The following is a 72089-nucleotide window of genomic DNA, read 5'->3' as shown; positions in this document are numbered from 1 at the left end:
GAATTGACTTGTGATGTCAAAGTATTATATTTTTAAAAATACATTTTTGCTAACAAAAACTAACAAACCTGCAACAACCAAACAAAAAAAAGCACAAAAATGGAGAAAATTTCCAGCAAGTTTAGACTGATGAACCAAGGTTTAATATATTGTAAATTATCAGTAAAAACAAGGTATTGTTTTATTCTAACAGAAGATGCAGCAGAATTCCCTGGAGCTGGCAGAGGCTATTCGCGAGCTGGAGGCGAGCACAGCCGCATTGGAGAGCACGTATGACGAGTCGAGCTACACGAGTCATACAAGTCACAGCTCGCTGCAGTGCTCCAGCGGCTACGGAACCATGAACAGCACACCGTCCGGCTCAGAGGACACCATCGCGTCCGGAGGTGAGTAGAGTATGTCATGAGTCTGAGTCTTACGAGTCACAGCTTGCTGCAGTGCTCCAGCAGCTACGGAACCATGAACAGCACGCTGTCCGGCTCAGAGGACACCATCGCGTCCAGAGGTGAGTAGTGTATTATGAGACAAGTCGAGTCATTCGAGTCACAGTTCGCTGCAGTGCTCCAGCGGCTACGGAACCATGAACAGCACACCATCCGGCTCAGAGGACACCATCGCGTCCGGAGGTGAGTAGAGTATGTCATGAGTCTGAGTCTTATGAGTCACAGCTTGCTGCAGTGCTCCAGCGGCTACGAAACCATGAACAGCACACCATCCGGCTCAGAGGACACCATCGCGTCCGGAGGTGAGTAGAGTATGTCATGAGTCTGAGTCTTATGAGTCACAGCTTGCTGCAGTGCTCCAGCGGCTATGGAACCATGAACAGCACGCTGTCCGGTTCAGAGGACACCATCGCGTCCAGAGGTGAGTAGTGTATTATGAGACAAGTCGAGTCATTCGAGTCAAAGTTCGCTGCAGTGCTCCAGCGGCTACGGAACCATGAACAGCACACCGTCATGCCCAGAGGACACCATCGCGTCTGGAGGTGAGTAGAGTATGTCATGAGTCTGAGTCTTATGAGTCATAGCTTGCTGCAGTGCTCCAGCGGCTACGAAACCATGAACAGCACACCGTCCGGCTCAGAGGACACCATCGCGTCCAGAGGTGAGTAGAGTATGTCATGAGTCTGAGTCTTATGAGTCACAGCTTGCTGCAGTGCTCCAGCAGCTATGGAACCATGAACAGCACGCTGTCCGGCTCGGAGGACACCATCGCGTCCAGAGGTGAGTAGTGTATTATGAGACAAGTCGAGTCATTCGAGTCAAAGTTCGCTGCAGTGCTCCAGCGGCTACGGAACCATGAACAGCACACCGTCCGGCCCAGAGGACACCATCGCGTCCGGAGGTGAGTAGAGTATGTTATGAGTCTTAGTCTTATGAGTCACAGCTTGCTGCAGTGCTCCAGCGGCTACGGAACCATGAACAGCACACCGTCATGCCCAGAGGACACCATCGCGTCTGGAGGTGAGTAGAGTATGTCATGAGTCTGAGTCTTATGAGTCATAGCTTGCTGCAGTGCTCCAGCAGCTACGGAACCATGAACAGCACGCTGTCCGGCTCAGAAGACACCATCGCGTCCAGAGGTGAGTAGTGTATTATGAGACAAGTCGAGTCATTCGAGTCACAGTTCGCTGCAGTGCTCCAGCGGCTACGGAACCATGAACAGCACACCGTCCGGCTCAGAGGACACCATCGCGTCCGGAGGTGAGTAGAGTATGTCATGAGTCTGAGTCTTATGAGTCACAGCTTGCTGCAGTGCTCCAGCGGCTATGGAACCATGAACAGCACGCTGTCCGGCTCAGAGGACACCATCGCGTCCAGAGGTGAGTAGTGTATTATGAGACAAGTCGAGTCATTCGAGTCAAAGTTCGCTGCAGTGCTCCAGCGGCTACGGAACCATGAACAGCACACCGTCCGGCCCAGAGGACACCATCGCGTCCGGAGGTGAGTAGAGTATGTCATGAGTCTGAGTCTTATGAGTCACAGCTTGCTGCAGTGCTCCAGCAGCTACGGAACCATGAACAGCACGCTGTCCGGCTCAGAGGACACCATCGCGTCCAGAGGTGAGTAGTGTATTATGAGACAAATCGAGTCATTCGAGTCAAAGTTCGCTGCAGTGCTCCAGCGGCTACGGAACCATGAACAGTACACCATCCGGCTCGTGTCCAGAGGTGAGTAGTATATATCATGAGTCAAGTCATACGAGTCGCAGCTCGCTGCAGTGTTCCAGCAGTTATTGAACCATGAACAGCACGCCGTCTGGCTCAGAAGACACTACCACATCTGGATGTGAGTAGTGTATGTCATGAGTAGTATGTAATACTCCAATCCTGTCATGCTTAGAGTTCACATCACATTTTACAGAAAATAGTATATTGCTCTAATCTTTTAATTCTTGAAGGTAAGTAGTATCAGCCCTCTACATTGTGACCAATTGGGTAACATATATGACCTTTTTATTTTATTTGGTGACTAAAATATTTCATACTTTCTATATCAAAAACCCCAACCATTGGCACCATCTGGCTCCTAGATGGAAAAGTTAATGTAGATAGCTGAGTATGTTATGCTCCAATCCCATAATGCTTGGAGTTCATATCACATTGTAGGTGTAAGTGGTATTGTAATGATCCAATCACATCGTGTTTAGGCGTTAAATTCCATCATGGTTTAATTGAGTTTGTCACTGGTCCATTGGCTGAGTGGTTAGTTAATGTCGCAGGCTGTCAAATGGCATGTGAATCGGTGCAGTAGGTTCGAATACCATCAGTATGCACTTGTGTTTTTAGTGTGTATTGCTTTACTGCTTTATTTGTATGTTGAGTTTATTCATTATGAAATACAAATGTAATCCCAGAAAAGTAGAACCCATTAAAGGAACATACCCTAGTTTCAACACGTGAAAATTAACACTGAGTTTAATTTACCTACAAACCTGTAACACATTTGGATAAAGTTACAATTGAGTGAGACATGAGTCTGTGACTGTGAAATGGTGAAATACTCTCTAAAAATAAACTGAAACTTGATTTCATAACTGTTACTTCTCAGACGCACGTGTATTTTTAAGAATATGAGAAATGCATTTGGTAATATTAAAAACACCAGGATGACCAAAAACACTTCGAATGTACGGAAAATGATAATCTAAACCATAAAATCTAAATGTCTGATTTCAGTTATCAATAAGGGCTGTAATAGTCAAAAATATGTCTTAGTGTTTACAAACTAGGGTATGTTCCTTTAAACATGAAAACAAGAAAAAATAAGGTCATCTACTAAAATGTTCCATATTCCCTGTCCAAAAATGTACGATATGGTTTCGGCTGATGCTTTACATACAAGTACATTCCAAATGAGGACCGCCATTTTAGACCGTTGTCCAACCCTAACCCTAGGGCAGATTTCAGTATCCGACCAACAATATAAAACATTTCTGGATTTGTTTCGCAATCCACTTCTATCTCTGATTATTATTTACATGTATGTGGCTGTACAATATTAATGTTAGCATGAGAGAAGAAATAGACTAGATATTGTAGTAGTTTTTTTTACGTTTCTCAGTTGCATCTATGAGTTTGTAAATGTTGTTTGCAGTAGTTTCATCATGCATGGTGGAAAACTTTGCATATTTTCTTCACCTAATTATTAAATATAAATTTTATTTGCTTGCTTTTTCCATTTTACAATTCTGTCTAATCTAGACATCTTTTTTTTTGTTTCCACCATTTGGCATGTCTGCACGTTATTATATTTTTTCAATGTTTTTTAAAATCCTTTATTTAAAATGAAATTTTTCTTTTGTTTTATGTGTCAGTGTTGACATTATGTTGCATCTTGTTGTTTTAATGTTTGCAGATTTCAGTGTCGCTTGTTCCGAGCATGATCAAGAGAAATATTACACGATTCCACGAAGTCGAGACGTGTATGCGGCATATCACGCGTTCTTACAGCCAAAATGCCCTGCATCGACCGCTGGTGTGTTCTCTTGTTCTCGTTACTTAACACAGCCCACACGTCCTCCCCCCACAGTCATAATATAACCTACACCTTCCCTCCAGTTAGCATGTTGTTGAGTTAACACAATTTCCACTCCAGTTAGCATGCTGTTGAGTTTAATATAACCTACACCTCCCCCCCCCCCCTCCCCCACAGTTAGCATGTTGTTGAGTTAACACAATTTCCACTCCAGTTAGCATGCTGTTGAGTGTAATATAACCTACATCTCTCCCACAGCATGCTGTTGAGTTTAACACAATCTACACCTTTTCACCAGTTAGTTTGCTGTGGAGTTTAACAGAAACTACACTCCAGCATGCTGTTGAGTTTAGCACAACTACATCTCATTTAGTATGATATTGACTGTAACAGCCTACACCTCATAATCATATATAGCATGCTGTTTGTAACACAACCTATACCTCAGTATGCTGGTGAGTTTTAATAACTATACCCCGATTAGCATGCAATTAAGTTTACACATAACTTACACTCTAGTTGAAATGCTGTTGAGTTTTAACACAACCTACATCTCAGTTAGCATGCAGTTGAGTTTAACCTTCTGACTAAATAATAAAGTTTTTGTTTAACGACACCACTATAGCACATTGATTTATTAATCATTGGCTGTTGGATGTCAAACATATGGTCATTTTGACACAGGCATAGAGAGGGGGAAACCCGTTACATTTCTCCATTAGTAGCAAGGGATTTTTTATATGCACAATCCCACAGACAGGATAGCACATACCACGGCCTTTGATATACCAGTCGTGGTGCACTGGCTGTGACGAGAAATAGCCCAATTAGCCCCCCCCCCCCCCCCTTTTCTGACTACTGCAGTCAAGAAGATAACTTGCCCGAAGTCACACAAGCTGACACACTGCATACTGCATACAGTATAGTCACTCATTCATATTTCCCCATTGTTTGACACACTGCATACTGCATACAGTATAGTCACTCATTCATATTTCCCCATTGTTTGGCATACTGCATACAGTATAGTCACTCATTCATATTTCCCCATTGTTTGACACACTGCATACTGCATACATTATAGTCACTCATTCATATTTCCCCATTGTTTGGCACACTTCACTGACTGGATGGGATGTAGCCCAGTGGCACAGTATTCGTTCAATGCACGGTCGGTGTGGGATTGATTGCCGTCGATGGGCCCATTGAGTTTGTCGTTAAATAAAACATTTCCTTCCTTCTCTTTTTTTTTTTAACTTCACTGACTGGAAATAATCGGAGAACAACACTGATCGAAACTAATCGTGATAATGGCCGTTTCAGTTTTTTGTTTTTGTATGAGAAAAACCTGGGATTCTTTTGTTTAAAAAGTTGTTTTCGGCGAGTATTTTCGCCTGACAACAATGGCGAAACACTGCGGGCATATTCAGGAATATATAGCTGATTGTGACAGTTAGTTTGATAATACATTTTACCATTTTACCAACATCGATAAGCACGAAATATTTGAATATGGATCATAATTAGTTTGGGTTTTTTTAAATTCTGATCAGAAAAACAGTTATTGGGAATAATAATAGTCGTAAGTACTGCACATCTAACCACAAAGGTGCATAAGTAAATGCGACTTTATGCAAACTTACACTGTCGTTAGAATGCTGTTTAGATAAACAAAACCTACATTTGGTTAGCATGCTGTTGAGTTTAATATAATCTACACCTCCAGTTAGCATACTGTTCATTTTAATCCATCCTGCGGTACACTCCAGTTAGAATGCTGTTAAGCTTAATAGAATCTTCACTTGGCATGCTGTTTAATTAACACCACATACACTGCAGTTGGCCTACTAATGAGTTTAACACAACCTACTCCTCAGCTATTAAACATTCCTCAAGGAAACATTAATTATTAGTTGCTTTGTGACATTACTGGTCAAACTACTGTCTAATGTTTTAAAATTGTGTTAATCAGTTAACACAACCTAGATACTTTCCCATCAGTTAACACAACCTAGATACCTTCCCTTTTAGTTAACACAACCTAGATACCTTCCCTTTTAGTTAACACAACCTATATACCTTCCCATCAGTTAACACAACCTAGATACCTTCCCATTTAGTTAACACAACCTAGATACCTTCCCATAAGTTAACACAACCTAGATACTTTCCCATCAGTTAACACAACCTAGATACTTTCCCATTTAGTTAACACAACCTAGATACCTTACCTTTTAATTAACACAACCTATATACCTTCCCATCAGTTAACACAACCTAGATACCTTCCCATTTAGTTAACACAACCTAGATACCTTCCCATCAGTTAACACAACCTAGATGCCTTCCCATCAGTTAACACAACCTAGATACCTTCCCGTCAGTTAACACAACCTAGATACCTTCCCGTCAGTTAACACAACCTAGATACCTTCCCGTCAGTTAACACAACCTAGATACCTTCCCGTCAGTTAACACAACCTAGATACCTTCCCGTCAGTTAACACAACCTAGATACCTTCCCGTCAGTTAACACAACCTAGATACTGTCCCATCAGTTAACACAACCTATATACCTTCCCGTCAGTTAACACAACCTATATACCTTCCCGTCAGTTAACACAACCTAGATACCTTCCCGTCAGTTAACACAACCTAGATACCGTCCCATCAGTTAACACAATGTTTTTGTAATTGGGTAAGTTTTTAGTTCTGTCATACTCATGGGGTTTGTTTTAGTATGTTGTTTATTTTTGTGTATTGCTTGTGCTTATGTTTCCATATCATCTACTGTATATAGCTGACTTTGCTAAACCAGTCTGCACTGTATCATCAGGAGTCTTGATCTGTTGATTGGTGTTTTGGGGGAAGTATTGCCATATATAATGCATGCTTGTGTATTTTTTAATGTTGTACACACCCTTTATAAACTTTGAACAGCATTCCTGAACAAAGCCTGTATCCACCCATTAAATTGTAGATGCATTAGGTCAAACTAACCTAAAGGCATATAGCTAAATAATAAAGCTTAATTGCATCTACCTTGGATCAAGTGCCTGCCCTAATTTATGCGTCAATAAATAATTAATATTATTTAACTATAATCTCCCTTTTTGGGCTGATGCTAAAATACTAAGTAATTCTTCTCCCCCATTGGTAATCAGTAATGTAAATTGTCCCCGACATACTAACAATCCCCTTTCTTTCCCTACTTATACAAGCGACATATGTCAGAGATAGTGGACTGGATGGACAGGAATTCCTGTCTCATAGTTAAGTTGTTTTAGCATTTTCCAAGAATTTTTTTCTCACAGTCAATAATGGGGTATCTATTGTCAGGTTTTAATACAGTGTTTGTATTTGGGGGGAATCCCTGTTTTGATGATGATAGTAACATTTGAGTGTATTTTCCAGGAATTCATGTCTTAATGGTTGAGTATGGTTGTTAGGGTTTAGGTACTGTATTTTGCAGGAATTTTTGTATCAGTTGATTAATGGTGTATCTATTGTCAGGTTTTAATACAGTGTTTGTATTTTCCAGGAATTCCTGTTTAACGGTTGAGTAATGGCATTAGTATTGTCAGGTCTTAACACTTAAATGGTTGTATTTTATGAGAATTCCTGTCTTACATTTGAGTCAGGTTTTAACACTGGAGTGTTTATATTTTCCACAAAATCCTGTGTCACAGTCAAGTATGGTTGTCAGATTTTAACACTTAATGTTTAGATGCATTTTCAAGGAATTTCTGTCTCAGTTAGGTAATAATGTTAGCAATATTGTCAGGTTTTTAACACTGAGTATTTGTATTTCTAGGAATTCCTGTCTCACAGTCTGGCAATGGTGTTGGCAATATTGTCAGGTTTTAACACTAAGAGTGTTTGTATTTTCCAGGAATTCTCAGTTTAGTAATAGTTTTAGCAATATTGTCAGGTTTTAACACTTGAGTGTTTGTATTTTCTAGAAATTCATGCATCACAGTCAGGTAATGGTGTTAGCAATATTGTCGGGGTTTATTACACTTGAGTGTTTTTATTTTCCAGGAATTCCTGTCTCACAATCGGGCAATGGTGTTTCACAGCGGAGCTCAGTTGGCGCCCCCAAACCACCCCCTCCAGTGAGAAGAACTTCGTCCATGTCAACCGGTCCAGGACCGGCCCTATCCATAGTTAAAAAACTGCAGGCGACGGCGCCGAAACAAGGGCCGGTGATTCAGCATCGTCGTAGCCATTCAACCAGCAGCAGCAGTCACGGTAACGAGGGACCGTACGCCGAGCTGCAGCTGATACAGGAGAGTATACACGCCAAGCAGCAGCAAGACTCTGGCGCACCTGGCCAACAGAAACATTTGGCCAACAAGCCACATTTAACCAATCAAAATCTAGGAAATCAACATTCGGCCAATTGGCATCATCATCTTCATCAGTCTAGTGCCTCTGTGCAACAGCAACAGCAACAGCAACAGCACCAACAACAACAACAACAACAGCAGCAGCAGCAGCAACAACAGCATCATCATCCAATTATACCTCAGTCGCCGGTGGGAGGAGGGGTCACGTACGCCATTCCAAACGTGGCTGTAGGCAGTGGCGTTGTCGTGGAAACGGCGAGCTCGGAGGAGCACGCCAGCGTCATCCAGAGCCTGAACGCCAAGTTCTCGGAGCTGACGCAGCGACACGCGGATGACGAGGTCGACTTCCCACTGCCCCCGACCGAGGACGAGCTGAAGGAGATCGAGAAACTGTACAGCAAGCCGCCCCCCGTCCACCCCAAACCCCCCGACTCGGCCGTCATTATGCAGTTGAAGAGACGAGTCGCGTCGGACACGTGCAGTTCAGACGTTTGAGTTTCGGGGGAGGGCGTGCTTATATAATGGTTTAGAGGCTAGACTCCATCTCTAATGATGTCACGTGCATACATGTACAGATTGAATGGCAGTAGAGTTTAGACTTAATCTCTAATGATGTCACATGCATACAATTTGTATGGGGTTGCCATGGCTGTAGAGTCTAGACTTATGTCTAATGACGTCATATGCATACAATTTGTACGGTGTTGCCATGGCATTACGAGTCTCAGACTCTCTTAGAGTCTTTGAGTCTAGAATCTAAGCATTTATAAGCACCAAGCTTGATGTTTTTTCTCTCTGTGTGTGCGTGTGTGTTTTCTGTCACTTCAACCTGTGAGGAATTATTCTGCATGCAAAGTTTTATAATTTCTTGTTAAAGAAAGATAAAAACGGCTACGTTTTTTGTGTTATAATAAAGAAATAACATGATGGGGTATATCTTTTTGTGTTATTGTGCAAGAAACGTGAAATGCTGCTTGATAAAACGGCAAAACATTTTTTTATTTTTTTTTTTGCAAGGAACATAAAATGCTGCTTTATTTGATAAACAGCAAAACATTTTTTGTGTTGTACAAGAAACATGAAATGGTTCTTTATTCGATAAACAGCGAAACAATTTTTGTGTTATTCTGCAAGGAACACGAAATGCTGTTTTATTGTATAAATGGCGTGGGGGAAAAAAAAAAGGTGTTATGCCTCGATATAAATGAAGTGTGTACAACTCATAATAGGATGGAAAAAGTGAACTAATCATGACGCAAGAAAACATTCTGTTGTATAATGTAATACTGAATATGACTATTATAAAATGATCAGGATGCAATAACAAAGTTATTTTTAGACTGAGAAAACTTTAGTTTGAATATGTTTTTCATTGTATAATCATCATGTAATTTGTCATTTAAAGAAACGCATTGTTAATAGAACTGTCCCGAGTTGCCTACTAAGCGAGACTTTTTAACGACTAATTACATATTAAATATATTTTTCTAAATAAAATATTAGTGGCTGTATATTATATGTGTTTCTGATCATCCAAGTGTTTGTTCCAGGTCAAACTTAATTTTATTTCCTAATACAAAAAATTTCATACATATGCAATTATCTGGAGAACAAATCCAGTTTGGGCTACTTACAGATATTAAGACGATTAGGAACCCATTAAATATAATATACAGACACAGGGCTCGAATTTAAGAATTTGTCTTCCACGGCAATGTTTAAAAGAATCATAGGTAGGCTCGAAATTGCCGTTGGTGGACTGTTTTGAGCCTGCTTATGGCAATTTTTTTTAAAGTGACATTTGCAGCAACTAAACCTGACCGAAAGGCTATCTTGTTATATGTAGACATCTTTTAAATGTGCAAATGTTAAATATTGGCAGATAATGTACACCAGGTGTATACATTTCACCATTGTTGAGGAGCTTTACCTACAGCAATTTATATCTCAATGATGGCAGTTGCCGTCGGTGCCACTGTTAAGTTCGAGCCCAGCAGAGACTGATATTCTAAGCAAGAAACTATATTCAGTGTGTAATTTTAGTCGTTAAAAAAATACTTATATTGGTCAGAAATATTTTACAATGCAGCAAACAGATTAATTCCTTCAAAAGATTTTTGTCTTTTTTGTCCAATTGGTCATGGTTTTGTTAATCAAAAAAAAGTTTTTCCCAATAAACAGTAAATGCATTGTACCTTTCTAATGATCCAAAATGTCCACATTAAAATGATTAAATTTTATTTTATTTTTCAAAACGCATAAATCATGTACGTTCATTGATTGCTTCTGAAAATTCAAAACTGTGGAAATAGAATACCTCCTTGTAGTCGGTTTATCCTCTATTGTAATATTAATTTTTAACATCACTTATGTAGAGCAGAGTGTTAACCAAGATTTTCTCTTTACGTTTACTTATTTTCACTAGCCCCATTTTATCAGTCATTGGCTAAAATCCTGTTGTGTTTTATGTTTGCAAAGCGTACCTTATACTGTATAGTACAAGATTTGGTAGCGAAGAAACTTAGTTAGACATACCCTTAGATAGCATAAGAAAAGCCATTCTCGTGTTTAATATATCACCATTCCTATTTTTCATTACCGTAGCATCTATTAAAAAAAAACGTATTTTTTTAAACAATGCTAAACCATTTATGATGGGTAATACCTGTAATTTCTTCAGAATTCTTGTTTAAACACCGATATTTAATTTATTTAAATTTCGCATGAAGGTGCAAATGTGATTCGACTGAACCGATGAAATGTAGAGATTGTGAGTTTGGAGGGTGTGTGAAACATTTGTAGCATATTAAAGGTGCAGTTATTAATAGGACTACACAGGACTTCTACAATGGTTACAAAAGCCACTAGCCATGGGATCAGTGATTTAAAAACATTTACTAGCCACAATTTAAAATTCACTAGCCCTACTTTACTTTAAGTTAATACAATTTTACTAAATAATAATAATCAGATATGTCACCTAAAGAGGGTGATAGATCTTAAAAACGGTATTTATATTTACGAAATAGGCAATAACTGCAACATTTGATCTCTGTTTTTTTCTTATCACTAGCCGTCGGGCATGGCAATAGTAATTATTTACTAGCCCAGCTTTGAATATCACTAGCCATAGGAGTGGGAATACCATAATCTAGGACCCCTGCCTACAAATTAATCAATCCCATGCATAAAATTTGCATAAATTACTTAAGAATATCAAAATTATAACGTGCTTGTAAACCGAATCACATTCAGTGTTGCTAGATTCTTGTTTTATCTTATCATGTAACAAATCTTTTTTCAATCTGCGAATCCACAAAATCTGGCAAATTGGCTGTCGGCAGGCAGCTAGATCGGGCTATCAGAGGTAGATGAGTTGCACAGATTGTGAACTTTCAGTTCAGTAACATCTGCTTGACATAATTTTAAGAGTGTTTCCCCGGGCCCTGTTCCACGATCACCGTAACTGCACAGCTAACATATGCACTTAAGGTGATCTTAGCGCTAAGATCGCTTTGTGGAACGGGGCCCAGAACTGTACGTTCCCAATTCTGTTAGCTGTCCTCTTAAAGACCCTGTAATTTATAAAGCTTTTAAATTTTTTTATTACAAAATTAAATTATAATAAATGGTTAAAAAGTTTAATGGCCATATATGTGTGGTTCAAGGTATAATGTTTACATTTCAGAGTAAAAGTTAACAATAATTCAACTTAGAAACTGCACCTTTAAGATCTAGGTGTTACGGTTAATCCTAAAACATGATCTTTATAGAAGTGAATCCTAAAGGAAGACAGTTTTGAAAATAAAAAACAAAACAAATTCCAGACAAATTATGAAAGAAAATATTTGGAATATTAAATATTTTATTGGCAAAAAAAAAAAAAAATATTGACATTTATTACATCAGGGTTTTCATGTTTTGCTTTTGTTTCTTTCTTTTTTTCCTTCGGTTTTTTTCCTCTCCATTTTCAAAGAATATAATTCAGTTTAAAATGATAGTGTATTGATGTGCTAACCTTACTACCATATTCTGTAATGCAATGCAGGCATCTATATATTTAAAATTCCAGGAACTAAGAAAAAGTACCTTGTATGAGTATGTTCAACTTGTAGGTTTTTGCATCCATTAGAAGCTGATTTATGGTCAGAAGTGATAAAAGAACCTTCAAGCTATAACGGTGGTGTGCAGTGATTATAACTGGAGGGAAGAAAGTATCTGTACTTAATGGCTGTGTGTGTAATTTGTGACTGAATGATGAATACATGCTTTGTGATGATGAAATAATAATGTACATTTGTATGACGGAACAGTGATTCAAGGCAGTTCTGTACAGTTTGTCTAGACCACTATCAAAGTAATTAATTACGTAGTGCTGCAGTAATCGTATAACAACTTTGAACAATGATATCATTATCTCACACTAAACCATATGAGATTGTTTTATTTTGTCTGTAACTGTAATAATTATGTTTTCGTTTCAGTCACCAATCTTGCATGTAATTTCTTAAATCATTATTAGTATATATATATATAAACTGATGGACATTTCATCAGTGTATAGGGCCCATGCTTTTAAAACCTTTTAGAGTCTTGACTCAAATCTTTATGGACATCACAAGCATACAATTTGTATGATGGTCTTGACTCAAATCTTTCTGGACATCACAAGCATACAATTTGTATGATGGTCTTGACTCAAATCTTTATTGACATCACAAGCATACAATTTGTATGACTGTCTTGACTCAAATCTTTATTGACATCAGCAATTTGTATGATGGTCTAGACTAAACTATTTATTGACACCAGCAATTTGTATAATGGTGCAATGACATTGAAAGTATTGAGATGTTATTAAAAGAGTTGAGTTTTGATTTTAAAACTTTCATAAGCTCGGGTCCCAGATGTCATGTAGTTCACTATATGTACAGGACATTAGCGTGTATGTACTTGTAAATAATTTTATATCTGATGGGAAAGTTGATTGATACGCCGAGAGAAAAAAAATGCAAAAGCCTTCCAGTTGAGACCGATATGCTATGTTATTTTAATGTGGCAGTTATCGCAAGTTTAGCAAGCGGTTTTTCCTATGTGTATTATTTTAATATGAACTTTTATCAGTTATTACAAGCTAGAATGCTGTATTTTGTACAATGTTTTTGTTTTTGTTTTATTTTAATGTGGCAGTTATACAGAAAGCTAGGATGCTGTTTTATAGAGATGCAGATAAGTTAAAAGAGACCGTTCTGAGTTTGCTATTATTGATAAGATGTTGAGATTTTCATACATATAGAGAATAACTAGTTAATGACGTAGGATCTCGGCTTTATTCTGTGAAGGTAAGAATTGGAAATTTTGCGAGGATTGGCAAGTGGAATTTCCCATTCGACATGAACATAATAAAGCCGATAAACTACGTCATAATCTAGTTATTATTTTTATCCTACAATCCATAAAATTTCAGAGGAAAACCTATTTGACATAAGTAAAATGACGTAGATGTCAAATTAGCCATCTTGTAATGTAGCTATGCATGTGACGTCGCATGCGTGACGTCAAAAGTGAAAATCTGCTAGTATACATTTATGACTTTTGCTTTAATCGGTCAGCATAATCGGCCAATAGAAACAGAGGTTGCAGGTAAAAAGCTGATCATTACCTTTTCATAGGAATGGGGGGGGGGGGGGGGGGGAATGTCAGAGGTCAGGTCAAGTATTCGTGAAAAGTGGGATGTGATCTAGCCTGAGGTGCTTTGGTCACAGGATCGAACCTCCTTGGTGGAACCATTAATAAATCAGTGTGCTCTTAATGGTGATGTTAAACAAAACAAGGAAACTTTTCCTCGGTGGACCTGTTCTCCGATTGTTTTCTTTCCCCCTTCCAAACAGTGCCCCACAACTGGTATATGAAATGTTGTGGTATGTGCTGTCCTGCGTGGGATCGTGTATCTAAAAGATCCCTTGCTGTTAAAGAAAAAATGTAGCAGGTTTCCTCTGAAGTCTACGAGTCAAAGTAACCAAATGTTTTACATCCGATAGCCAATGATTAAATAAATCGGTGTCCTCTGGTGGTTTTGTTAAACCAAACAAACTTAAACTTTCGAGACAAGAAAATATATTTAATATGGATGTAAGTTGTTATAAAGGCATTATTAGTTGGACATATTTTATAATGCTGGGAAACAAAGAACAGTCTCTTTAACTTATGCTCACTGGTTATATCACGCTAGAAATGTGTTTTATTCACCAGGCATTGTTTAAATGTGGCATTGTAGAAATTAAAAGTGTTTTGCTGTATTCAGTATTTTAATTATGTAGCAATTTTATTGTTTAAATCAAGCTAGAAAGCTCTTCTTTGTTATGTTCATTATTGTAATGTGGAACTTTTTGTCAGTTAAGCAAGCTTAGGAAAACACTTTGATCCAAATTTACGAAGCCTGTTTTTCTTAAACGCAAGCATTAAAGCATAGTCAATTTATGTACAGATAGCATCTTCATAAATCAAGGCTAATATTCGTTCCTCATATTCAGCCTTGATACATGTCGTCAAGAAATCGTGCCACACAATGCTTAAATTTCATTGGATGCGATGAGATCTGATTGCAACGAATCGCAACGCTCCTTATAGATTCCCTTGTTATTGTAAACAAAGATGGCAGCGTCAGCGTCCGGCAGTTAATTTTTCATATTGCTTTCAAGATTGTCACATGTTACCGATGCTGTGATTGGTCAGCGATGTCATCATGTAAGGGACATAATCGGTGTTACAAATTTTCTTCCAATAGAGGGCGCTAGTAGTGGATATCAGCAATCTTGACTACATGTATCAAGGCTGAATACGAGGAACAAATATTAGCGTTGATTTATGAAGATGGTACAGATAGTAGCACACACTGTAAGACAAGAATGCGCTTTGTAAATTCGGCCCTTTTTGTGTGCTTTGTTTTAATGTGCATGTTTTATCAAACAAGCTGGAAAGCTGTTTTGTGCAATATCTCTTGTATGTTTCTTTCCAATGCTTTGAGTACCGGAAGAGCTAAAGTAAAAACTGGGATGACTGTCAGGGGCAGACCCAGGGTAGGGTTTTGTGCATTGGGCAAACACTGCTGAAACAGCATAAGGCAGAGTGCTCGTTTTATGTTTGTTGTATTACATTTCACACTGCATTTGTGTGTGTGGGGGGGGGGGGGGGGGGGGGGGTAGCTGTCCAAAACATCTTTGGAAATCAACCCCTTCCTTTTGTCTCCACTAGACACTTGAAAGTCCTTCCCTAAAATCCTAGGTCATTTCTATATACATGGGCGTGTAGCCGATGTAGGCTATATCAAAAATAAAACTTTAAAAAACCCCAAATAGCTGGGTAATAAATAGAATAACAAACTCGGTATCAGTTATTATCAAATTTATGTCTCTCGTGAAATAATTTTCACTTGTCACAAGCTAAAGCTCGTGACAAGTGAAAATTATTTCACTCGAGACATAAATTTGATAATAACTGGTAACTCATTTATTATCCTCTATATACTACATCAAATATGATATAAAATTATAGTGAAGATAAGAATATTAAATCGTCGAAACCTTTTGCATCTTATAAGATCAGATGACTAAAATTACCTCCCTGACTAAAATTACCTCCCTCTCCCATCCTGCCCCACCACTGTTCGTAATCCAATGAACCTCAAAAACATCATACTTGTGATAACGGTATGTTTAGTAGTATATGTACAGATTTGTGTGACTAATGTAACGGAAATGTATTGACCAAGGTGGTGTTTTTTAAAGCTTAATGTGTCTACATACAATTGGATACATTACTAATATCAAAATGGGTTTTATCGCTAATGGTATATGTGACTATCACACAATCAGGAGATGGTATCAAAAGTAGACCGTATTTATATTTAATATTAAGCAGAATGTTTATGTACAGTTGGTCACATTAGGGAGGTTTACAGATTCCTTAAAGGCGCAGTGCCTAATTTCAGATCGTAAAAATATGAACACTAAGTTTAGTTAAATCTACAAACCTGCAACACACATTTAGATACGGTTATAACAGAGAGAAATTAAGGTCTGATGTTTAAACAGGGAAATACAGTCAAAGATAACTAGAGCTTGTCTAATTAACCGTTACTTCTTAGACAAACAGGCGTTTTTAAAAACTAGGGTATGTTGCTTTAAGTGTACTTGCACTTTTCTACATGTAGTGACAAACTTTGCAGTTTGATGTCATCAAGTGTAGCATGTCACATAATGCATGTAGTTCTACATGTTGGCTCAAACTTGCATTGGGGGTGCCATCCACACTCGTTTACAGGTATTATGGGGTGACAGACAGATATAAAATGTGGTTGGGAAGAAAAGGTGTGATTGGGGGGAGTGCATGTCTCCCTCCCCCATCCCCTGGTTACACCTATGCCTGTAAAGTGTCTTTGCTTAAACACAAACATGTAGGTATTGAAAGCTTGAAGTTGCTATAAGTGAATGCATTTATAGTTTTCTAAATGTATTTGTGCAAACATTATACTGAGTGAAAGAAATAAGGGAGCACTTAGTATTGTAGACCTAATTTCAGTCACTATACATGTAGCATCATAATATCTTTATATCTCTCAACACATTTTATTTACGGTTATGTGGCATCAGACATATGGTTAAGGACCACACAGATATTGAGAGAGGAAACCTGCTGTCGCCACTTCATGGGCCGTTCTTTTTGATTAGCAGCAAGGTATCTTTTATATGCACCGTCCGACAGACAGGATAGTACATACCACAGCCTTTGTTACACCAGTTGTGGAGCACTGGCTGGAACGAGAAATAGCACAATGCGTCCACCGACGGGGATTGATCCTAGACCAACTGCGCATCAAGTGAACATTTTACCACTGGGCTACATCTCACCCCTAATGTCTAAAGTACAGACATGTATGGGTTTTGGTTGTCCTACTCTATATAAATAAAAATTAAAATGTGGCTTTTACCTCCTTAAAAAAACAACTAGAGGCAGTGCCCCCCTCCCCCCAATACTAGAGAATGTGTTTATGCCCAAACTTAAGATATCGGCAGACATGTTTTGTTATTGTGAAACATTTCTGAAAAGTATGTAGGGTGGGAGCCGAAGCTATAACCACCCATAGATTGGCTCATTTGGGTCTGGGGTTTGTAAAAAACGAAGAAACGAAAAAAAAGAAGCAAAAAACAAAGCAGTTTGTCATTTTTCTTCATGTGCATATTTGTTAGCTTATACATTATTTAAATTAGTGCTTACTGTACGATGTTGCATTGTGTGTTAATTTTTGTGCTACACTTGGCGTGTTTCGTCTCTATTTGGAGATCTCATGAGAGAAGATGACAGATCGTCATTAACTGCCACTACGTGCCTGTCCTTGCATCAACCGTAATGGGAAGTTTGTCTTGTTCATGAAAATGTTGTAAAGTTATTTTGTGGGTTTTTTTTCTTCTTTTTTCTTTGGTTTTTTTTCTTAAAAAGAAATCGTAATAAAATTTACTAGAGTGCTAACTATGTTATGGACTTTTCTTATTTTTATGTATTGATCCCTGTCGGTGGGCCCAAAAGGGCTATTTCTCATTCCAGCCAGTGCACCACGACTGGTATATCAAAGGTAGTGGTATGTGCTATCCTGATTGTGACATGTGTACAGTGAAACTCTGCTATTGCGACTATTGGAGAGACTTATTAAAAGTGGTCCGAATAGTGGGTTGGTCCTGATACTGAATTACCAAAATGATGATTGTTTGGTAAATATTGATAGAATTTTACATTGCACTCTCCTCAGTTGCCGTCAGTGTAAACTGTTAAAATTGCATGACGATGAAGGCGTATTAACATTTACATTATGCATTGTGTGTGTATACATACACACACACACACACACATACATACATACATACATGCCGCAATAGCTCGGAGAGCATCATCGTTAGTCTTGCAATTTGCAGGTGCTGGCGATTCGGTGCCACAGGTTCGAGTCTCAGTAACGACATGGGACAATTTGTGAGGCCAGAAAGGATTTAATTATCCCCTGCGCCAGTGCGTTAATATCTATGTATGTAATGGTCAACCTCGACATACATACAATATATAGATATTCATACATACATACATACACACTGTGATGTATAGTTAACTTGACAATCATTTTTTGTGACGCGTAAGTTGGCTACAAGCGCACGGGCTGTAAATAACTTTTAGTCGAAATTTTTTTTTAAATTTGCTCGAGACCTGATTTTTGAGGATATGTAAGAAATAGAATAATACATTTGTGTCCTTTAGATATCATTTATCTTACAACACATTGTTTAAAAACATTCAACTCGCTTTTGCTCGTTAGATACAGTGTCATTTTAAAACAACTGCAAGATAAATGGTCTCTCTTATTTTTGATAACACAGGGTTGTTAACGCACGTACGTGTTAACAATTTCAAGACATACGACTGGCCAAGCATCTCGTAGATCCTGGGGGCAGGATGTAGCCCAGTGGTAAAGCGCACGATCGATCCCCGTCGATGGGCCCATTGGGCTATTTCTCGTTCCAGCCAGTGCACCACGACTGGTATATCAAAGGCCGTGGTATGTGTTATCCTGTCCGTGGGATGGTGTATATAAAAGATCCCTTGCTGCTAATAAAAAAAAGAGTAGCTCATGAAGAGGCTACAGCGGGTTTCCTCTCTCAATATCTGTGTGGTCCTTAACCATATGTCTGATGCCATATAACCGTAAATAAAATGTGTTGAGTGCATGGTTAAATAAAACATTTCCTTCCTTCCTCTCAATATCTGTGTGGTCCTTAACCATATGTCTGATGCCATATAACCGTAAATAAAATGTGTTGAGTGCATGGTTAAATAAAACATTCCCTTCCTTCCTCTCAATATCTGTGTGGTCCTTAACCATATGTCTGATGCCATATAACCGTAAATAAAATGTGTTGAGTGCATCGTTAAATAAAACGAAATATTTCCTTCCTTCCTCTCAATATCTGTGTGGTCCTTAACCATGTCTGACGCCATATAACCGTAAATAAAATGTGTTGAGTGCATGGTTAAATAAAACATTTCCTTCCTTCCTCTCAATATCTGTGTGGTCCTTAACCATGTCTGACGCCATATAACCGTAAATAAAATGTGTTGAGTGCATGGTTAAATAAAACATTTCCTTCCTTCCTCTCTCAATATCTGTGTGATCCTTAACCATATGTCTGACGCCATATAACCGTAAATAAAATGTTGAGTGCATGGTTAAATAAAACATTTCCTTCCTTCCTCTCTCAATATCTGTGTGGTCCTTAACCATATGTCTGACGCCATATAACCGTAAATAAAATGTGTTGAGTGCATGGTTAAATAAAACATTTCCTTCCTTCCTTCCAATATCTGTGTGGTCCTTCTCTGACGCCAATATCGTTAAATAAAATGTGTGAGGCATGGTTAAATAAAACCTTCCTTCCTTCCTCTCTCAATATCTGTGTGGTCCTGACCGCCATATAACCGTAAATAAAATGTGTTGAGTGCATGGTTAAATAAAACATTTCCTTCCTTCCTCTCAATATCTGTGTGGTCCTTAACCATGGCTGACGCCATATATCCGTAAATAAAATGTGTTGAGTGCATGGTTAAATAAAACATTTCCTTCCTTCCTCTCTCAATATCTGTGTGGTCCTTAACCATATGTCTGACGCCATATAACCGTAAATAAAATGTGTTGAGTGCATGGTTAAATAAAACATTTCCTTCCTTCCTCTCAATATCTGTGTGGTCCTTAACCATGGCTGACGCCATATATCCGTAAATAAAATGTGTTGAGTGCATGGTTAAATAAAACATTTCCTTCCTTCCTCTCAATATCTGTGTGGTCCTTAACCATATGTCTGACGCCATATAACCGTAAATAAAATGTGTTGAGTGCATGGTTAAATAAAACATTTCCTTCCTTCCTCTCAATATCTGTGTGGTCCTTAACCATGGCTGACGCCATATATCCGTAAATAAAATGTGTTGAGTGCATGGTTAAATAAAACATTTCCTTCCTCTCTCAATATCTGTGTGGTCCTTAACCATATGTCTGACGCCATATAACTGTAAATAAAATGTGTTGAGTGCATGGTTAAATAAAACATTTCCTTCCTTCCTCAATATCTGTGTGGTCCTTAACCATGGCTGACGCCATATATCCGTAAATAAAATGTGTTGAGTGCATGGTTAAATAAAACATTTCCTTCCTCTCTCAATATCTGTGTGGTCCTTAACCATATAACCATAAATAAAATGTGTTGAGTGCATGGTTAAATAAAACATTTCCTTCCTTCCTCTCTCAATATCTGTGTGATCCTTAACCATATGTCTGACGCCATATAACCGTAAATAAAATGTGTTGAGTGCATGGTTAAATAAAACATTTCCTTCCTTCCTCTCTCAATATCTGTGTGATCCTTAACCATATGTCTGACGCCATATAACCGTAAATAAAATGTGTTGAGTGCATGGTTAAAGAAAACATTTCCTTCCTTCCTCTCTCAATATCTGTGTGATCCTTAACCATATGTCTGACGCCATATAACCGTAAATAAAATGTGTTGAGTGCATGGTTAAATAAAACATTTCCTTCCTTCCTCTCTCAATATCTGTGTGATCCTTAACCATATGTCTGACGCCATATAACCGTAAATAAAATGTGTTGAGTGCATGGTTAAATAAAAACATCTGTGTGATCCTTCCTCTCCTTAACCTCTGCATGGTTAAATAAAACATTTCCTTCCTTCCTCTCAATATCTGTGTGGTCCTTAACCATGTCTGACGCCATATAACCGTAAATAAAATGTGTTGAGTGCATCGTTAAATAAAACGAAATATTTCCTTCCTTCCTCTCAATATCTGTGTGGTCCTCATGCAGTATTCATCAACTATCTGGCTTGACGAGGTAAAACAATTTCTGGAGGCAACACGTCCATCTACCTGAAACGGAAGTTAATACAACTAATTAGAATGTGACAACATTCAGGGAATATGATTAATCGGTCGATTAGTCTATAATCTGTCTATTTATATCCATCAAACGATTTACCTTAATCGCTCTCTCTCTCTCTCTCTCTCTCTCTCTCTCTCTCGTCGTTAAACATTCATTCATCCATTCTTTCTTTCTCTTTTTCTTTCTCTCTCTACCGCTCTGTTTGTGTGTCTCTCTCTTTCTGCTTGTTTATCTCTGTCTCTCTGTCTGTCTGTCTCTCTCTCTGTCTCTCTCTCTCTCTCTCTCTCTCTCTCTCTCTCTCTCTCTCTCTCTCTCTCTCTCTCTCTCTCTCTCTGGTCCGTGCAGTTCTGTTTGTAATTAAATTAATATATAAATTAATATCCCTCTCTCTCTCTCTCTCTCTCTCTCTCTCTCTCTCTCTCTCTCTCTCTCTCTCACCCGCCTGTACAAATATCCTTGTGTCGAACTTATAGAGTACTCATGACACTTATAGTCTCGGTCTAAAGAACGATTTCAGATAACTGTTGCCGTCACCTAGCTAGTTATGTCTATGGCACCGCAGGCGTGCACTTTATCACTCGGCTATTATGCGTTACGTTGTTGTTGTTGATCCATTTTTATGTTTAATTCGTCGGCACAAAATTTGTTGATGAATGCAATTCAAAACTGAACCCGACAGGCCTACTTCGTTGTGTAATGTATGTCGCACACCTGCATGTGATATTGCATGATAACGAAATTATGGTCTAAATGGCAACAAAGAAAACTACTGCACTAATATATGATAGATTATGACACTATGCTTCATGTTTACTATTTTTGAGTGGGTATTGTAAACGTTTGCATCGGTTGGTTGGAATAAAAATGCCTCGAGGCCTCAATTTATTTTTCAATTCAGTTCAGTTTAGTTCAGTTCAGATGGAATACAAAAATTTAACGCGGCCCACTTGTTTTTCAATGCCTCGAGGCCCGAGAATCAATTTATTTTTATTTATTTATTAATTTAATTTAATTTAATTTAATTTTTTAATTTTATTTAATTTTTCAGTTCAGTTCAGTTCAGTTCAATTCTGTTCGATTCAATTGATTTATTTTTGTATGTTGGACTCCAAATCGACTTCAATTCGCATTTGGTAATTTGAAAAAAACCGACATCTTACATCAAGCGCTTGTGTAGGAATTTAGGCAAGGGTAAGGAGGGGCTGGTAGGCAATGCACTCACCAATTAGTGACTTGAAACACCTGGGTTTGGATTCCCACCAAATAAACACGACGTAGACGGGGACGCCGGCGGCTATCACAGCAATACACGTGCCCAGCTCGGCGGGTTTCTTCCACACCGTCATCACCAACACGCCCAGCGATAGCAGCAACTCAAACACTGGCAGCATCAACGGCACCTATAATCACGTATATTGTGATATTGTGAGAGAGAGAGAGAGAGAGACAGAGAGAGACAGAGAGAGAGAGAGAGAGAGACAGAGAGAGAGAGAAACGGAGACAGAGACGCATGGCAAACTAGATAGGGTATAGTGGACTTACACTGGGTCTCCCCCCCCCCCCCCCCCCCCCAGAAAAAAACAAAAACAAACCTAACAACAACAACACAAATACAAACGACCGCCGTGTTGGTAGCCAGTCCTTATTAACCGAAACTATAGGCTATACACCGCCGACGTGTATATAGCCAAGTCTGTGTTAAGTCAAAGATGGCGGCAGCCTTGGTGATTTTATACTTTCATTTTGTATTTTTTTAAATGTATATTTTTGCAAAATTCAATAAGGGTGTCCGACAGGTTAAAAGGTGACGTCACAGTTTAAATATGAATTGCATCAAATTTTATATCTTGAATTATTAAATTTGTAGTTATTTTTAGAATGCACCTTTAAATAAATGTATGTCATAACCCCAAACAATCTAATTAAAATTAGCTCCACTATTGTATGTGGATCTAACACCAGCCAGTTGGAGCTCATGTCCACCAATCAAAACCTTACTTGCAGAATCCTGCCAGTGATTTAAAAATAATTTGAAAACATTCCGAATTATCCTGAGGGTATACGATATGTTTCATGTGAATTACGAATGCCTTATTTAGACCAGTAGAACTAATTTTAATCGGATTGCTAACAACACTGCGTAGTCCTCAATGTCCAGGTAACATTTCGTCTGTAAATAATAATTTAAATATTGACCAATCACACTTCGCCTTTTATAACGTTATTTGGGAGCGTACAAATTCTAAAAATATCGGGCGAGTCTATTTTAGTGGCCGCAGTACAGCGAACCATACCAATACGTACGGGGCGGGTTATCAGTCTTCAAGTTTACATTAAAAATTATTTATATATTTATAGTTTTAAGGCATTCGTAATTCATACGAAACATGTCGTATACCCTCAGGATAATTCGGAATGTTTTCAAATTATTTTTAAATCACTGGCAGTATTCTGCAAGTAAGGTTTAGATTGGTGGACATGAGCTCCAACTGGCTGGTGTTAGATCCACATGTAATGGTGGAGCTAATTTTAATTAGATTGAACCTCAAACGTCGCTGAGAAAAGAATTGTGGGCAATGATTAATTCTTCCCTTTACTTATGATTATGGGAATTATTGTGCATTGGCACATTTTAAAGGGACATACCCTTGTTTTTAAACACTAAGGCATATTTTGGACTATCAGAGCCCTTTTGTGATAACTGAAATCATACTTTACTTAGATTTTATTGTTTTGATTATTAATTTCTGTACATTCGAAGTGTTTTTTGTCATCCTGGTATTTTTAATGTCACAAAATGCATTTCTCATATTTTTTAAAACGCACGTGCGTCTGAGAAGTAATAGTTATGGAGTCGAGTTTTGATCTATTTTTAGAGGGTATTTCACAATTTCAAAGTCACAGACTGATCTTTCACTCAGTTGTAACTTAATCCAAATGTGTTATAGCTTTGTAGACTAACTAAAATTAGTGTTAATTTTCACGGGTTGAAACTAGGGTATGTCTCTTAAAAGAGCATTTCTCTAACTATCATCTATCTAAAAATTAAAAAATAAATAAAATATATCCCTTAATTTCCAGGATTTTAGGGTTCGTCATTTAACCCTTCGTACTCTAACTACTATGGCACAAACCCTGCGGGCTTGTTAGGTACCTTAAAACGTCGTTTGACGTCGGCGTGCGTCCATCGTAGCCGTAACAAACAGACGAGAACGGCGCTAGTCATCAGATTGGCGTACATACCCACCATGTCTATGAATGACATGACGCTCCCCGACATCAGCACCAGCAGTGCGGGTATACTCTACAAACGAGAAAAAAATGGTTAAAAGTAGCTAAAACTTGAAACATTTAAAAGAATTACATAATCAGCGCCTCTGCGTAACAGTAAAGTAAAAGTAGTGTTTGTTAACTTTCGTTTAACGAAGGAAGAAGGAAAGATGTTTTATTTAACGACACACTCAACACATTTTATTTACGGTTATATGGCGTCGGACATATGGGAAGGACCACACAGATACTGAGGGAGGAAACCCGCTGTCGCCACTTCATGGGCTACTCTTTTTGATTAGCAGCAAGTGATCTTTTATATGTACCATCCCATAGACAGGATAGCACATACCACGTCCTTTGATGTACCAGTCGTGGTGCACTGGTTGGAATGACGCCACAAGAGCACATTTGTGTATTAATCATCGGATATAATTCAGGGCTGCGCACTTGTACGGATTGGCCGTATTTTGTACGGTTAAAAGGCCGACTTGTACAGTGTACGGATTTTACGGCCGATTGTACGGGTACCATCACTGCAAAAATACGGGATCATAATATATTTTAAAAAGTATTTTAATGTACAAATTATGGTCAAATAAAGCTTTCATTCACATACTTTTCCCATTATTGTACTTTTTTCATTGTCATTGCTTAAACATCCCCTCCATTCAAAATCGCCCCGTGGAACACATGCAGCCGACACCAGTTAGGCACACCTGCAGCCGGCATAATCGATCGAATTTGCAACTTGCTGTACATGAAGTAACATCTGTTGATAGTACAAACTACGCGAAGCAGTCTATTCTACTGTAAAATCGTTTATTTTCGCGCAATTTTTTTTTATTTAGCGCAAAATTTACGACCCCATAAAAAAAATTAATCCAACAAGACTGGTTCCTTATCAATGCTACATGTATGCTTAAAACCAGTCTTCAGGAATTACAAGTGTTTCGCGCCTTCACGGTCATTGTCTATAATAAAGTATAAAAATACTATAATAAATTCTCCATCGATGTCATTTGTCGATCACGTGGTATGAGTGAATGAGAGCATGGAAGGCTCGTAATTGTCGACTGGTGATTACAGTTTATTGTTATCAGTGTATTTCTGCACCTAGTGTATCCATGCCTAAAAACGATTGCAGTCGCCGCTTCGGCTTAAGCTGGGTTTGTACTTTTGACACCATCACCCGCCGTAATACGCTAGCATACGACCGCAGCCGGTGACATAGGTTTATACTTTAATAAACATCAGCGAGCACTCGCTGTAAACCGGCAAATGTCGACATCAAAAGTTCCAGAGACTGTGTTGAACTTTCATGATGTGCGCTTGCAAACGCCAATAATTCAGCCAATCAGAAGTAGCCACATCATTCCACAACACGCATAATAGGGAGTTTTACTCATTTAAGCCTACTCGGTTTACCGATTCTCTGATTGGGTTTGCCCTGTCCCAACCATTGCTTCACAACTGGACAAAGGTCATGGTATGTTTAATCCTGTCTGTGAGATGATGCATATAAAATAGCCCTTGCTACTAATGGAAAAATGTAGTGGGTTTTCCCTGAAACTGTCAGAATTACCATTATGTTTTTGACGTCCAATAGCCGATGATTAAACAGTTAATGTGCTATTGTGGCGTCGTTAAATAAAAAGAAACTTTACTTTCAATTATAACTGCTACATTAGCATTTCTGTCAGCCATCTTAACATCTGGTAAAATTGAAATATCTCCGTGGAGCCTTGAAAATAGGTCGGCGCCTGCAAGTGTTGATTTACACTTGGGACAATGACGCTAAACGCACGGTCATGTGACTGCCGGCAGTCGCCAGCTGACGCTGCCAACCGGTTTAGCGTATGCTAGCGAATTACGGCGGGTGATGACGTCAAAAGTATAAACCCAGCTTTATTGTGTTCCAGCACTCTGATCTCAAACACGTGCTGTGCAAATTAGTTCCTGGACAGGGTTCGTACGGGTCATGGAAATTCCGGAAAGTCATGAAATTTGTAAATGTCATTTTCCAGGCCTGGAAAGTCATGAAATTTTGATATTGGTCATGGAAAATGAAAATCTGTCTAAATACATTTTTTACTACATATATTTTAAAACTAATCCTAAGTTTTAAAATTTAAGTAGCAAAGATATATATATATATATATATATATATATATATATATATATATATATATATATATATATATATATATATATATATTCATTTTCCATGAAAAATGATATATACGATATTAGGTGACTAATGGAAATACCTCAAGCTTTAATCATTTTCGTAGTACAAAGAATCCGCATAACTTTTATGTTTTGCATCATATTGAACAAAGCTAAGTAGCAACATTATTTACTTTACTGAAGTCACTTGATGCATGTAAAACATAAATGTTAATTATTAACCTTGACCTTAAATACGAACTGCATTTAAATTGAAGTGCCAAGAACAATTTCCTTTTTTATTTAAAAAAAAAATACATATATTTATTTTTATTTTATTAGTATTGTTTGTTTTTGTTTGTTTGTTGTTGTTTTTTGTGAGAAAACAATGTGTATAATAATCTTTATTAATAAAAAAAAATATATATATTAATATCTAAAATATCAGATGGTATTAATAGTACTAAAAAGGTTCTATTTATAATCGAGTTAAATTAATTATATACTTTTTTTTAATTATGAACTTAGTTGAGATATCTCACCTTCAGTACTCAGAAGGTTCGTATTACTATTTTTACTGAATAAAAATGGATACATTTGATGTCAGAATGAATGCATGAAACAGTTACAAAAACATATGGTTTAAATAATTCACGTGTAGGTATATTAATAAATAATTAATACGTTTTGTAATTTTAAGGTTTTTTATTCCCTCCTCTGTGGTTTTGAGAGAATGTAATGGGAAATTAGGTGATAGCATCACTTCAGCTTTGACTTTGTACATAACTTACTACAGATTGTACAGAAACTTTTATTCAATAATTACAGGAATACGGAATTTTGGGGCAAAATACAGGAAAATATCAACTATCTTACAGTAAACATTTACACAGGGTAAGCAGCCCTGGATACTGGATGTCAAACATTTGGTAATTGTGACATATAGTTTCAGAAGAAACCCGCTACATTTTTTCATTAGCAGCAAGGGATCTTTTATATTCACTTTTCCACAGACAGGAAAGCACACACCACAGCCTTTGTTATTACCAATCACGGTGCTCTGGCTGGAACGAGAAACAGCCCAATGGGTCCACCGACGGGAATCGCTCTTAAACCGACCGCACATCAGGCGAGCGCTTTACTACTGGACCACTATACGTCCCGATCCTTCAGAAGTGATACAAATTCGGTGATGAATATAAGCATTGACTCAGTCTTCAGATAAGATTTGAACATTCTGGGCTGTAAAGTGGCCCAGTTTAGACATTAACACCAAACGTCATTGAGAAAGGACAAGTGCCTTTAAGTACATGTATTTATATAAATTATTGTCACAAGAGAACAGATACCAGGGAATAAAACACTTTGTACAATTACTGTTTGTCACACTTGGTTAACAGAATTACACATGCATGGAGTTAAATAATTATAGTTATAGTGTGTGTACACAGAACTGCATGAGGCAGAGAGAGAGAGAGAGAGAGAGAGAGAGAGAGAGAGAGAGAGAGAGAGAGAGAGAGAGAGAGAGAGAGAGAGAGAGAAGAGAGAGAGGAGAGAGAGAGAGAGAGAGAGGGAGGGAGGGAGGGAGGGATGGAGAGAGACAGACAGACACAGAGAGACCGAGAGAGTGAGTGTACACCCAGAACTGCACGAGGCACAGAGAGAGAGAGAGAGAGAGAGACAGACAGACAGAGAGACAGACAGACAGAGAGATAGACAAACAGACAGACGGACAGACAGACAGACCGAGATTCATACATTCAGAGAGAGACAAACACAGACACAGAGAGAGAATGTTTTATTGCTTTGACGAACCTAATTGCACAGGTCAGAGAGTAAAATACTTCATTGTTGAATTTATTGCTGTGTTCTACACTTACCAACACCAATGTAGCAGGCCAGGGGGTGAGGTACTTCATGCTAATCATGCCGCATATCGCCGGCATTTGTCCTTCTCTACCCGCCGCGAATACCATTCTGTAATGATAACCGAAAACAAGAGGTCCAAAGTTAGTTTCTTTTAACGACACCACTAGAGCTGATTGATGTATTAATCATCGGCTATTGAATGTCAAACATTTGGTAATTTTGACATATATAATTTTAGAGAGGAAACCCGCTACATTGTTCCATTAGTAGCAAGGGATACTTTATATACACCATCCCACAGACACGACTGCACATACCAAGACCTTTGATATACCAGTCGTGGTGCTCTGGCTGGAACAAGAAATAGCTCTTTAGAAAACAATCCTCTCTGGTGGAAATGACAAACCCGCATTGGTGTAGCCAGGATTTTATATTGTGTGTGTGTGTATGTGTGAGGATGGGGGGGGGGGGGGGGGGGGACTACAAGGGGAGAGGCAACCACTGTCTATGAGTCGTGTTATGGTGGTGGTGGTGGTTGGGGGGGGGGGGGGAGATGTGATTGGGGAGACATGACCCCAATGTACTCCCTCTAGCTAAGACTGGTTTGTGTATCCCCGTCATTCACGGGCGTCGAAAAATAGTTGCAGCTGGCAAACTCTGTAGTGACAGTTGGTAGACTTATCCTAGTATGACAAGTTTTTTTCTGGACAATTCACAAAAGTGCGGAGGGACACGTGAAAGAAGGCCAAGGAGTTAATAAATTAATGAGATCTAGTGGTATCGTTAAACAAAATAAACTTCTTTGGGTAATAAATGTACAAACCAAAATGACTTATCTGCCCCGAGTTGGGACCATGGCTTTCCGGAGATCGAACTCCGGGGAAGACATGCTCGAAACCTTTGTGGTATATGAGCAAGTTAAAAACTTACGCAAAGCAACCAAAATGACGAGAAAACAGCACATTTAAAACATGCTTATTTTAAAAATTCTTCTCTTTTGTTCCATTGTTCAATTCACAAAACACGTAATGATGCAGGGAAAACCATTCGTGCCCATATTTCGCGATTGTTACACTATTAATCCTAAATAATTACAAATTAATTCATCTCAAGCATAACGTTTGCACAAATAACTCGGAAATATTGAATTGAAATAGTATACTTTCCTCTTATTGTGAACAGTAATTACAGTTCACAGCTAACCGAACATATAATTGTGTATGCATACTGAACACTAGTCTTAGCTATTAGAAACATCTGCAGTACTGCAAAAATACATTCAACAGCAATGGATGGAAGGAAGGAAACGGTTTATTTAACGACACACTCAATACATTTTATTTACTGTTATATGGCGTCGGACATAATATGGTTAAGGACCACGCAGATATTGAGAGAGGAAACCCGCTGTTGCCACTTCATGGGCTACTCTTTTCGATTAGCAGCAAGGGATATTTTATATGCACCATCCCACAGACAGACAGGACAAGACAAGACTTTATTTACACTCGGGCCGTTACACAACGGCATAGGAGGAATACATACATAAACATTTTGTTATGTACACGTGACAAGATGGTTGACAGTAAATACATTAATTACAATACATACACAAACACATATACAAACACATACAATCACGCACATCAATATATTATGTAATAATACAGATATTTAATACAGATATACGGGTATCCAAGTACTTATAAACGAATAGATTGTTAAACTTGTATATGGTGCAGTGGATAATGATAGTATTTTGTTAAATATGTTTGGTTTTGATGGTGTTTGTAGTCAAGGGCGTTTGAATTCATTAGTTATTATATTTATGAAATATGATAATTTCTTTAGGGTACTAATTCGTTTATTCTCCATTAGTTCTCTAAATTTGTAAGTACTTGGTCGCGTATAATAATATGGGTGTAGCAACTGAACTCTTGAATTATGGAAAAAATGGCAAAAAAAAAAGATAATGGAACTCGTCGCCAATGTCTATTACATTACATAATGTGCAAATTCTATCTTCTATGAGTATATTATTCCAACGTCCAATTTCAACGGGTAGGTAATGGTTAGACGTTCTAAATTTTGAGAGTGCTGTCCACAGTTTTTCTGGTAGTTATTGATATAGCTTTCGAAAAATAGTTGTTCTTTGTATAATCGGTAAGTGTTGCCTCTCGATGACAGTGATATGTTATTTGTCCATGTTTGTAAATACTGATCGCATTGTCTTTGTTTAATTTGTTGCAAGAGACAATTTACTGATATGAAAGGATAGCAATAGCACATACCACAGCTTTTGATGGAACAACAATGGAAACGCAGCAGTGGTGCAACCCAAGTTATTTTGAAATTAACGAATTAATGTGGACTGGTTTTTTGTGGGGGTTTTAATGATTTCAGTAGAGCAGTACGTAAAGTAAAGTTTGTTTTGTTTAATGATGCCACTAGAGCACATTGATTTATTACTCATCTACTATTGGATGTCAAGTAAATTATTTGGAAATTAGGACGTACGTCTTAGAGAGGAAACCCGCTACATTTTTCCATTAGTAGAAAAGGATTTTTAATATGCACTTTCCTTCAGACAGGACAGCACATACTACGACCTTTGATATACCAGTCGTGGTGCACTGGCTGGAAAGAGAAATAGCCGAATGAGCCCACCGAGGGGGATCGACCACTGGGCTACGTAGGGCTGGACGGTCCAGTGGTAAAGCACTCGCTTGATGCGCGGTTGGTCTAGGATCGATCCCCTTCGGTGGGCCCATTGGGCTATTTCTCGTTCCTGCCAGTGCATCACTGACCGACCGCGTATCAGGCGAGCGCTTTACCACTGGACTAGCCTACGTCTCACTCGCTAGTAGGTACCACTGTTTGAAATCGCGGTAGTGGAGACAGACAGTAAAGAAACCAATTTTGATGAAGGCCCCCATGCTCATGCAAGGACCTGGCAATAGTAGAGGGCGGGACGTAGCCCAGTGGTAAAGCGCTCGCTTGATGCGCGGTCAGTTTGGGATTGATTCACGTCGGTGGGCTCATTGGGTTATTTAGCGTTCCAGCCAGTTCATCACTAGTGGTATATCAAAGGCCGTGGTATGTGCTATCCCCACCTGTGGGATGGTGCATATAAAAGATCCCTTGCTACATTAGGAAAAATGTAGCGGGTTTCCTTTGATGACTATGAGTCAGAATTACCAAATATTTGACATTCAACAGCCGATGATTAATTAATCCATCTGCTCTAGTGGTGTCGTTAAACAAAACAAACCTTTTTTGGTTATAGTATTACACTCACCTCGGCTGTCCCAGAATGAGACTGTTGAGCACGCTAACAGAACAGGTGGTGACCAGTACCGATATAACCACCGCCAAAGCCGGGTGGATACGGTAGACATAGAGCTGTGGGAAAAAAGGAGCAAATTTGTAATAGGTTGAAAATACACTTAAATGCTTTCCATGCTGTCTCCTTGTTTAGAAACAAAAAACTATAATATACAATACGCAAGACCTTTTTAATAAGTTCTGACCGTCTCCCCTTTTTAGATATGCACTGCCTGTTGGGATCGATCCCCGTCGGTGGGCCCATTGGGCTCTTTCTCGTTCCAGCCAGTGCTTTATATTTACTCGATACTGTACTTCACATGAATCTTTTGGCACTCGGGGTCCAGTATACACGTCGTGCTAAAAAGTGCAGTACAAAGATGAATTACATAAATACAACCGCATTGGACTTTGTCACAACATAGAAGTGGCTATAAATATATATGGCCGATGTGGGTACCACACGAGACGACCTCATCCTTCATACGCCACCTTTAGGAAGACTGCCGCTCTTCCAGATAGCCCAAGTACTATGCCGTTCGAAATTAGAAATTTGGTGGGGGGTTTTACGACACCACTATACTAGAACACATTGATTTATTAATCATCGGCTATTGGATGTCAAACATTTGGTGATTTTGGCATATAGTTTTAGACAGGAAGGAAGGAAGGAAGGAAATGTTTTATTTAACGACGCACTCAACACATGTTATTTACGGTTATATGGCGTCAGACATGGTTAAGGACCACACAGATATTGAGAGAGGAAGGAAGGAAATGTTGTATTTAACGACGTACTCAACACATGTTATTTACGGTTATATGGCGTCGGACATATGGTTAAGGACCACACAGATATTGAGGGAGGAAACCCGCTGTCGGCACTTCATGGGCTACTCTTTTCGATTAGCAACAAGGTATCTTTACTGCTAATCGAAAAAGAGTAGCCCATGGAGTGGCGACAGCGGGTTTCCTCCCTTAATATATTTTTCTGTTAGTAGCAAGGGATCTATTATATGCACCATTCCTCAGACAGGATAGCAGATACCACGGACTTTGATATACCAGACGTGGTGCACTGGCTAGAGCGAGAAGTAGCCTAATGGGCCCACCGACGGGTATCGATCCTAGACCGATCGCACATCAAGCGAGCGCTTTACCACTGGGCTACGTCCCGCCCTCTCTTCCGTTCGAGAGATAGATGACATCTGTAGGTTATGATCACTCTCTGCCGTCAGAGATAACTGTATAGCAAAAAAACCCACGGAATTGCTACCTACAACCACGATCATAAGCGTCCAAATGTCAGTCTAGCTTTTGAACAGCAGAGTACCCGGGTTAGCTTTACAGCTTGTTTGCAACCGCACCGTTCCAATCATCTTGCCAAGTCGAAAAGATATATTGATTAATATGATATTTAAAATCACTGTTATGGCAATCTAATTAAAATTAGCTCCACTATTACATGTAGAACTAACACCAGCCAGTTGGAGCTCATGTCCACCAATCAAAACCTTACTTGCAGAATCCTGCCAGTGATTAAAAAATAATTTGAAAACATTCCGAATTATCCTGAGGGTATACGATATGTTTTATGTGAATTACGAATGCCTTATTTAGACCAGTAGAACTAATTTTAATCGGATTGCTAACAACACTGCGTAGTCCCCAATGTCCAGGTAACATTTCGTCTGTAAATAATAATTTAAATATTGACCAATCACACTTCGCCTTTTATAACGTTATTTGGGAGCATGCAAATTCTAAAAATATCGGGCGAGTCTATTTTAGTGGCCGCAGTACAGCGAACCATACCAATACGTACGGGGTGGGTTATCAGTCTTCAATTCTACATTAAAAATTATTTATTTATTTATAAAAAAAAAAAAAAAAACTCAGTCTTCAGTTTTACATTACAAATTATTTATTTTATAAAATAAAACATGTTTTAAAGCATTCGTAATTCACACGAAATATGTCGTATACCCTCAGGATAATTCGGAATGTTTTCAAATTATTTTTAAATCACTGGCAGGATTCTGCAAGTAAGGTTTTGATTGGTGGACATGAGCTCCAACTGGCTGGTGTTTGATCCACATGTAATAGTGGAGCTAATTTTAATTAGATTGCTGTAATGGACACAGACACAGGTAAATTCAAAGCCGAATTGGCACACACACACACACACACACACACACACACACACACGCATACACACACACACACAGAGAGAGAGAGAGAGAGAGAGAGAGAGAGAGAGAGAGAGAGAGAGAGAGAGAGAGAGAGAGAGAGAGAGAGAGCGAGAGAGAGAGCGCGCGAGCGAGAGCGAGCAGAGCGGCAGACAGAGAAACAGAGAGTCAGACTGGACACAGAGTTTTAGAGACGGAAACAGTTTACAGAGAAACAGAGACCAGGGGGACGCGTCCCCCCAGACTGACACAGAGATTAATTCCAAGTGTGATTGCGTTGCGTAGAATTTTTTTTTTTTTAGTAAACAATAATTTACCGTCCCACACATTTGACAGATTTTAACATGCGCAGCCTACCACAGTCACGGAGTCTGACAGGAGCCCATCTCGTTCTAAGGAAGGACGCCAATTTACTTCAGTATTGCAGAGGTGAACGAACTGTAGGAATTCATATTATTGTAAATATCAGAGTGGTGAAGGTGCCCTTATGAAGAGTCAATGTGCCCTTCTTGTTGGTCCCCCCCTAAAAGTGTTCCTGGATCCGCCCATAGTTTAACAACACCTACCACAGCCACGGCGTCTGACAGGAGGACATCTCGTGCAGGAAGGACGATGAAGTAGCAGAGGTTAACGACCACACTCAGTAATATCAGAGTGGTGAATGTATTACAAGGCTCGAGGCACATTTCTGTAATTGAAAGTTAAAAAAGTCTTAGTTCCACCCCAACAGACAACGACCCCCCCCCGTAACAAAAAAGCCCCCCCCCCAAAAAAAAAAAAATTTTAAAAAAAAAAAAAAAAATTGTAAGAAATAAAAAATAATAAAAGACACAAAAAACCCCACCAAACCACCAATGGATATCCAAGAAAAAACTTAATTTGTTTTGTTTAACGACACCAGTAGATCTCATTGATTTAACAATCATCAGCTATTGGGTGTCAAACATTTGATGATTTTATTTCATGCTGGTTCTTTGTTTTGTGTTGTATTCCACAGCCAATTCATTATTAAGATGTATTTAAGCTTTGCTATATGTGTTTTGTAATACTTAATGTATATAATATATATATATATATATATATATATATATATATATATATATATATATATATATATATATATATATATATATAACAGTATATGATTTCTGACACAGTCGTGAAGGAAACACGTTATATTTTTTCCGTTGTATTTTTTCATTAGAAGCTAGGGATATTTTATGTACACTTTCCACCAAACAGGACAGCATATACCACGGTGTTTAATATACCAGTCGTGGGGAGGATATCCAAGAATGACAAAGACCAAAGAAAAACCCAGAATTTATGCTTAATGTTGATACCAACAACAGTGATTATGAAGAAAATAACAAATTATGATGAAATGACAATTACTTTCACATGGACACATTGTATTTTAAAACGTCCAAATAAGTCAACAAGGGTGTATTTGGTGTAATGCATGTCTAGGATCGATCCCCGTCTATAGTTATTGGTAACAATGAATGAATAAATGTTTAACGACACCCCAGCACAAAAAACAAAACAAAAAAAACATCGGCTAATGGATGTCAAACTGAGTTACATAATAATCAACATCAATGTAAAATTCTAAAATTACTAACAAAAATTGAGTAGACATCGACGAAAAAATCATATTTCCGAAAGACACTTTGCAGCATATTAACATTCAATAATAATAATAATAATAAAACATTTTTAAAACCCCCACTAAATCGACAAAAATAAACAGAAACTCGACACTCAACAGATTTTAAAGTGAAAAGCAGCGAACGACCACAAATAAAATCTTCGAAAAGACAAACACAAACGCTGTGGTCAGATTATGGAAATATTGTATGGAGCTGTGATAAATAAATAAATAAAATAAACCTCGAACTGGACGACATGGCATACATACCTACATACATACAGTTCCATACGGTCATACATACATACGCAATACATGGTATCTATGCGGCTATCTATATATGTCAGTACTCAATTTTCTCGAAGTGGCACCCTATCTCAAAGTCAAGAAGGGGGTCCGAACCGTGGTCGATATAAATCTAGGGAGAGTTTGTATGTTTATCTCAAATGTTGCTGGTAAATATCCCACAGTTATGAGATGGTGACTTGTGGGACACATATGCCCTGGCAACTATATATTTGGATATATTTTGCGTCAAAGTTGAAAACGTGTTTTCTGCGGTTCAAACGTGGCATGTCCTGGATTGTCAACTGTCGGCCAGATACAAGTGGGCAAGCGAACAGGGCCTGCACTTTTATATTGTTTGTGTTCATGTTGGCCAGTGGATTAACTTTGTGCAGTGGTATGACATGGTTTGCACGTGGCTTCGCTTTTGCGAATATTTACATATGAAACCACGTACAGTAGCTGCGTTTGAACCAGATCAGAATGTAACGCCGACGAAACATGCATGCAATGACCTTTATTCACAAAGCATGAACCGGTAGGAAACATAAAATCGGCCATAACCACATTTGAACCCTTTTGCGTTTCTTTTTTTGAATTGTCTATATATAAATATATATATAACAATTATATAGCCCTCGTTTGCAGTAACCAGACCATAACGATATATTTGCCGTATATGATTTCTGAATTGGGAAGTCAAGTTATATTTTTAAACATGTTTTCCATTGCCATGCGATAGTATCGAAACAGGACACAACTGCACGGTGTTTAATATACCAGTCGTGGGGATGTATCCAAGAATGACAAAGACCAAAGAAAAACCCAGCAATCATTGCTTAATGTTGCCCCAACAACAGTGATTATGAAGAAAGGTCTGCACTGTATGATGAAATGATTTTACTTTCCATGGAAACATTGTAATTCAAAGTCCCAATAAGTCAACGAAGCTAGGTGTGATTTATAATTGGCAATCTAGGATGGGAATTTGGTCTAGATTTATGGTAACAATGAATGAATAAATGTTTAAGTTATCTCAGCAAAAAAACGATATCTCAAAAAAACATCGGCTAATGGCATGTCAAACTGAGTTACATAATATCAACATCAATGTACTATTGTCACGGGGACTTCTATAATGAGTCCCGTAACCGAATAAAAACATATTATCAAAATCACTCTCCAACATATTATCTATTAGATAATCTAATAATAATAACACATTGTTAGTCCTAGTATGGCTTGTCTAAAGGTATGATAAACAGAAACTCGACACTTATATAAAGTTTATAGTGAAATATAGCGAACGTTCACTATAAAATCACGAAAAGAAAACACAATACGCTTTGGAATCAGATTATGGAAACGCTGACAAATGGAGCTGTAGATAAATTAATAATAACAATAATACACAACCCAGAACTGATCACTACATTAGTTACATCTACATACATACATACACACATATGCGAATCACTTCACCGTTATACTACACTATCACGTATCTATTGAGAAATCTATCTAGAAGTCTATTAATAAATATTACAAACTCCATTCTCAAACGTCACGCTTCTAAGCAAGAACCCTTCCGACTCGTTTCTCTATATAAACGTGTAAGAGTTTGTATGTTTAACGCAAACTTTGACATAAACTATACACACGTTATGTCAAATTACAGCTGTGGTCCCAATGGGTTATTTTTTAATTAACCCTATATTTTTGTCTTCAGTAATCTTGTATTTTCCATAAATTAAAATAATTATTATTTAATAAAATTAATACGATAAATGCAGTAAACCAAGCCAATAACCTAATTTATTACCTAGTGGTCGATCTAGGAGTGGACTGGCTAACTTGTTGTTATTACCAAGTATCATAATAATGTTAGAACAATGAAAGTCTGGCCGATTTACTTCGCAGTCCAGATGACCGAAGACATCTGTATACAACGCCGACGAAATTGGATATATTATACATCAGTATTAAAATACAGTCACATCAATCACATGAAGGTCTTGGTAGCAAGAGCAAGGAAATGAATTACCAGTCCAAACGGACTAACGTAACCAGACCGGAGCCTTCCTAAGTTCTCCTAGATCTCTCTGGGAATTCTAGCTATTTATTCCAAAACAGAATTGGCCTGGGGGAGTAACAAAGCGGCACCTCACGTATCATCCATATCTACCTCGGTATATGTCTCTCTGATGTCAGAAAAATGACGCCATCGTCGCCAAATCGCAGTTGTAAAACACGTGAAACTCGCAGAGGTGATTTTTCTTACAAACACTACTCGCCACATGGGACTCCACAGCGGGACTTTATAATTTGGAAATGCACTATTGGAACGCAAGAATCGCGCGAGAAGTATTACGTAACAAGTTGTCCACCTGGGCTACGGGCAATAAACTGCACACGGCACCCTAACACAATTAAAATCGCCACAGGCGAAACAAATTAAGAGCATGTACCGTGACAACTATATATATATAAGACTTCTGCACTGACTCTCGTGAGATGAAGTTGTGTTTGGAGAACGTGGAGATTACTACTCTTCCCCCCCCCCCCCCCCCCCCACACACACACCCTAGGGGCTGTGTTGCGATCGCTTGGGCCTTTGTCCAAGTATCGGATCGAACACAATGGCGACTCGGCGACCGTCACGCTCATATATGGCAGTGACCGGAAGAACCGCGCACCCAGCAGAAGACGGAGGAGGCGACCCAAGACTTCACAGGGGGGACCAAACTTGGCGGCTCAACCGCCAGGGGCGGTCCCACCTGTTCCGAAGAGGAGGACGGGACTAAGAGTGGCGCAGGGTGATCCAAACTCGGTGGCTAAACCACCGGGGGCGGTTCAGTCTGCGCAACCTCGATCAACTCGGCCGAAGCACTCGCCAGGAACCATCCAGGGGGGACCAAAGCTGTCAGCTCCACTGACAGTGGCGGTCCCTCCTGTTGAGGAACCTTCAAAGATGGATACGGGCCACGTGGTCATTCATGACCCACCGGCGAGCCCACCACCACCTCCGGCAGTTGTTGTTGCAGACACGGCGGCAGACCAGCGAGAATTCAAGAGGAGGAAGATGTCATCGACCACCATATCGAAGACGTCTGATGAATCCGACTGGATTCTCGTTTGCGACAGACTTCCAACCAAGTACACAGGGGCGGTTATCGGTGACTTCACCGATAACAAACACCTCAAGGGACCTTGGAACGACAATCACTGGCGCCAACTTCCAACCGGACAAGGGAAGTACCAGCTACAAGGTGCCCCAAACTCCGACAAACTCTACGTGACAGCCCAGCAGGACGGACTGTACATGCAGGGGCTCCTGATGCCATCGATGTCAAATGGGACCATTCATCGCATACTAAAGATGGTTCTACGAGACATCTACCCAGGAGCCATCGGCCGCAACATCCAGGCCTTGACTGAAGGACTCCCCAACTTCAAGCCTGAACAGTCCATCAACTCGCCATGAGTCCTGCTGCGCCAACCTTAACTAGGACAGGTAACCTCCTTTTTGGGCTTAGTTGGACTTTAAACTTTTTTCGATCGAGCTTCCAAATTCTTATGTTTATTTTTTTTATAAATAGTCCAACGCATTTTACTTTGGCGCCCGTTCAATTGCTCAAATCACCTTAAAACCTTTTCGGCCGAGCAGTCAAACTTATTTTTGGGTTTAAATTCTTAGTCCGGACATGATGTTAAGTTCAGTTATTCTCCGTAGACTTAGGTTTTTCTAGTTAGATCCAAAGGAATCGAAATTCAGCCAATCAGAACACGGCCCATTTTCGGCGTCTACTAGTCGGTCCGCGCAGTCGCTGGACGCTACTAAATACTTATTCCAAATTCCGCCCACTTCAAACTCAATCCCCCCCCCCCCCCTTGTCCTGAACTTAGTCACTGGCAAAGGCCAGAGACTAAACCCAGGACAGGCGTGCGTGAAACCTTCGTGGTATATATGCACGTTAATTCTTTAATGAATGAGTATATATATATATATATTATATATATATATATATATATATATATATATATATATATATATATATATATATATATATATATATATATATATATAAAATACTAAACGAGCTTGCCTGTCATACCATTTTTATGAAATGAGTGAACAGATACCAACACTGTTCAATAATATTATGACATGAGCAGTATCTTACACTGGTGTGTAATAAATATGTATATATATAATTACACATACACACACACACACACACACACACACACACACACACACACACACACAGCCCTAAACAAAAAACGTATTTGAAAACACCATCACAGTTGCTTATAGAACGTGTCTAAGAGAAACTGAATATTAGCTCGAGTCACCTCCAGCCCGACCCCCTATTGATATTGATGTGTGGGGCAAGGCTAGTGCAAACTATATGTAATGCTTTGGCAATCGTCGACAACCAACCTCTACGTCACCACAAGAAAGTAGAGCGCAGGTTCGTTTTGCATAGGGGTGTCGGGTTTCTTCCTGTAGCGTTGGTACTGGTTAACAACATTAAGTTTAATGGCATGCATGACTGGACTCGAGAATATTCAAACTATTTTTTTTTTAAAGCTCTGTGGCATCAGATTTAGGTACAAATGTGTATTTTAGACACAGTAGCTTGCAACCATTTGGTTGTCGACGATTGCCAAAGCATTACATAGAGTATCCTGTAGCCTTACCCCACATATCAATAACAATAAGGGGTAGGGCTAGAGGTGACTCGAGCTAACTGAATATGTGCAGTATTCGCCATTCTCAAGGAAACCCATACGAGTGTTACCACCCATGCACCACGACGAGGATCAGCATACACAGGGTCATAACTAACAGGATAGTAAATGTGATAGTAAAAACAAATAAAATACTCACACCAATGGATTTTCCACTTCCTCTATTATAATTGTTATCATTTGCCTTCAGGAAAAAGTAAGCCATGTTAAACAACCATGTGTATATTTCGTTTGTCTATAATGTAAAAATTAAGCAATAGAACGTTTTAACCAAACAACCTACAACATGTACACCAATTATTTATTTAACTTTTAAATAAAGCTTTAACAAAAACAAAACACGTACACAAATTAATTACTTAACTTTCAAATAAAATATTTACCACTTATAGTACATATTTACAAAACTATCGAAATATTCGATTTATACAACATGGTAAACGTAAGTCGCTTCAGATCAATTAATTACTAGCTAATAATATAATAATAACTAACTTACCAACCACCAAATGCGAAGTAAGGTGGCAAGCTTAAAAGTAACTTACCAACCACCAAATGCGAAGTAAGTGGCGAGCTTACGACTAACTTACCAACCACCAAATGCGAAGTAAGGTGGCGAGCTTACGACTAACTTACCAACCACCAAATGCGAAGTAAGTGGCGAGCTTACGACTAACTTACCAACCACCAAATGCGAAGTAAGGTGGCGAGCTTACGACTAACTTACCAACCACCAAATGCGAAGTAAGGTGGCGAGCTTACGACTAACTTACCAACCACCAAATGCGAAGTAAGTGGCGAGCTTACGACTAACTTACCAACCACCAAATGCGAAGTAAGGTGGCGCTTACGCTTAAGGTGGCGACTACGACTAACTTACCAACCACCAAATGCGAAGTAAAGTGGCGAGCTTACGACTAACTTACCAACCACCAAATGGCGAGCTTACGACGTAAGGTGGCGATCTTACGTGGCGAGCTTACGACTAACTTACCAACCACCAAATGCGCTTACGACTAACTTACCAACCACCAAATGCGAAGTAAGGTGGCGAGCTTACGACTAACTTACCAACCACCAAATGCGAAGTAAGGTGACAAGCTTACGACTAACTTACCAACCACCAAATGCGAAGTAAGGTGACAAGCTTACGACTAACTTACCAACCACCAAATGCGAAGTAAGGTGGCGAGCTTACGACTAACTTACCAACCACCAAAGTAAGGTGGCGAGCTTACGACTAACTTACCAACTTACACCAAACTACACCAACCACCAAATGCGAAGTAAGGTGGCGAGCTTATGCGACTGCGAAGTAAGGTGGCGAGGCTACGACTAACTTACCAACCACGAAGTAAGGTGGCGAAATGCGAAGTAAGGTGGCGAGCTTACGACTAACTTACCAACCACCAAATGCGAAGTAAGGTGGCGAGCTTACGACTAACTTACCAACCACCAAATGCGAAGTAAGGTGGCGAGCTTACGACTAACTTACCAACCACCAAATGCGAAGTAAGGTGCCAACAACGACAAACTTACCAACCACCAAATGCGAAGTACGGTGGCGAGCTTACGACTAACTTACCAACCACCAAATGCGAAGTAAGGTGACAAGCTTACGACTAACTTACCAACCACCAAATGCGAAATAAGGTGGCGAGCTTACGACTAACTTACCAACCACCAAATGCGAAATAAGGTGACAAGCTTACGACTAACTTACCAACCACCAAATGCGAAGTAGCCCGATGCCAAACCCAGGGCGATATTTCCAGGATCGGTAGTAGAACCGCGAAACATGGCGTTTATGTTATCTACACTCGAGCCTGAAATGTTTAATGTTTCATGTTTTATCATCGTGAATGAATGAACGAACGAACGAACGAACGAACGAACGAACGAACGAATGAATGTTTAACAACACCCCAGCAAAAAAGAAAGAAAAAACCCACATCAGCTACTGGGTATTAAACAGTGATAAATACATAAATGAAACAATGATCAACATAAATGTATAAATTCAAGAGTTATATTAAAACACACTATAAAGAGCCGCGCAAAAAAATCAACATAAGTAAAATCAAAATTTTGAATAAAATTCAGCATCCAGTCGAAATTTCAAAATAAGTTCTGGGCGGAATCGAAGTGATTCGTTTATATTTCCAAATACATCTTTTCTCGTTGTAAGATGATTGCATCCACCAAAATATGACGCACGGCCAGAATACACTGACAGTGAATACACGGAGATGGAGGATTCTTCTTCTTCAGAATAAATGTGTCAAATATGTATGGTCGATCCGAGCACGTCACAAAACTATTTTATCTTTCCTGCACCGTCTATAAGAGGGATGCCACTGTGCCAAGACTGACTTGACAGAATTAAGCTTATTCGAAACCGCACCGATCCAATCATCTTGCCAAGTTGAAACGATATATTAGTTAATGTCATAATTCCTTTTAACAGGAACACCAACCATATCCCTGGCATGAGGTAAATCAAATGCAGACTTTGCCACTGAATTTGATCTTACATGGTTGAGAATCCAACAACAAAGACATAATGTCTTTATTGGCAATAGATAAAAAGACGCGTGCACTTTCGTATCACCATCCCAATTAAGAGGTGTTCCAGCTTAATCAACAAATCCGACGTCATTATCATCATTAGCATCAAAACTACTAGCACTATCGTGTTACAGTAATTAACATAATTCATATACATACCATAACTATCATCATTACAATCATCAATAACACCATCAACACGTATAGCCATCATCACTGCCACATCCACCTTACAACTCTCATCATTTCCAACATCAGAAAACATATTATATTCATCACTATCATCGTCGTTATACCACCACCACCACCATCATCATCATTGCCATATCCACCTTTTAATTATCGTCATTACCATTATTAAGAAATTCCATTGACACAACCATCATAATCGCCATTACATAGCGGCCCATCTACACGGTGGGGGGGGGGGGGGGGCACCTATACTGTCTGTCAGTCGCAATACGGGGAGACAGACAAATACATGTATATAAGAGGTGGTGGGGGAAAAAGCGGTCAGCCTATTTACAGCTCATAAGTCCGGAAGTAACCCCAAGACAAAATTACAACCCGTATGTTGATGCCGATATGTACATTGTTCATATTTGGCACGAGGATACCCTTCAGTATGATGTATTTAAATATTTAAAAACAAAATGTAGGAAATATATTTTGTTTTAGAAAACAATTAAATTTTTCATCTTCGGCCCGTACATAAAGAAATCGTTATTCACCGCCCGCAAAATAAAACGTAAACCCTGTGATTAAATATGTCATATACAATCATGAGATTTGGCAGTAGGATACCTCTCAGTATGATGTATTTAAATAAAGAAATCAATTTAGAAAAAAGTGGCTTCCTAGCTATGCAAGTGTCCTCATCATAATCATCATCAGAAGCAGCAGCAGCAGCAGTTATAACAACACATAATAGCAGACGAGAAAGGTAAAGTAAATAATGACGTACTTGATCCAATAGCAGTGAAACATGCCGCGATTATGATGAGCATGGCGATCATCTTCCCAGCACTGAGCAGTGCCTGGACTCTGATGACGTACTTCATATACAGACAGTTCAAAACAATCATCGTCACTGGAATCAAAATAGTACCATCGACGCATATAGTGTGTGTGAGAGAGAGAGAGAGAGAGAGAGAGAGAGAGAGAGAGAGAGAGAGAGAGAGAGAGAGAGAGAGAGAGAGAGGGGGGGAGAGAGAGAGAGAGAGAGAGAGAGAGATGAACACGTCGCATTGGGCAAATGTTAGAACTGAACCATGTTTTGCATTCAGTTATAAATTGAAATTTGTTCTAAAACAGTAAAACAGTCATTTCTTTATATTCCACTAACAAAAAGTATTTTTTGAAGGAAGAGTAAAAAGAAAATTCAAATATGGCTGGGTATATATGAAGTATCACTGATTTTCTTTAAAAAAAAAACCCCTTCTTTTTTGTTTTTTTTTTAAAAAAGAAAACGCACTAGACCTAACAAGCCGAAATGGTCATGTCCATTCTTTGCGAAAGTAGTTGCACTCCACTTTCTTTTTCCTTTTCTTTTTTAATGCAAAGGGTGTATGGTTATGGGATTCTCAAATTGAAAACAATAATCTGATAACACAGCCATTTCTGATTGTTAGACATCACTATATTCAACAGAAGTTACAATATCTGAATTGTTAAAAAAGATCATACCCATAAACCATGCTGCTAGCACCTTCGTGGCCACGTCTGGCGGAGGACACTCTGGGAATAACATCGTGATGACGTACAGTGCGGCTGTGTAGCAGGACAGTGCCCAGGCAGGTGCGCAGATAGTGAGGACGAAACCCCACAACAACACAAACGCCGGGAACGCTCCGAACACTTCCTTGACGTAGTAATAAGCTCCGCCACTTTTAGGTAACAAGAGGGCAACCTCTATATAACAGAAAGCCAGGCCGAAGTTGAGCAATCCTCCGACAAGCCAGAAAATCAAGGCGACGCCCGGAGAACCGCCGTAAATGAGCATAGACGTAGAGGCTATGAAAATGCTCCCTCCGCCGGTGTTCGACAGAAGAAGCGCTGTAGCTGAGAACAGGGTAATAGACGTCTGAAGTTTGATCGACTTGCCGTTACCCACTTTGGAACCTCTGTCGTCCATGTTGGATCGTCTGCTCGCTGGCTACGAAGTAGAGCTGCTACCGGGTTCCCTGTACTCAGTCCGTCAACTCCATTGTATTATGTTAGGCAACGACTGCTAGAGTTGTACTTTTTTTTTTTTTAAATCACACACGTAATGGAAGTTTGATCGACTTGTCCTCATTCATACTAAAAGACCGTCTGTCGTCGATGTTGTATCGTCTGCTCGCTGTCGACGAAGAAGACCTACTACCTGCTCAGCTGTATTCGGGATTCCCAGTGTATTATGTTAGGCAACGAGCGCTGGCGGCGTTTTTATTTCTTTTATTTACAAAATCACATTCGTGGTGAAAGTCGATCGATAATACCGCCTGTCTGTTCTTCGTGTCAAGAAGGCTGTCACGTGTAATCTCTGAACTTGTCGTCTGCGTCAGCAATTTCTTTTTAAGAGGATTTTACAAATGTCAGTGGAACATCAAACAAACGGTGTGTTTGTGGGGGGTAAAAAGTTATTTTCCAGTCAGACAACCCCCGCCAGTTCTCTCGCCCAAAAAACAGAAAGAAATAACTGCGCTCTAGACATAGTCTGCAGGCAATTAGAAATAAATGAAGCGTGAATCCCAGTTTGCTGAACTAAATATAGATTGTCGACATAATATCGGGTCAGATGTATTAGGTCAGTGGTGTCGTGGTAAGCCATTGGGCATGAAGGCTGGTAGGTATAACAACCAGTGGCGGATCCAGAAAATCTATTTAGGGTGGGGGTGGGGACCAATGACATGAGTTGGAATACGTAGGAAACTTTGGGGGAGGATCGTGAAAAAATTAATTAATTAATATATTCTAATAAAATTGTAACTGTCGCAAAATTTAGAGGGATCCGAGCCCCTGTCCCCTACCCCTCCCCCCTAGATCCGACTCTGTCGACTCGGTGGGTAAGTATAAGACCACTACACCGACTTCTCTTTCACTAACCACTAACTCAAGTTATCCTAGACAGACAGCCCAGATGGCTGAGGTGTGTGTCCAGGACAGCGTGCTTGTACATAATACCACTACTACAAAAAGATTAAATGGATCTATATAATCTAAGTTAGGGAAGCAGTGTACCACGACTGGTATATCAAAGGCAGTGGTATGTACTACCCTGTCTGTGGGATGGTGCATATAAAAGAATCTTTGCTGCTAATCAAAAAGAGTAGCCCATGAAGTGGCGACAGCGGGTTTCCTCTCTCAATATCTGTGTGGTCCTTAACCATATGTCCGACGCCATATAACCGTAAATAAAATGTGCTGAGTGCGTCGTTAAATAAAATATTTCCTTACTTCCTTCCAGTTAATCACTATTCTCTTATATTTATTATTATTATTTATTTTTGTTGTTGTTGTTGTTGTTGTTGTTGTTGCTTTATGGCGACAGTATTCTAGACAGGGTTGAGGGCAGGAACGCTACTTTAATTGTAGGGCATTTATAACTCGAATGTGCAGGGGTGTAATATTCTCTTTGAGAATGGCCAATACAGTACAAATCCCCTTGTTTTCTTCGAGATACAATTGAAATTTTGAGTAAAAGTCAGTATCTATCTGTGATATTTGTATTTTTGCACAGTTCTTTACACTGTTTTTATTTAAATCTTGAATTTTTATATCGATGTTGATCATCACTTTATTTGTTTGCATTACCATAGTTTGACACCCAATAGCCGATGTATTTTTCGTGCTGGGGTGTCGTTAAACATTCATTCATTCATTCATTCATTCATTCTTTAGGCAAATGCTGGATATGATCGAATATTTGACATTCAGTAAAAGTCATACATGTACGTATACATAGATATTGAAGCAAGATCTGGGGGTCATAGGATCGAACCACATCGGTGTTTTCCCGTCCCAACCAGTGCTCCACGACTGGTATATCAAAGGTAGTGGTATGTATTTTAGGTTCCCTCCCATTTTGCCTACAACCCACTTTGACTACACCCATTTTGCCTACAGCCCACTTTGCCTACACCCATTTTGCCTACAACCCACTTTGCCTACACCCATTTTGCCTACAACCCAGTATGCCTACACTCAGTTTGCCTACACCCATTTTGCCTACAACCCAGTATGCCTACACTCAGTTTGCCTACACCCATTTTGCCTACAACCCAGTATGCCTACACTCAGTTTGCCTACAGTGTGAAAAGGTGACATCCCCAGTTCATAGTTGGACAATCCCTATTATTTTGTGTCTCAAATCAATATAAAAATATTGTATTACACAAACAATTAAGATTATAATGAACATAAGTAATGTAATCGGGGATTAGTTGCACAAAGGTGATTTAATGCTCTTTATGGTGATTAGTATTAGTCCAATGATCCCATACTGCGATCTTTAATATGTGATCAAAGTGAAATGGCCTTCATGATTCTTTGATATAGGATTAAAGTTAAACTTTGTACAAAATATTTGTTTAATATTTGTGAGGTCATTTTATAATTTAATAGTTTTTGTTGTGTAATGCTAATCGTTTTTATAATAAAATATGTGTTTGTCATATTATTTTGTCATGTTATTTTTATACACAGCTAGGGACCATACATGGAATGCTCCACTTTTAACTGGGGATGGCATCTTTTCATACTGGGTTGTAGGCAAACTGGGTTGTAGGCAAACTGAGTGTAGGCAAAGTGGGTTGTAGGCAAAATGGAAGGACACCGTATTTTATCTCTGTGGGAAAGTGCATACAAAAGATCCATTGTTGATTACGTGTCTGAATGACCAAATAAGCCGATGTGTATTTTTGTGCTGGGGTGTCGTTAAAACATGCATCCATTGATTCATCCATTGATTCATTCAATGAAGAAAGGAAATGTTTTATTTAACGACGCACTCAACACATTTTATTTACGGTTACATGGCGTCGGACATACGGTTAAGGACCACACAAATATTGAAAGAGGAAACCCGCTGTCGCCACTTCATGGGCTACTCTTTTTCGATTAGCAGCAAGGGATCTTTTATATGCACCATCCCACAGACAGAGTAGTACATACCACGGTCTTTGTTATGTCAATCGTGGTGCACTGGCTGGAATGAGAAATAGTCCAATGGGCCCACCGACGGGGATCGATCCCAGACCGACTGCGCATCAAGTGAGCGCTTTACCACTGGGCTACGTACCCTCCTCATTCACTGAATAACCAACTGTTTGACATCCAACAGCTGAAAATGTGTTAAACAATGTGTTTTAGTGGTGCCGTAAAACAACCCATAATAAATCACCCAAAAAGCTTTACTTTGTTAGTTAACACAATTGATGTTACGTGACGGCCTCGGTGGCGTCGTCGCAGGCCATCGGTCTACAGGCTGGTAGGTACTGGGTTCGGATCCCAGTCGAGGCATGGGATTTTTAATCCAGATACCGACTCCAAACCCTGAGTGAGTGCTCCGCAAGGCTCAGTGAGTAGGTGTAAACCACTTGCACCGACCAGTGATCCATAACTGGTTCAACAAAGGCCATGGTTTGTGCTATCCTGCCTGTGGGAAGCGCAAATAAAACATCCCTTGCTGCTTATCGGAAGAGTAGCCCATGTAGTGGCGACAGCGGGTTTCCTCTCAAAATCTGTGTGGTCCTTAACCATATGTCTGACGCCATATAACCGTAAATAAAATGTATTCAGTGCGTCGTTAAATAAAACACTTCTTTCTTTTCAATTGATGTTACAGGAATATTAAACTGGGGATTTTGGCCCTTTCTGCACTTTCATCAGTGTATGATAATTAAAACGACCAATTATTGACAATAGGCCTAACTGATTGTGTTTATTTAACAACAACTGGACTGTTATTTGTGTTTATGAATACACATTCGAATATGGGAATTTAAAACTTGAGTGCATGTATGTTGTAGGGAAGTTAATGCATATCTGGAAATTAATTAAGTACCATTTAATTTCGACTTACTCTTCGCAAATAATTGTGACCATTGTCTGAATACAAAACGCTAAACTTAATAAGCATTATGAGAGTACTGTTAAAGCAATACATGTCCTCTACCAAACTCAGATGTTTTTCGTACCTCATAAATTCAAGGACCGTATTTCTATGAAAAATGGGTAAATCATCATAAACGTTAAATTTGACAGTAACATTACATGGTAAAGGTATATACAAAATGTCATATCAATATCTTCAGGCATTACAAAACAAAAGTCTGGAAAAGAAAGTTTCAAGGACCATAACTCTATCGAAAATAGGTAAATTGCTATAAAAGTCAAACTTGATCTGTAACAGTAAAGCTATATACACAATTTTAGCTCAGTATCTCCAGGCTTTGTGAAAAATTATTCCGGAAAACTAATTTTTACATCTCCTAAGTTCAAGGGCCATAACTCCATCAAAAATGGTTAAATTGCCACGAAAGTCAAACTTAATCTGTAACAGTACACGATAAAGCTATACACAAAATATCAGGTTATATCTCAAGGATCTCTAAATATAACGTTATGAGAAGTATATGTGGGACAGGCTGACGGACAGACAGACAGACGGTTCTATAGTCCCCTGTAGTGCCCTGCATTGTAATAAATTACCTGAATTGTAATACCTGCCTTGAACTGTAACAAAAACTGCCCTGAATTGTAATAAACTAGCTGACTTGAATTGTCACAAAGAATTGTCCTGGTTTGTAATAACCAGAGCTGCCTTGAATTGAAATAAGATACCGACTTGAATTGTAATAACAAATCAAATCAAATCAAATCAATTTTATTTAGCCACAGCTGTGATCAGCCATTGGCTGAAACATGATATATATACAATACGCAACAAATGGTAACATGGATATGATAAATATTATATACAAATATTAATACACTTATGACCTATAATTAATACTTAATTAGAGGAGGAAACATGAATTATGATATTAATTCTTGACGACGCTGCATAGAAAAATAGGTAAATTTAGCTAGGTGTAATGTTTGCAATTTAGATTTTAATGATAGCAAATTAGTAAGTTTGTTCATTGAAGGCCATGAACAATAAAAACTTTTTAAATAGTTGACTCTAAGGTCTCTACAACATGGACATACAAGCACAAAATGATATTCGTCCTCTATATTATTAGTATTACATGCTGGACATATTCTTTGTTGTCTGGGAATATTTTCAAATCTACCTTTCTCAATATTAATATTCAGTACACCACATCTAAGATTAAGCAAGGCAGTACGATACTTCAGTGCCAAAATATTGTCTAAATATACTTCAAAAGTGTAATCACATTTATATTTACAGTACAGTTCTAAACGTGAGAACGTAGACAACTTTGCTATAGTATTTTGGACGTACTGATCTCTAAGACATTGTTTTAGAACTTGAGCAAGTACACGTAAAACGTCCTCATTATCCCATGCCACAATAAAACCAAATTCATATAAAATAGATTTTACGTATGATACCCAGTTTTTACAATTTCTGATAAATAACACAAACATGGAAAGTAATGTGTTCTTAACGATACCGCTCCGCATTTCTTCAATGTGAGGCTGTTGTGTTTGTTGTATTTAAGACGATCATTACTGCCAGAAAGGATTTAATTATACCCTGCGCCAGTGCGTTAATATCTATGTATGTAATCGTCAACCTCGACACACATACAATATATAGATATTCACACACACACACACACACACACACACACACACACACACACACACACACACACACATTTAATTTTATTCTCAATGCGTCGTTAAATAAAACATTTCTTTCTAGTACCGTATCCTCAACCGAACGTTCTTCGTACAGCGCAATATTTCTCATTTCATTTTTTGAGACGAACCCTACAATTTCAAATCCGCAAACGCACGTGTTAACTGAAATTGACAACAGGCTGTCGTTTGTGCCGAGTAATGGCGGCGGCATAGGCGACAAATCGAGCGTATACTTTTGACGATTTCCGTTCATAGCGAACACACACGAGTTTTTTTTTAAAGTGCATTTGAGCTTGTATTTCATATTTGTACATGATGTTATAATGTGGTAACCAGAGACTGTAACTTTAATGCGATATAGAATTTAAATAATTTCCTTTAGTAACGGCATAATTGCTGTTAGGAAATCTGTCACCAAGACCGAATGCCCCTTTCAAACCCAAGTAAATCGGTAAAGTTTGTTTTTGTTTTTTGTTGATTGGGCCACTCGACACCAGAAAAAGGTAGCATATTTTGTCAATATAAATGTTGGAGAACATTTTATTAAATTATCGAAACGATCTCTCTCTATATATGTATATATAAAAATATCTCATCATCAGGTTGACCACTTCAAGCGACTTGTAGGAGTGTATGATGAATACAAGGAAGGAAGGAAATGTTTTATTTAACAACGCATTCAACACATTTCATTCACGGTTATATCGGCGTCGGACATATGGTCAAGGACCACACAGATATTGAGAGAGGAAACCCACTGTCGCCACTTCATGGGCTACTCTTTTCGATTAGCAGCAAGGGATCTTTTATATGCACCATCCCACAGACAGGATAACACATACCACGGCCTTTGATATACCAGTCGTGGTGCACTGGCTGGCGCGAGAAATAACTCAATGGGCCCACCGACGGGGATCGACCCCAGACCGACCGCGCATCAAGCGAACGCTTTACCACAATGTATAAGCTATGAACAGTCAACAGAGCGCAATGATCTAGTTGGAACTCGCTTTAATGCTAGATCGAGTTCAGTCAGACTGAGAAGAAAAACGTCCGCTAGACTGGTTTAAACGCTTCACGTTAAACCAAATGGCCACGTCGGGAACCAGTCAAATAGTTCGCGAACGTTAGCGAAACGCTTGCCGTTTGAACTTTCCGATCATGCCGATAGAGCTGAGATTCAGATACTTTAGTAATAACGATGTAGTTACTGTTTTAATATTTACTTTTAATTTGTTTTTAGTTCACAAAGTATAGTTTATTTTTTACAATAAGGAAAAAATACATCTTGAAAAAAAAATCCAATATAGTCCATGGCAAAATAAATGCCGCAGAGAATGAAAAACTCCGCGGCAATCTCTACGGTATTGCCGATTGCAGTGGGCAATTGCAGGGGTTGTGTCGGCAGACCCTCTTCCTGGAGATGACTGGGACCCCCCCTACTTCATCGTTGCAGATGATGCCGTTACCCTCCGCAGCTGGCTAATGAAACCATTCCCCAGACGCAACATGGTCCATGACGAGAGGGTGTTCAATTACAGACTATCTAGGGCTAGGAGAGTGGTCGAAAACGCATTTGGGATCCTGGCTAACCGGTTCCAGTGTCTACTCAGCACCCTCAAGCAACGAGCACAGAATGTCGAATCAATCATCCTTGCCTGTGTGTGTGCCTCCACAACATCATGAGGATCAGGTATCCAGGTGATCAGCACGCTCTGTTGGATCGTGAGGATGAGAATCACCAGTGCATCCCTGGTGCATGGCAGGATGAGGCCAACCTTGATGACATCGACCAAGTCCGGGGTGGCAACCACACCAGCAGGGCAATCCAGGCAGCAACGACTCTACCTGAAACACTACTACGCTTCAGCGGCAGGTACGACATTGTTCGATAGAAAATGCACCATGGATTGAATGCGAGGCACACCCGGGTGCTGCACCGGTGTAAACTGTGGCGTGAAATGTCAACTATAGATTTACCAATGTGCTTGGATAAGTTAAAGATTGCTGTGCAAAATAAAGTCTGCAGGTGTTACATGTTTTGTTCAAGTATATTTTTGGAGCTTCAAATTTGACGCCAAGTCAGGAGAATACGCCGGCCAATCCATTCGTATGACCCCTTGCTGCTGTAAGAACTCCGTTGCCACTCTGGCTGTATGAGGCCGCGCATTGTCATCATGTAGGACGGAGTTTGGGCCTATGGTTCCAAATGCAGGGATTACCAAAGGACGAAGAATTTTATCTCTGTATCGAACACCAGTCAGATTTCCCATCACAACGTAAAGGGGAGTCCTATGATGAAAAGAAATCCCTCCCCATATCATTACGCTACCACACCCATATCTGTGACGTTGTCGAACGTTGACGTCAGCAAACCTTTCACCTGGTCGGCGATAGACTCTTATCCTGGCATCATTGAACTATGATGTAAACCGTGACTCATCAGTAAAAAGAACTCTATTCCACTGTTGACGTGTCCAGCGATGATAATATGTACACCACTCGCGACGTACGGCTCGATGGCGTGGCAGAAGGGGTGGGCGAACTCCTTGTCGTCGACTGCGCAAGTTTTGTTCTCTTAGACAGTTATGAATGGTTTGATCTGACACTTGGGTACCAGTAGCAGTTCGAAGACTATCTCTTAATCTTCTTGCCGTGGCAGTACGTTGTCGTAGGGCCATATTGACAACGTACCGATCTTGTCGATTTGTTGTTGATCTTGGCCGGCCAGAACGGGGACGTCTTTGTAGAGAATTTGTGGCTTGAAACCGCTGCCATAACCGCCCAATGACACTTTGGCTAACATTAAGTCTTTGTGCAACATTTCTTTGCGAATGTCCATCTTGAAGCCAGGTGAGAGTCCTACCCCTATCTTCTAATGTCATATTCCTGCGAGGCATACCGATTTTTAAACTTGTACCAAGCTAACGTGTTAACTGTATGTCGACTGAAAAATATGCACGTGCAACAACATTTGCACGTGTGTTTCATGTTCAGTATTAACCTTCTATACAAAGAGAATAGCTTCATGTAATCAATACAATGTACGGTAATGTTTCGCTATTTTGTTCATTTTTGCAAGACCATTGGTGCCAAAATTATTGGCATCGAATAGTGTTTGCAGAATTGGTTTATTAGTCACAGACACAGTGTATGATAATTTAACAGTGAAAATACTGTCGCTTTCATTATGTTGGTATTATTGTAAAATACAGTTGCACATGTAAGATATGTACTGACCCTTAACTTGTTTTGAGTAGTATATATATATATATATATATATATATATATATATATATATATATATATATATATATATATATACTCACGGAAAAAAGTTCCTGTGCATCAATAAAATTTCAGTAGGACTTATATTTTTTAAATTTAAACATATTGTGATTTACATAGATGTACTATTTATCTGTTAAAAGTACGGTGATCCTCTCCTGCCTTCTGAACTCGAAGTACTGTCTACACAATGTTTGGTGCGCCGTCGGTGATGATGTAACAGAACAACGTACTGATGTACGGTGATGGTCGTACTTTATTATTACCTAATCGGTTGCGTTCAGTTCTTCCAATGATTGGCCTTAACTTAGAGATGCATTAGGATGTTAAACGTATCATTTCCAAATGATTCCATATGTGCACCCGCTTAATACTGACGATTTGCTGATGTGGCGTCACGTGTCGACTCCCTAAACATGGAAGATCCCTAGTATCCCTAAACTGTCGAGAACATCTCCGCAGATATTGCATAGTGTTCTGATGAACACCAATTAATACCAAAATTACTAGCAACAGCGTTTGTGCTGTTCTAACCTCAATCATACCCATCGTTCGAAGGAGTCCATTTTCTGGGAGGCGTGGCATCACACTGACGACGATCAGATACCAACAAAAATATTTTTCTGAGTGATGAGAATCCATACAATAGTTTTAAAGTCCAATGATAAGAAAAATGACGTCAAACAGGAGCACGTGACCAAGAATGCTAGTAATGCAACGTGTGATCACAACGTATGAATAGTTCGTGTAACTGACAGGACACCGCTGGAATATCGACGGAAGTGATTACACGTTCAGTTACTGAAATTTTTATAACCAGATTTCAAGTAAATTATATTCTATATGCAATCATTTGGTGCACAGGAACTTTTTCCGCGAGTATATATATATATATATATATATATATATATATATATATGTATATATATATGTATATATATATGTGTGTGTGTGTGTGTGTGTGTGTGTGTGTGTGTGTGTGTGTGTGTGTGTGTGTATATTCTTCAAAAAAAGTAGGGGAACTCTACTAAGAATTTCCAATTGCCAAAATTGTAAGGTATATTAGCTGTGGGGAATGGTTATATGATAATAGTGAATTAATTAGGCAAACATTACAACCGGTAGTTCAGTATTACAGTAGGTTTTGTGACCACCAAAGATCTTGAAGGACGATTGGGATCAGAAGTGAAATTTGAAAGTAGACGTTTTTTTATCAGTAAATCGCAAATTCAAACAATAAAAATTACTTAAAACAAAACTGTATGATCAACAGAATGAAAAATATTGACAGAAATAATGTTCCACGGTGATTAATGGATCTTCCTGTAAATTGTCAAAATCGAGAATGACACCCCACGCACGTGCACGGGTCAACTGCGTGATGCATGTGCAAACTATGGAATGTGTTTCGGTGTGTTGATAAACAGACCTGAACGTTCTTTACTAGGATGTCTGTGGTCAAAACGTATGTTCGATCTAATAGTTGATATTAACATTAATATTTCAGGTTCCCCTACTTTTTTTTCAAGAGTATATATATATATATATATATATATATATATATATATATATATATATATATATCAAAATCTAAGGTTTTGTATCTATATGTTAGATTATCACTTTTATTTTCAATGCTCTATAAAGAAAAGCATAGATACATTATAATAGATGACCAAAACATCCATTTACAACCATTTTAAAACTGTTATATTAAACACTCCCCTGTCATCTTTTTCACTGATATTATAACACAATTATAGCACAAATAATCACTGGGCAGTTTCCAATGTATACAGTATGGGGGTCATTATCGTCACTGGAGTTTGGGTATCCAGGTGATCAGCACGCTCTGTTGAATCGTGAGGATGAGAATCACCAGTTCATCCCTGGAGCATGGCTAGATGAGGCCAACCTTGATGACATCGACCAAGTCCGGGGTGGCAACCACACCAGCAGGGTCGCCAGGCAACAACGGCTCTACCCGAAACACTACTACGCTTCAGTTTGGGGAGACTGGGGCGCCCACTGCACCATGTTTGGCCCTCAATCTCTCTGTCAGCTGCAACATATCAAACAGAAGACACATCAGAGGTCAAATACTTTTACATTTTTTTTTAACACCTGAAAACATGAAAGGTCCAAATACAAGTAAAAAATAAATTAACAAAACATAAGATTATTACAAAACCGTTACTCCATGTAGACTGTACTGCACACTGAACTATGTACACAGAACTGTGTACAGAAAGGAAAATAAAATACTGTTTAAAGAAGAGATGATAAAAGAGAGAGAAAACACAGGGGAAAAAAAGATGTTTAACTTATACTCACACCAGATCTGGTGTGTAACCTAGCAATGTGGGGCCCAAGGAAACCAAACTTCTGCTTGATCCACTTGTCCCTGTCCGTCAGCTCCTTCCTCCCAGACCCAGACTTGCTGTGTTCCCTGGTCAACCGGCTGACCTGGGACCTCATAGAGTCTACCCACCTGTTGAGGGACCGCCATTCCTGGATACCCAGCTTTGTAGCCTTGGCTTCCCACTTGGAGGCCTTAAGAGCCGAGTCCTTCTACTGATAATGACCTGCAATGTTATGACGCAGAAAACACAGAAGTATTATATTTTATTTTATACCTATGAACACATAAATTGTATAATTACTAATCACTACTAATATAAGGAAAAAAACTAAAAATGGTAGGAAAAATGGTTAACAAATTACAGTGAAAATCTTAGTGAACTCAAAAACATTGTACTGAGTAACAAAAAAAAAAATGTCCAAACAAATTTGGTGAAACTACAAATGTCAGAAACAAAGGTAAGAAAATTACTATAAAAATGTCAAATTATAATACATTTTACACACTGTAGTGTGTACTGTAAAAAATGGACTGCCCCCCCCCCATCCCCCCCCCCCCCCAAAAAAAAATGCACTCACTGTTGTTGTAGAGGCATTCCTGCTCCCTGTACCAGTCAGCAACATCATCCTGTTGCTCCTGGGTCAGCTCGAGTGGCTTGCTCCGGAATCTCTTGCCCCGTCTGTCTGTAGGCTGTTCTGGTTCAGCTTCTGGTGGTTCTGGAACTGGGATAGCTCCACGACCTCTCACACGACCGGTACAACGACCTCTGCCCCCGTCTGGCCTCTGCCCCTGGCTGGTGTCGGTTCGATGGCTACCTGCAATCATACGAACAGAAATAAACTCAACATATTAAATAAATTTAATATATACATAATTATATTCTCAAACAGCTGAAAGTACAAAATCAAACTACACAAAGCCAGATTAGAAAATATGGATAAAAGGAAGGGGGTGCCTGTGCTGTGTCCTCCTGAGCCTCCTCATCCTCATCCTCCTGCTCATGGGGTGGGCTAAGTAGTGTTGGTGTAGGTTTCAGTCTGGGCTCCCTGGTGCCTATTTCCCCACCTCTGGTACCACACTGGCGTCTGAACATCATGAACTTGTTGCAGTTGTACAAGTTCTAGCAGATCGGCCTCGGTGGCGTCGTGGTTAGGCCATCGGTCTACAGGCTGGTAGGTACTGGGTTCGGATCCCAGTCGAGGCATGGGATTTTTAATCCAGATACCGACTCCAAACCCCGAGTGAGTGCTCCGCAAGGCTCAATGGGTAGGTGTAAACCACTTGCACCGACCAGTGTTCCATAACTGGTTCAACAAAGGCCATGGTTTGTGCTATCCTGCCTGTGGAAAGCACAAATAAAAAATCCCTTGCTGCCTGTAAAAGAGTAGCCTATGTGGCGACAGCGAACCCGTAGTAATCCTTGACACCACCTAGTATAATCCCTAGTAAAAACGTACTGAATCGTAGTAAAACGTAGTGAAACTTGGCAGATACCTAGTAAAACGTACTAATCCCTAGTGAAAGCGTACTGAATCGTAGTAAAACGTAGTGAAACTTGGCAGATACCTAGTAAAACGTACTAATCCCTAGTGAAAGCGTACTGAATCGTAGTAAAACGTAGTGAAACTTGGCAGATACCTAGTAAAACGTACTAATCCCTATTGGAAGCGTGACACTGAGCCGCTTTCATACCCGGCCTGTCGCATGTCAGACGGGGCGATAAGTAGTAAAACGTAGCAAAGCGAAGAGGAAACCTGCTAGAAACCTAGTAAAACCTAAAAACTCCAAACGCGGCAAACATTTAGCAATCCGTAGGTGTGGGAAACGTAGTAATACCTAGCCCTCAATCCCTGACAGTGTGACTGATGCTTAAAACTACATTCCGTGGAATATTTTTTTTATTATTTAAGCATATAGAACAGAAAATCCAATTACGTTTGGTGCATATATGACGCCGCACTCCGCACTGGTTTTACTACGCTGGCTTATCCAGGTCAAAAACAAAGCCATGATTTTGAAAGTGGAACACTTTTGACGGACTCGTACCGATCTCGGTTTTCATTGGCTTAAGTATAGAATTCCCCAACAAGAGATCACGTGAGATTTCGCAATTTTTTAACAAATTTAACTGTCTTGATTGAGGGGTCGTCTCATATCTCCAAAACATATTTATATCCATAGAGATATGGTACAACGCCTTTCCAGGGGTCGGTGAGTGGGGGATTTGCCATGAAATTTTGACAGTGGCCAGCTGTTGGCATACGCGTTACATGTAAGGCGGTGTTACTAATTACGTAACGCTCTAGGGGTAGAGGAAGAGGGTACTGTGTTCGATTTACGTAACATTTTTCAAGACTACATGTTATTTTTATTCATTACTTAGACCTAAAAAGGTGGTTTTTAGAAATGCGCGGTCGGTCTAGGATCGATCCCCATCGGCGGGTATACAAAAATACCATGGTATGTGATATCCTGTCTGTGGGATGGTACATATAAACAATCCCTTGCTAAAAAAAAAAATGTAGCGGGTTTCCAAAGCGCGTGTGCAGGGATTTCAGCGGGGTTGGGGTTATAGACTGTGTTAAGCGAAGTTTATATGGGGCCATGCTCCCCAGAAAATACATTTCAATTTTTTTTAAGCTTGGGCAAGTAAGGGTTTCGACCTCCAATACCCTCCCCCTGCACATGCACCCGATTCCTTTCTAAGATTATATGTCAAAATTACCAAATGTTAGACATCCAACAGCAGATGAAAGGAAGGATAGGATATGTTTTATTTAATGACGCACTCAACACATTTTATTTACGGCTGTATGGGGTCGGATGATTACTAAATCAATATGCTTTATCTTTGATGTCGTTAAACAACCCCCCCCCCCCAACTTTACCCTTTCCAAACGAAATAATATTTATTTGAATTTGTCGATTTGTCTACTTTAGTATATTTTATTTAAAAAATATATACATGATTAATGTGTTACTAGTATACAAACTAAACTTTGAAAGTTCTACTAACACTTTATAAAATATCAATTCTGAAATAGGAAGGTACGACTGTCGATAATACGTTGTCAAGATCAAACTGGTTTTAACTACAGCGCAAGATTCGGCAAACGCACGTGTTAACTGAAACTGACAACAGGCTGTCGTTTGTGCTTTGCCGAGCTATGGCGGCACAGGCGACGAATCGAGCGTATACTTTTGACGATCTCCGTTCATAGCGAACACACACGACTTTTTAAAAAGTGCATTTGAGCTTGTATTTCACATTGGTACATGATGTTATAATATGGTAACCAGATAATGTAACTTTAAAAATTAGACAGTTGAACGAATAAATAGATATCTACTGAATTATGGAAGGAAGGAAAGAAAATGTTTTATTTAACTACGCACTCAACACATTTTATTTACGGTTATATGGCGTTGGACATATGGTTAAGAACCACACAGATATTGAGAGAGGAAACCCGCTATCGCCACTTCATGGGCTACTCTTTTCGATTAGCAGCAAGGAATCTTTTATATGCACCATCCCACAGACAGGATAGCACAGACCACGGCCTTTGATATACCAGTCGCTTGTGCACTGGCTTGAACGAGAAATAGCCCAATGGGCTCACCGACAGGGATCGATCCTAAACCAACCGCACATCAAGCGAACGCTTTTGTTATACTGTTGCTTCAAAAGTAAAGTTTGTTTTATTTAACGACGCCAGTAGAGCAGTTTGATTTTTTATCTTATCATCGGCTATTGGACGTCAAACATATGGTCATTCTGACACTGTTTTTTAGAGGAAACCCGCTGTCGCCACATAGGCTACTCTTTTTACGACAGGCAGCAAGGGATCTTTTATTTGCGCTTCCCACAGGCAGAATAGCACAAACGATGGCCTTTGTTGAACCAGTTATGGATCACCGGTCGGTGCAAGTGGTTTACACCTACCCATACGCTGTCCAAATACATTTTTTCAGACATATTTTACCAGTAAAAAAATCGACACCACTATTTATGTTATATGGAGAGCTGGGGAGAATGCCTATCGAGCTAACTATATACAGACGAATGGTCTGTTATTGGGCACGAATTGTATCGGGGAAACAATCTAAACTATCTTTCTTATTATATAGAGCAATGTTATTAGACCATCTTAGCAATAATACCAATTATAACTGGATCACTACAGTAAAAAATATCCTGAATAATTTAGGAATGAGCGATGTCTGGCTTTCCCAATCTTTTGTATCAGTTAAGGTCCTCTCTCAACAAATAAAAAATAGACAATATGACCAATATTTACAAACATGGAGTAACGAAATAGAACTCTCATCGAAAGGCACTACATACAGATATTACAAAGAACACCTCAGTCTAGAAAAATATTTTACTATTATCCCTGAAAAGATGTGGACAATTATTTTGAAATTCAGATTATCTAATCACTATTTGCCTATTGAAACTGGACGCTGGAATAACATACCTAAGAAAGACAGGCTATGTAACCTATGTGATGAAATAGACATTGGTGACGAATACCATTATATTTTCGTCTGTAAATATTTTCATGATTCCAGGGTCCAGTTTCTACATCCATATTATTATACACGACCAAATACTTTCAAATTCAAACAACTCATGAACAGTAAACGAATCAGTGTATTAAAGAATTTATCAAAATTAATAAATGTTATTACTAATATCTTTAAACGCTCAAAATGCACCCAAACTAACAGTATTTAAGGATTGTACTGTTTATACTGGAAAATAACTTATTTACTGCATATATTGTCAACCACCATCTTGTCATGTGTATATTGTGAAGTGAATGTGTGTACATATATACATTTATATTGTAAATCCCAAATTCTTCATGTATATATATATATATATATATATATGTTCCTTTATATTATGTAGCCCTCCTATGCCGTTGCTGAACGGCCAGAGTGTAAATAAATTCTGTTCTGAGCCTTGCGGAGCACTCACTCAGGGTTTAAAAATCCCATGCCTCGACTGGGATCCGAACCAGCTTGTAGACCGATGACCTAACCACGACGCTACCGAGGCCGGTTGCTTCAAAAGAGTTCAGGTTCTATATATGTATGATAATAGCATTTCTATTGTTTTATAAAAGGTTTGTACAAATACATATATATATATATATATACTCTCAACAAAAGAAGAGAAAGGTTATCCATGTGCTTGTGCAGAACACACACGTATCGTTGATTACAAGACGAATTTAATTTGTTAGAACATTTTGAACTTATTTTCGTGCTTATATCGGATTAGGGTACAGTCACTCTGTCCTGGGCACACACATCAGCTACCTGAGGTGTCGGTCCAGGACAGTGGCTTAATTTCTAGCTGTTAGTGAGAGAGAAGTCGGTGTAGTGGCCATACACCTACCCATTGAGGCTTTTGGACTCCCTGTGTGTTGGAGCCGGTTCCTAACAGCCTTAAGTCCGATGGCTTAACTATTACACCGCAAAGACTGGTCGTAAGTACAGTGGAAGATCTATTCGTATGTTTTAGATGGGAGTGGTGCAACGTCTAGTTGTGAGACGTGTTGCGTGCAGTGTTGGCAAAATAGACCGTTTGCTGCAACATTTCAATCTGATTTGGTCGACAGTTTGCCTGCTTGTCAAAATACATCCATCCTTTGTTTGTCATAAAGTAAATGAATGACGTGTTTAGTTCATCTTCATAATCGTATGCTGAAGGCGCTCGTTATTTGGGGGTTTCGACGAAATTATGTAAGTATAGGGTTTCTAAGATAGCATTTCCTGCCTTCTGAGAGTAGTTTTCAGCAAGTTTAATCGGTCGAGATGTAAGGGTTATATATTAAAAAAAAATTATTGGGGGGGGTGGGGAGGGCTCCCCTGACGCCATATAACCGTAAATAAAATGTGTTGAGTGCGTCGTTAAATAAAACATTTCTTTCTTTCACCTTTTGTATTTTTATTTATCATTTCAGAGTAATGTTTAAGGATGCACCTATTTCAGCTGTGTCATTTCTATTTCCAACTTGGTGTTAACTATCGCGATATTCTAAGTTTTCTAGCTCAAATCCATAGTATTTGTATTAGCTTGAGAACACTGAAACGAAAATTGAGGGCTCAAGGTCTTTTTAGAAGAAAGTTCAATTCTGATATATTAGACGTGACCCAATTTATCGAACGGAAGCTCAGTACTGTCGGAAACCAACAAGGCTATCGATGGATGCATCTCCAGTGCATTCAGGAAGGCCTGACTGTCTCAAGAGACACCGTACAAATTCTTATGCAAATTCTTGATTCCCGTTGGTGTTGAAATACGACTGAAAAAAACGTCTCCGGAGAAGACAGTACTTTGTCCGAGGTCCTGATTACATTTGGCATATCGACTCCTATGACAAACTTAAACGTTATGGCTTGTGTGTAAATGGCTGCATTGGTGGCTTCTCCCGACACTTTATCTGGGTTAACGTTTACAAAACGAGCAGCAACCCTCGTGTCATAGCAGGCTATTACATGGAGGCTGTGGACATAAGAAAGGCATGTCCTGCTGCAATGTGAGGAGACAAAGGCACTGAAAATGGGCATGTTGGTCAAATGCAGAACTTCATGATTGACAGAACAACTTTCATATATGGAAGAAGTACGGGAAACCAAAGAATAGAAATGTTTTGGAATTTTCTGAGAAAGCAATGTTGTCAGTTTTGGATAGATGCACTTGGAGCTTTGGCCGATGGTGGACACTTCAGTGGAGACTTCATAGACAGAAACTTGGTGTTATTCTGTTGCTTGGAACTACTGCAGGTATGGTATGCCGTTAATTACTATAACTTTTTTTGTTTATAATAATGTAACACTGTGTATATCACATAGCATGCGCTAAAAACCTAGAAATGTAAGCCTTATCGGTTAGATCCACAACTAGTTTTTAACAACAAACGAGGTCGCGACATTTCTGACATTGACGCTTTCACCCCAGTTTAAGCAGGTCCATCCCTGTTGTTTTATGCGTTATAGTCCTGAATGCGGTTTTAAATATGGGATCATAGTAAAATTATTAAAATTAATGGCTGTACAGTCTTAGCAATTTTTTTACCAAGTGGTCACTGTATCATTCATTAGTTGAAAATGTTTAATGTAATAATTTTTGTTTTATTATTATTTAAATCCTCTCGTCTCCAGCAACAGATGTAATATATAGTAATTTAATAGAACATCTACTTCCCACAGTATCACAGCGCATTAATAAACTATAATACAACGGATAGGATACTAATCACATGTATATACTTGATATCAAGCTATGATGCGTGTTTGTGTATGTGTGTGTAGGTGCGTGTGACTTTTTTAATGTTAGAACTGCCTTGCTGTCCTGTTTTACTTAAGCAAGCTCTCTCTCTCTCTCTCTCTCTCTCTCTCTCTCTCTCTCTCTCTCTCTCTCTCTCTCTCTCTCTCTCTCTCTCTCTCTCAATAAAAAAAATAAGTGCAATCAATCTCAACATATTTACTCTAACATTATCTGTAAGATAGTGATTCAGGGCCCCATCGCTGACACTATCGATATTTCTAGGCCAATAAAAACAATGTCTGAATATAGCCTAAAAGAGGTGTTTACTGACCAACGGATGGAAAAGGTAATTCTAGTAAATCTGCTCCCTAAAACATAGATGTTTTCCTATGAATTGCATGTCACTGATTTATCATCGATTTTGTGCCCGTTTCACTCCCTGTGGGTCATTAGAGCTAGACTTTTGGACTTCGTTTAAACCTAGGTTACTGGGAAGCACGAATTTGACCACTGACAGGGGCAGAGTGAAAATATATTTCAGGCCCGTCGCAGGGTGGACACTATTGGGGGAGGGGGTGGGGGTTATTTGGGTGGTCCAGGGAAATTGTTGAAGTATAGAGACCTTGAAATAGCATGTCCTGCTTTCTGAGAGTAGTTTCCAGCAAGTTTAAACGGTCGAGATGTAAAGGTTATATAAAAAATATTAATAATAATAAAAATAATTTTTAAAACCCCAACGTTATAGGGGGTCCCTGACCCCCTGGCCACACACACACCCCTGCTATGGGCCTGTATTTGTGTAGGTAATGAACCTTTTTGGACAACCCTCGATAAACAGTGGTATATCCGACATCATTTTCTGTATTAAATGTTTGTATGGGAACTAAATAGAAAGTTTACTTAGAGAAATAAAATCGGGGCATTTGCTACCTTTCTTAATAACAGTTCGTAGAATGAAATCAGAATATGAATATTAAATAGAAATGTTTTTTTCTTTTAATTGTTCAAGGACAGTTATCCCAACTCACATTTCAACAACTTGAATACAAGTTTGTTTTCACGATTATTACTTTATTTCAGCGCGATATCGACGACATGGTGCAAGTATGGAACACACATCACATCAGACAATCGAAAAATCAAAACTGTCCGAATGGTCGGCCAGTGGTGATGTATATGTTACCAGCCTCGTACAACACTCGGAGCTATCTTCATGAGGTTGACGAAATTCGCATCGAACTATGTCAAGAGGAGTGTGTCTTTCGCAACCAATACCCATGTGACCGAGATATCTACGAATTATGCATCCTGTACATGGAAGAAAATGGGTGGATAATGCCCACATCAGTCAACGAAGCCATGAAGCTGTATTCCAACTTGAGAAACACATTGCTAAGTGACATATAATCCGATTAATAGGAAGGTGTTTGTAATACATATAATACAACTGATCGTGAGTGAATTATCTACACGTGATAGTTACAAATACACATTTCCCTGAAATAAGAAAAAAACTATTCTCTGATAACTGTGAATTTGTTTTCTATAATAATGAGTAAATTTCTTATCCAGTTTTCGACATAATTATGTTGAAGTAAATGAACAATTTTCGTAATTCTGTTCTTCACGTCTTAGATTAATTTCGCATTTTAAAACATTTGAAAAATACAGCGTACAGTGCGGTCCGTAAAAATCACTTTCTGTCTAAATAGGTTGAGAAGATTCCATTTATGCGCCTGTCTATGCACGACCGTGTGCGTCTGCTTATCCGTTCATTGTACGGACATCTACCATTGGGACATTCCACAATCATACGTCATGGCAGTAGGTTTTTTTTTGCATGGCAGTGAGAAGGGGGAAAGAGTGGAGCGGGATTGAAAGAAGAAGGCATTGTAGATTCACATCTTAAAAACTTATTTATTTACTTATCTACCAATGTTGAATACTGAAAATAATTACTCAAATATTGATGGAAAATGTTAGGGACAGTCTCTTTTCCTAGGTTGAGTTTGATTCACAGATGTTTTAGACAATGGTTTATGGATGTTTTCCGTATATGGTTAAATAAACAATAAGTATCACTTTCGTTTTTTCTTACATGGATAAAATAAGTAAGTAACATTGCCATATTACTGACCCGACCATAGTTCGAGCAGTTTTACACATTTTGGTCTGCGTATTAAAGGCATATTGTCACAGACCAGTGACCTATTTAATGACCTAACAAAGTATTACCTGAACAAAATAATTTGATTTGTCCCTAAATGTACTTTATTCAACCATCTTCATAACCACCATACTCCATTTATTAATGATATTTTGTAAATATAATTGAATTATGGCAATGGTCCATAATTCAAATACTAAAATTGCCGAGAGGGTTGACTTGGATTTCACTCCATCATGATTCAGTTAAGGTGATTTGGTTTCCAACAATTAATGTAATTTTTATTTATTATCCATTTTTAGAGAAATAAGGTCCTTAAATCCGTGACAGTATGCCTTTAAAAGTGTAAAAGATAAGAAAGTTCACTGAGTATGCAAGCAATAGCAATATATTTTTCTTGTTGTCGTCTCTTTAATGGGTACCGGCCTCGGTGGCGTCGTGGTTAGGCCATCGGTCTACAGGCTGGTAGGTACTGGGTTCGGATCCCAGTCGAGGCATGGGATTTTTAATCCAGATACCGACTCCAAACCCCGAGTGAGTGCTCCGCAAGGCTCAATGGGTAGGTGTAAACCACTTGCACCGACCAGTGATCCATAACTGGTTCAACAAAGGCCATGGTTTGTGCTATTCTGCCTGTGGGAAGCGCAAATAGAAGATCCCTTGCTGCTAATCGGACAGAGTAGCCCATGTAGTGGTGACAGCGGGTTTCCTCTCAAGATCTGTGTGGTCCTTAACCATATGCCAGACGCCATATAACCGTAAATAAAATGTGTTGAGTGTGTCGTTAAATAAAACATTTCTTTCTTTCTTTCTCTTTAATGGGAGTAGAGAAACTCGATTTATATTTAGATATCGAAGCTCCGCCCCTACGCGCGAAAAAAAATGACTGACAGAAAAGAACGAATTACGGATTACGTATACGCATCCGGATTACTGACAAAAGGAATTTTCACTTTAAGCTAGGATCACCAGCATACGTATCCAGTCCGTATCCGGTACTGATCCGTTCCGTAAAAAAAATCGTTCAAATACATTTTACATTGTAGTGCTTCACGCTCCAAAGAACGGACGCTAGTGAACACTACAAATAAAAAATAAATTCAACATTTTATTCTTAAACGGGGGGAAGGGTGTGTGACAAATGTTGGTATATTATAGGACGGGAGGATAGTGTTTTGATGGAGGACGGGTATGTGTTTACGGTACATATGTAAAATAGAAATACAATGAATTGAAACGTAATTCTTTTTTACTGGCAACATTTGTTGTAGGAACTCCACGAGTCCAAACTATTCCAGTACTCGAAGGTGAAACTCGACCCGGACCCGAGTACCGGACACTTACACTAGCTGATGATGAGATTAAGGACTAAAAAGTTTGTTTGTTTTGTTTGACGACACCACTAGAGCACATTGTTTTACTAATCATCGGCTATTGGATGTCAAACATTTGGTCTATGGTCATTTTGACACAGTCATAGAGATGAAACTCGCTACATTTTTCCATTAGTAGCAATGGATCTTTATATGCACTATCCCACAGACAGGATAACACATACCACGGTCTTTGATATACCAGTCATGGTGCACTGGCTAGAGCGAGAAATAGCCCAATAGGCCCACCAACGAGGATTGATCCAGGACCGATCGCGCATTGCGCGAGCGTTTTACAACTGGGCTAGATTAAGGAATAAAGTAAAATAGCATTATGCATCTTAATTCCAGCGCTGAACATGGATGCCATTGTAGTGCATTTAGAAGTGTTGTGACCGACGGAAGGCCAGTATAAAAAGAGAACGAGCCGATGATCATATAATTATTGTGTAACTTATATCGTTGATTATCTACTGCTGAAATTATTGTCCTACATTGTGCATCGTATTATAATTGCTAGCTGCTCATTGTACGGGTACTCGAGTCCGTCCACAGGACTCGAGTCTTGCTAGACTGAACCCGTGCCCGAGTACTCGAGTATTCGTGGAGACCCTAATTTGTTGTCTATGTTTTAATTTGTTTGTTTGGGATTTGTTTGGTTGTTTTGTTTACAGTAACATTGCCCAATTGCAGATAAATAAAAGAACATTAATATTCTGAAGAAAAAAAAATATAGATTTAAAGATTGTCATCATCTGTTTTCAGTCTCGTTCCTGATGAAACGTATGCTTTGCTAACTGAACCGTGCAGGGTTATTTACTGAATTGAACATGTACATATATTTATATTAGCATCATGCATTGTCTGAAAACTAGAATTGGCAAAGCCATGGTGGTTCGCATCGTGACTGCTGGACCGTATATAACATAATCGAGAAGACACGTAACACAAAATTTAAGTGTTTATTGTACACTGTACTTCCTCCCCATAGCATGCAAACCAAAATCAAAACTGAAATTTCAAGGTTGAATATCATAATGTATTTTCAACCCCAAAACTTGATGTTTGCCAAAGTTAAATTCCTTGAATACTAAAAATCTGTTTTGGAGGTTAAGTGTAACATAACTGCCGTGGAGGAGTGTACTATTACACGTTGAACACTCATATCAAATATAAAAACTATCCATTGAAAGATTCCGAGAATAGTTTTTGTCGTAATCTTTGCAAAATTTTCCCTTTCTTTGGTGAAACTGATTTAGTTTTTTTTATGTTTTTGTCAAAATTTTGTGACTGCAATTCTATCTTCAACATGAGGCAAATACTGTTTTAGATCTTCATCATCCATGACTTGAATGACGTATCTGTCGACCTGTAATAAGGAAAATACAAACAATTATACCATTTTAAGATAGATATTTTAAAATTTATCACAACAGACATGAAAAAAATGTTTGTTTTATTTAACGACGGCTCTAGAGCACATTGATTTTTGTCTTATTACCGGCTATTGGACGTCAAACATTCTGACAACCCGCAGCCGCCACATAGGCTACCCTTTCCGATAAGCAGAAAGGGGTCTTTTATATGCACTTTCCCACAGACAGGACAGCACAGCACATACCACGGCTTTTGATGAACCAGTTGTCACTGGTTGGAACAGAAAATAGCCCAAACTGCAAATGAGTCCACTGAAAAGGCTCGATCCGATGACCGACCGCTTCACAGGCGGACACGCTACCGATTGAACTACATCCCGCTCCTCAACTGACACGAATGCTTGACTATATGGAATGATGTAAATATTCAGGAATGAATTCTGATCATCCTGTTCATGACTGCGATGTCATCTGGTATAAACTAGTAAATTACAGGTACTTGAATTATTTCCATATCACACCAGAACGCGTATTTTGTACTTTTCAACTAGTCTAACACAACCTAATTTAATATTGTCAAAACTGCATGCAGGATTCAGATGGGGAAAAAACGTTTGTTTTATTTAACGACGCCACTAGAGCACATTGATTTTTTATCTTATCATCGGCTATTGGACGTCAAATATATGATCATTCTGACACTGTTTTTCTTAAAGGAAACCCGCTGTCGCCACATAGGCTACTTAGTGTTCTAGCTAGGATTTTGATGGGGCAGGGCGCTAATTTAATTGTAGGGCATTTTTAACGCGAAAATCTTATTTTTGAGGTAAGTGCTGGATATGATCGATTTTTTTACATTCATAAATATCATATATGTAGGAATATCTATGCTGGTTTTAATTTACAAAACGTTTTTGGAGGGAGGAGGACAATTAATTTCTAAACCCAAATTTATTATTCTTAAATTTGGATGTTTGATGAAACAGTACATTCATCGCCGTATACAATATTATTGTACTAATGTACTAAATATAGACACTCTCGTTCCAGCCAGTGCAACACGACTGGAATGTGCTGTGGTACGTGCTATCCTGTCTGTGGGATGATGTATATAAAAGATGAAACTAATGGAAAAAAGTAGCGGGTTTTTCTCTAAGACTAAATTTCAAAATTACCGAATGTTTGACATCCAATAGCCGATTATTAATAAATCAATATGCTCTAGTGGTGTCGTTAAATAAAATCAAACTTTAACTATTAAAATGTTTTACAAAAGGTTGGATCACCTAAAAAATCATATTCTTTTTTTATTATATATAGTATTTATACCATTTAATATCATGCCCAAATGTAATTTAAATAAATAAATGAAATAATTAAAAGAAATCAAGAAATGAAAAAAAAAAGAATGATTAGAAATAAATAAAAATAAATAAAGAAATAAAAGAACAAACAAATTAAAAAATTGACATAAGGATATATCTGTAACAAGTTACTCACTGCATTTAAAAACGGCTATTATTGCATGTCAAGGTCTAGATAGATTTCATTAAATAGCTTTTGTAGACATGCTTTTAACAAAACACAGTTATGCCTTCATAGACCAAATAACCAGTGTTACTAGTTACTCTGTGCCATATTATAAAGATGCAATCAATGTGTCATTGATAAGGACTACTGACATTAGTTAAAACTATATGTATCTTGGTCTGGGTATTTGCAAAGGCAACAATTACTTTCAAACATTTACTTATCAAAATAAATTTCGCCTTTGACGTTCTGTCGAAGTTTATCATGATGGTCTACTTTCAACTAGGTGTTTGCTAGGTGGTGTGTGGTTATGTGCGTGACGGTGTGAGGATTACTTCGCATTCAAGCTTTGTAAGACTGCCTGTCCGCTCGTCTGCAGTCATTACGACTAACAATAGAAAAGAAAAAAACATATCACGTTACTGCTGTCGGCTTTCACAACTGTGGCCAAACAATGTATTGTCAAACGTTTTTTAGTTGGGAATTCAGACCCGTAACAACACTGTACACGCTTTGAGAGGAAAGCAAGATTTTGTATTTTTGTTTGACAATGAATTAGGGCAAGGCGGCGATAATCAGGGGCGGTGCGGTAAACAAACACGGCAGAGCGGCACAAAACGGAGGCAGGGCGCAGCGCCCCTCTATTTATTGCTAGCTAGAACACTGCTACTCTTTTACGATAGGCAGCAAGGGATCTTTTCTGTGCGCTTCCCACAGGCAGGATAGCACAAACCGTTGCCTTTGTTGAACCAGTTATGGGTCACTGGTCGGTGCAAGTGGTTTACACTTACCCATTGAGCCTTGCGGAGCACTCACTCAGATGGTTGCACCATACCACATGATTTGTGTATGTTTGTATGTTAGAGTGTGCATTGTTGGTGGGAGTATATAGAATCAACTTTGTCGATTCCTACCCACAGAAGAGCTCTCATAAAGGTTCGCTACCAGTAATCTATAGATAAGACAGAAACAAAATCGTATCTCTGTACACGGCAGAGTCAAAAGGTTGTCTTACAAAGTCGTGATTGCTTCCACAAAACATGTGTTCGGTTGGTACAATGGTATCGCACTTGCCTCTCACTATTGTGACTCCTGTAACCCTCGGGACCTAACCATGCAACACGTAGAGCAGTTGTGTACGTTGTCATAAACATTTGTATGAGACTTGCTTTTTTCAAGGGGATTATTTTTGCAAAATTCATAGCTAGAAAATAAAAAGTTGTTTATTAACGTATCTTATATTGCAACACAAAAATAATTAATGTATTTGTCGTTTATCGTAGACTTTGTCCTTCGTGTAGAAATGTTTTAATTTGTATAGCTCCCATGGAATCTAGATCACAGTACGTATAAAACCTACCCTGTGTTCCTCCATACGTGAAATGGCGCTTTCATCAACGCCCCGTTGTCTTAAAAAAACCACTGACCGATTTCTCCATGTCTGCAATGAAAACAGATTACATCAGAAGCAATATCAAGATGGTTGTAAT

At 38.9% G+C, this 72089-nt stretch overlaps 3 protein-coding genes across 8 annotated transcripts in view; 1 reads left to right on the top strand and 2 right to left on the bottom strand.

Annotated features, from left to right (window-relative positions):
* LOC121388003 (protein MTSS 1-like) overlaps positions 1-14625 on the top strand; it is a 121791-nt gene extending 107166 nt beyond the window's left edge. For all 4 annotated transcript variants that reach the window (XM_041519196.1, XM_041519198.1, XM_041519197.1 and 1 more), the window contains 3 exons: positions 194-386; positions 3858-3977; positions 8019-14625. In XM_041519196.1, coding sequence (XP_041375130.1) covers positions 194-386; positions 3858-3977; positions 8019-8821 — 1116 coding nt within the window. In that variant the 3' untranslated portion in view covers positions 8822-14625. The remainder of the gene's footprint in view (positions 1-193; positions 387-3857; positions 3978-8018) is intronic.
* Positions 14626-21121: 6496 nt separating this feature from the next.
* LOC121388004 (large neutral amino acids transporter small subunit 1-like) lies at positions 21122-46047 on the bottom strand. Of its 3 annotated transcripts, XM_041519200.1 has the most exons (8): positions 42556-42642; positions 40972-41016; positions 34708-34829; positions 31927-32030; positions 28640-28736; positions 24475-24624; positions 22543-22720; positions 21122-21307 (listed from the first exon to the last, which is right to left on the bottom strand). In XM_041519200.1, exons 3-8 carry the CDS (start codon positions 34825-34827, stop codon positions 21252-21254), a joined length of 705 nt encoding a protein of 234 aa, XP_041375134.1. In that variant the 5' UTR covers positions 34828-34829; positions 40972-41016; positions 42556-42642; the 3' UTR covers positions 21122-21251. The 3 variants fall into 3 exon arrangements, 2 of the variants coding, with proteins under 2 accessions (XP_041375134.1, XP_041375133.1); XR_005959917.1 differs by lacking the exons at positions 21122-21307; positions 22543-22720; positions 24475-24624; positions 28640-28736 and adding exons at positions 44365-44490; positions 45087-46047 and having other exon boundaries at positions 42556-42658; XM_041519199.1 differs by lacking the exons at positions 21122-21307; positions 22543-22720; positions 24475-24624; positions 28640-28736; positions 31927-32030 and adding exons at positions 44365-44490; positions 45087-46047 and having other exon boundaries at positions 34642-34829; positions 42556-42658.
* A 22719-nt stretch (positions 46048-68766) lies between these two features.
* LOC121389224 (protein argonaute 14-like) overlaps positions 68767-72089 on the bottom strand; it is a 14236-nt gene continuing 10913 nt past the window's right edge. Inside the window, exons 4-5 of the mRNA XM_041520825.1 lie at positions 71960-72040; positions 68767-69062 (exon numbers count right to left, since the gene is read on the bottom strand). The gene's annotated coding sequence lies outside the window, so the exon portion shown is untranslated. The remainder of the gene's footprint in view (positions 69063-71959; positions 72041-72089) is intronic.

This window comes from Gigantopelta aegis, chromosome 14 (assembly GCF_016097555.1).
Source record: "Gigantopelta aegis isolate Gae_Host chromosome 14, Gae_host_genome, whole genome shotgun sequence".
In the NCBI taxonomy this organism is placed as follows: domain Eukaryota; kingdom Metazoa; phylum Mollusca; class Gastropoda; order Neomphalida; family Peltospiridae; genus Gigantopelta; species Gigantopelta aegis.
The sequence above is the reverse complement of the archived record's forward strand: the minus strand, read 5'-3'. Positions and strand labels throughout refer to the sequence as shown.

Excerpts from the sequence above, each read along its gene's own strand:
- LOC121388004 (XM_041519199.1), bottom strand. The coding sequence starts at position 45,534 with ATGGACGACAGAGGTTCCAAAGTGGGTAACGGCAAGTCGATCAAACTT. Across the intron at positions 42,659-44,364 it reads TTTCACTGCTATTGGATCAA|GCTCGAGTGTAGATAACATA; the intron begins GTACGTCATTAT and ends TAAACATTTCAG. Across the intron at positions 41,017-42,555 it reads TACTTCGCATTTGGTGGTTG|GCAAATGATAACAATTATAA; the intron begins GTAAGTTAGTCG and ends TTTTTCCTGAAG.